The 50,939-nt window shown below is 34.9% G+C and overlaps 1 protein-coding gene across 1 annotated transcript; it reads left to right on the top strand.

Moving 5' to 3' along the window:
* Positions 1 to 3,652: 3,652 nt before the first annotated feature.
* On the top strand, positions 3,653 to 30,231 carry MAP2K1_1 (Dual specificity mitogen-activated protein kinase kinase 1). Its single transcript, XM_051208857.1, has 8 exons — positions 3,653 to 3,752; positions 5,213 to 5,359; positions 7,634 to 7,707; positions 11,302 to 11,650; positions 12,706 to 12,923; positions 16,252 to 16,394; positions 21,960 to 22,142; positions 25,982 to 30,231. The coding sequence occupies exons 2-8, from the start codon at positions 5,288 to 5,290 to the stop codon at positions 26,374 to 26,376; spliced, it is 1,434 nt and encodes a 477-aa protein (XP_051073023.1). The 5' UTR covers positions 3,653 to 3,752; positions 5,213 to 5,287; the 3' UTR covers positions 26,377 to 30,231.
* Positions 30,232 to 50,939: the final 20,708 nt, after the last annotated feature.

The raw sequence follows: 50,939 nt of genomic DNA on the forward strand, positions 1-50,939 counted from the left end.
TTCACAAAATGTAGATCCTGGTTTGATAATGTCTGTTAAATATGTATCGTTCGATAAACAAATAAATGATAGATCACCGTTTCTCTTTATCCTAATGACCTACTGGATCGTGAGGATGTCCAAATCCCTGGGGAAGCATGTGATACAGTGGACGGCTAGGTTGCAGCTGAACGATCCATACTTTGCAGATGATTTAGCTCTTCTATCGCACACACAACAACAAATTCATGAGAAGACGACTAGTGCAATGGCAGCCTCAGAAGTAGTAGGTCTCAACATACACAAAGGGAAAAGCAAGATTCTCCGATACAACACAGCATGCACCAATTGAGTCACACTTGACGGAGAAGCTTTGGAAGATGTAAAAACCTTTACTTTCCTAGAGTTTGAAACTCGAGAGTTATCCAATGTACAAGCTGATATCAAATCAGGCAGTTCTAGGTTTGCACCACCCAGTTTTTCAACCATACATGAAGAAACAATGAATTTTACTAAGAGTACAAATGATGCACTTGTGTATGAATAAAAAACACTAGGTATTTTAGCTAAGTCTCATATAATTGAGACTACGGCTGACTAATCGTTCTCTGTGCTTCCACAACAAATGTGTAAGAAGAGTATATATTTTGTTTAATCGGATTCAGAAAATGTAATTTTCGGCAAAGCAAAAAGAAACCAGCCTCCATATTCAATAAATAGCGTTGGATCTAAAAATCCCGGACAATATCAGATATCTCACAAAAGAAATGTGAAGACTGATCTATCAAAGAAAAAATTAACCAAACCTTTTGATTAAGGATAACCTTGAAACTGCATTTTCAACCACGCATAAGGAAGTTATAAAAGAAACCCACTATTCTCACATGAAACCATGTTCTGAATTCATTAAAATGAGAGAATCAGTTTTATTCTATCCAGAACTAAGTGGAAATATATTTTCATTAGCTGAAATCAACAACAGGCGTGACAGTTCCAGCTTAATGTGCGAACAAATAAAACTGATAAGAATCCACTGAACGGAGAGAAGAAACAGTGAATTTCGATACAGACATGAAAGCAGACTTAATTGACGAGAATGAGGAAAATGAAGTTTTGAGAAGTCATACTGATAGTAAAGCAGCAAGTGCTCTACCAACTGAAAACACCAAACAAAACATTGTGACCACCATGTGGCCTGATTCTTGGAAGCAGATGGGAAAATCACACGTCACTTCTCAGCTACAGACTGTTAAACCGTGATGAAGTATAACTAATTGTTTCTTTTCAGTTTTCTTATCGAAAGAGACTACCTGAATGTGTTCATTTATATGAGAGTACTAAACACAAAACACCAGATGATTCGTTCTTCATCAACCCGATTACAAAGCAACATTTACGTTGTAATCTAATAATTGACAATAAATCTGCAAATCATCAAGTTTCATCGTCTGAATTCTCTGCTCAAGAGAGTGCAAAAAATCTAGATGTAATTTGTGGCGCTTTTAGCAAGTATTTACAGTCAGATATTAGTCCGAGTAACATTGGTGAAAATACATATTGGAACTGTATAGGATCGCTTTCGTTTGTTCGTTCAAGTTTAACAAGTTCTTCAAGTGTCCTCTTACGGTTTGGAGTAGTTGACACTTGTGACATAATTTGTTGGACTTTCGAACCATTTTCTCAGGAATGTCTTTCCTGTGATACCTGAAAATTTATGTTGTTCATCTAGTATTGATACTCAGGATGTTGCTACTTCATCCGTACAGAATACATTCCCTAAGAAATGGGGGAACGGATATTTTAGGATTTGTTGCCTTTGTGACTACTCGCAAGATGTTTTTCTCTCACCCTGTTATAATAATGGTTCGTCATTTCTTGACTGTTGTCAAACTCAAATATGTAAATCAATATCACCCTCTATTCACTGTAGGTCTTCCGTGGTTCCACCCAATTACTGTCAGGATGCTTCATGTATTCGTGAACTGAACACGATGACGCGTGGTATTTTTGTTTCGAGTTACGGAATATTCAAAAAGGTTGTCAATTGTATCAAACTGCGGTTAGTGAAGAACATATGAAAAGTGATCACTTAAGGAACTCATGACTAACAGATAAATCTACTAATATTCATGAATCATTAGGTGTTGTTTCATTCTGTTCTTCAGACAAGTGTAATTCTACTAATTTCGTTAATTGCAGCCGCAGTTTTTTTCAATAAGACGGAGAAACCTACTTAAATCTCTTTTGCACATCAAGGAATACCTAACGATGAATGTTGTTGTGACGTCGATATTATGTATGTACCTGTCAGTAAACCTGTTGCAGGGACTGCATTATCACTAACCTATGAAGAAAATGAGTATTTGTCAAAACGGACGTAGAAGTGAAGAGCACTTCAGTTTCATGAAATAATATTCCGTGGATCTGTAACAGCATAGGTTTCGACTAATTTTTATTCAAGAACAATTATCATAGTAAAAGAATATTGGTTTTTTATAAATTAAGGTTTCTAACCTGACATAATTTGACGACTACTTCAACAACTGAAATGTTGAAATTATGGGGAAGACTTTAAAGTTAGGGCTAGCTTCACTCTCTCGGGCCATGGAATGTCCTATTGGCGACCCCAGTTTTCACTACTGGAACCTCTTCTTTTCTTGATTTACATAAACAATCTTCCTCAACCGGTGTCTCCAGATTTGTTACTTTTTGCTGATGATGTGAGACTTTGGAGAGGCATACTCAACCAAGAGGATATACTTGCAGTTGAGGAGGATCTGACTCGACTTCAAAGTCGGGCAGATGACAACTGGTTTACCTTTAACACTTCAAAGTAGTCTATCTGAGACATGTTACAGACTACAGTTATAACTTAAGAAACCCCTCTCCAGAAGTGTCCCAAGTTGGCAAAGATTTAGGAGTGCTTGTACCCTACTATTTGAAGTCTTACGCTAACTGTGACAAAAATGCCTTTCGAGCAAACCTAGCACTGGTAACATTGAAGCGCATTTTTGGCCAGTTTGACAGAAGAACTTTCGACATAATCTTCAAAAGTTTCAATCGTCCCCGTTTACAGTATAGAAACACGGTATTTCCTCTCTCACTCCAAAAAGATAAGGACCATCTGGAATGCATCCAAAGGTGAGGCACGAAATCAGCTCGGGGGCCCATATCCAAGCCTTATGAAGAGCGCCGACAATCACTAAACCTTTACTCATTACAATATAGTCATCTTTGAGGTGACATTCTGATGGCTTACAGTATTCTTAACACTTCTGGACATCCTCTCAAACACCTACTTAAGTTTAGTTCCAACACTAACCTGAGAGGTAACACCCAAAAACTGGAGACACAATATAGCAGAACGGACTGTAGACACAACTTCTACTCCTTAAGAGTTGTCAAATACCGGAATTCGCTGCCGGCCGAGCTAGTCCAAGCGTTTTCCCAGGAGTCCTTTAAGAGGCAACTTGACCTATTCTTAAGGACTAAGGATGATATCTTACTATGAGTTACCGATTTCTTTTTCCTCTTTTACCGTTTATATACCTGAGTTCCTGCCTGGAGATATTGGTTATTCCCTGCTACTAGACACGTAGGTCCGTTATGCGAAAGCTTCTTCTATTTTGTCCACAACTTCTGAACCATTTGACTTTTTGCACATACATGGCGGGAATTCGAGACTTCAGGGTCACTTTTTCCCTAGTGTTTGTTAAGAAGTCACTTCATATGACTTTACTACTTGGTTTAATAAGCTTTCATATGATTAAATAGTAAGTTTCTCTTTTAGTCTTCGTTCTGGAACTCTCCCAAGGCGGGTTATTGACTGAATACAAATACTAAGTATAGCTATGTTAACAGTGCTATCTACTACCTAGTTCCTTTATACTGTCTGCATATATAAATCCGTAAAACTTATGGTCATATCATTGACATTCTTTATGAAACACTTGGCCACTGGTAATTGATAGGTGCGTATGCCCCTTGTACACATGACACTCGATAACTAGCTTGTGATTTTTGTGGGTTGAATAGAACTTGTAAAAGTATAATATAGTAACTAACCTAGGTGGTTTATCAGTCAATCAGGAAACGCTACTTAGTTACACGACAATCAACATTATAAAACGTAATAACAGCCTTGATTGTAATTAACCCTCACGAGTATATATATATATATATATACTAAGAATCGGGCTGGTATGTTGAGTTGATTTTATCATTCCATAGAGTTTTCGTCACAAACTGACATCAGTTGTGATCCAAAAGGGTCAGGGTTAGGTAATAATTGCTAGAGTTTTGAGTTGGGTTTTTAAATTGTTGTTTGGGTTTTCTATACGAACTGACATCAGCCGTAGCGCAATGTCTTTCCACCTTCCTGCTAACACACTCTTGAAACTTAGTGCGACTTTGAGAAAGGGAGAACATTACGTTGCTTTGGTAAACACCCTTAATTGCTCATTGAACGGCATTAAGTACGTTGACACAATCTGCCTCAGGAGCAGGTATGTCGTGTATTTTAGCTTAAGCATGATGTCGAATTCAGTATCTCGTAGAATAGATGGTTTCGTCAATTTCGAGTATTTTAAGAACTAAATATTAGCAAAGATGGATAGTGGCTAGCAGAGGAATCCAGGACGCGCATTTCGCCCTATTTGGGACTCGTCATCTGGGTGTACCTGCACCTCGGAGTTGTTGTTTGCTCCGGGACTCGAACCCAGTACTGTTTGCTTCAAACGCCATCTCGTTATCCACGTAGCTACTGACAATTTGCACTTGGTTAATAACAGCGTACACGTTATCTACTGCTTCACTCTGAACTTTACCCAAACTAATCATGGTATTATCTTAATTCTGATTGTCGATTTCAAGGCCGTCAGTATATTATACTTTTATCATACAACATTTAATGACCTTAATGTCTAAGAACAAAAGATAATCGTGTTCACATTAAAACGTATGTAGAAACAACAGAATATACAAACCAGTAGACAGTATATATGATCATTCATGCATCAGTCACTCCCCATACAAGTACTAGTTGAAGGGTAATAGTAATGTCATAGGAAAGTTCAAGTTAAAATTTACATATCACACGGATAATTGTTGTCATTTAAAACTACTGTTTTGATTTCTTGTTTTTCTCTTATTTCTACGACTTTTAATAGCATGGTAAATGTTTTCTAGCTACCCTCACAATCTTTACGTTTTGTTTTGTATACAATCTCTATAGGTTTCAACGGGCTTCGTACTTTGCATAATTTCCATCTCGTTTTAGTCGATTACCGTATGGTATGCAATATTACCTATGGTTGTCGACCAAACATCGAGACTTGATAAAACATCTGCTGGCGAAGATCTAGAAACTCAATCTGAGAAGGTACCTCAACTGTTTTTTTTGTACTGAACTACATTATCTGAATATCATTTGTTGCAGGATAGTTAGGTAGTTTTTCACCACCTGACAAACTGACTTTCGTAATATCCACAAGTACAAATGGTTTATTAGGCTACTTAGAAAAAGGCCTAAACACGTTATCTATTTGACTGATTTACCAAGATATTTATCCTCGAGCATTGAATTTGTATTTACGTTAACCCTGGTTTCATATTTGCTTGTACACTTATGTCAAGTATGAAAAGCACAGGATTTATTATTCACTTTTCAACAGACTATACGAAGAAATACAAAACAAAAACATGCTGTCAAAACAAGCCTGTCAAAAAATGTCATGTTCATAAGGATTTTGGCGGCTAGTTAGAATATTGGGGAGAGGGGGTAAGCTTTTTAAGTAAGTATCCACTTATAAATCCCACATAGAAGTACACTAATCCAAGTAACTACAATCCTCGATGGTAGGGGGATTCGAATGATTTATGGTAAGATCAGTATCTGGCATCATCGTCCATTACCGTTCGTCGTTAGATCAAACCGGATGCTTTCATTATCCCATACGGGATTATCGTTCTGAGTAAAAGGTCTTAGTAGGGTAATATATTTGTTGGACGAATTTCCACAAAACATGATAACTAAGTTGAATACTACCATCGGGTCAAAGAATGTGGGCTTCGTGAAGCCTCTGATTAGTTTGCTAGTGTTTCATCACCTAATGAATTGAAGGTGTGTTCCGGACAGTTTTGACCAAGTTTTGTACCTCTATTTTCAGGCTTCCAAGGAAGTTATTAATAGTTAGACTAAACCATGTTATTTAGTCCAGACTATCTGATTGGCGTCGGGACAGTTATTATAACCAGTGGCTAATGACACTGGGTGGCATTGATCAGAATTGACCACAGTGGTGGGGATGTATTGGTTCTTTGCCTTCTCTTGAATCTTGAGTTACGAAATTATTCCTTTTTTTTATTACACAAATTTTTCCCTAATACTCTGATCGTATCGTTTATACCTGATCTTTTCTACTCCTTCTGGTACAATTACTACTTTACTACTCTGGGATTTGTCTTGATAGTTCTGTCTCGCTTTGCTAATATGGTATGGAACGTCTAACCTGCGCATATGTATGCCGAGTTCTACGTTGCGTATGACTGACTAACCGTTAATTGCTTCAAGTTAAATTAATGCCTTTAATGGTCACTCAAATGACGAACCTCGTAAGTTAAACTGGTAATATTGTGATTATCTGCAAAATTCTTGGTCTTTTCCAAAAACTGCAATAATTGATGATCGAGGTCAATTTGAAGGGACTGTTTTGTCTCTAAATCTTGGTCGTTACTTTTGCTAATATGAATATTCACACTTGGTGACTATTCATACCAGTAATATAAACTGCCACACCAAAGCGGAAGAGATATTTTTCGTTTCTTATTATTTATCTGCCTTTCTTGCAATTACGTTTTTGCTTGATATTGCTTTTGTATCTCTGTAACTCTCGTCTGACTGAAAAAACCAAAACTTCCATCAACGAATAACCGCTTTATGCAGTAGGAATGTTGTAAAACATCTTAGAGTCCAATGCGAAACCTATTTTATTATAATTTTCACGTTAGGATGTTATTTAGGTTGTTTTCGATCGTTGTTTTTCCTAATCAACTGTATAGAAATTTCAGTATTTTTTTGACTGCTTATATTGGTATCATTTTGACCCTTTACTTCAATAATTTGAAAGAATTTGATGGGTTTCATGTTCAGGACAACCAATTACCAATTAGGATTTCGCTGGGATTTCAATGCACTTTTGGGTTAATTAATTTATGATCTAAAGTATTTAACTTCTTACCTGGTCTTTAATGTCTATTAACCAAGGCCGAGGTCCGAACAACGTGCATTTTTCATCTTGACAGCCATCACACAGAAATCACGTAAAACTTTTCTGTTAGCGCTGTGTTTAGTCATACAAAAGTGCTTCGAAAGAGAGAATATGGGCTTCTCACTCGTCTAACTTTTAGTGTATCTGAATGCCACTGAATGTGATTTGGGCACAACTATATGTAAAGTTTTGTTTTATGACTAGAGAGTCCCAAGTGTAGATCTCATCTATAATTCTTTTATAGTTGTTTTCATGTGTATAAAACGATAACTCACAAGCTCTAATAACTTAAATTTGTATTGATACACAGTGATGTTTAGATTACTTACTCACATGGCTTATGAAGATAGAGGTATATTTTATCTTCCCTTTTGTGTGTTTTTCAGGTTCTTGTTGAAGATGTTTCACAAGAAACAGTGTCTATCACTATCTCAGAATCACTCACAGATGAGACAGATGCGTAAGTTTCCCCAATTCAAAGGATAAACTATTTCCCGTCTCTCTTATCATGCTCTGTTTTTCCCCGTTTTACTCCATCCTATATTCTTGCTTGATCTTAGCAGTTTTAATTTTCTCAGTACACCTCTGACAGATTTCGTTCATATTATTTTAATCTTTCCAGAAAGTCATGATTATGTAGTACACATACAACTGTATTAGTATCCTAGCCTCATTTATCGTGTGTGGTGGTTAGTACTATGTCAAGCCCACAAGGGTTATTCTAGCTTCCGAACGGACTAATTTATTTACTCTTCTTGAGTCACAGTTTGACCTTTTCAGTTATTCGCTTATTAACCTTGACTGTTTTTACATAAACATATGTATGTGTATTGCTTACCTCATTCGTCACGTGTCTTTAGCTTACTTTTGTCTGGTTATAAATATTGAGTCACGTTTTATCAAACTGAGTTGACAAACTTGCCTTCTCTGTTCCTCATTCTTATTATCGGTCTGGAGTAACGATTGTATCAAATATGCGTGTTCAAAATTCATTCTCGTGTTTGGCTTGTTTTACTTTGTTATTCTGTAACGCGAATTAAGTCGATAATTGTATACAACAGTAGGCGGAGTGTTTATTTTGTTAACTTCATACAATCAAATCGGAGTCAGATTAACGGGCCACTACATTGAAATCTCTCAATTTTCTTACTTATGACTCGATATTTGAAAGCTGTTTATATAAACTAATGAGCTGCAACCTCACTATCTTTTGGGTGTTTTTTCTTCTTGAAACGTGTTGATATCGCCATAGCACACTTTATATAGAGTTAAACTCTTTAGTGTTTGTTGCGTGAAGACTTCGCCGTCATAACCATTGTGTTTAATTCTAGATCTTAGATCTAATCCTATTAATTCAGTGCAATTTTTCGGTTAGTATGGGAACAGATCAATTGTAAGCTATGGACAGCTAAACCAAAACATGGTACTAGTCTGTGAAAATCACTGGCTATAGATCTGAGTCATGTGTGGTGGTAGATGTAGACTTTCTGCTTGTTCAGTTTAACATAACAAATGTTTGTTAATCGCTAACTTCATTTCACATAGCCTGACTGTTCAGTTGGTATGATTAGTGAACATTTCATCATAATTTATTTATTCTCTTTCCACAATTAATAAATTACATACAAAATTGTAAGATCAGAAATATATGTTGGAAGTTTTTTGTAATTTAGATCTTTAGCTATTTTTACAGTAACATTTTCTAAATCGTTGTAACCACGAGACTAATAATACTTGGATAAGGAGAATACTCCGATTCGCATAGTGCTAATTAGAAAACAAAGCTGGCATTGATGAAAATTTGTTTTACCTTTCAAAACACATCTATCTCTTTGATAAATAGACTCATTAATGTATCGATTTTACTCACATGTGATGATTAGTTAACAAATCTCACATATAGGGTAGATACACAGAATTAATATAAAGCTTATTGTGCATATCATAATGGACGAAGTTCACGCTAAATTAATACGAGCAATATTATTCTAAATAAGCATCTCATTGGAATAAAATTCATAGTATCCCGAACAAAATACTATGCTGAAAATAAAACAAATATAATACTAACTTGTCACATCGAATTAAAAGTGGAAGTAATATCAAATAGAAATCACACAGTCGAAATTATGATCCCCATTTTTGACCCCATCGTAAGATGAGTGAACAGAAATCTCTTTTAAAATACTATTTATGGTGTAATTAATTTCATTCAATAAAGTTCATTGGGACTACAAAAAGAAATATGCCTTCTATCTTGATTCTTTTAGGAATATATTGTCATCCAACTTTAGATTATCTCGTAGTTCTACTACCGAACATAAATTGATATAGTGAAAATTCCTATTTTGCCATTTGGTAAATAAAGAAGGAACGAATTGAGCTTTTCCAGTTTTGCAAGGAAAATATCAGCCAGTAGTAGGCCCAACGGTGATCCCATGGCAACTCCATCTAGTTGTCTATAGTATTCGTTGTCAAATCGGAATTGAACATTCATTGTACATCTAAGAATAAACTGTTTTATCGCGGATGCTGTAATCGAGGTTTCTATGCGCCTCCCTGTTAATTCATTGCAAATAAAATCAACCGTTTCCAGTAGTGGAATGTTAGTGAATAAGGATGATACATCAAGTGATATCATGAAATTATTCTTGACTGATAGATTTTTTATGTTCTCAACAAATTCAAAAGAATCCTTGACACTATTCTTGACAATTTCTTTGTGTAATGGTTTAAGAATTTGCACCAACCATTTTGCTATAGTATGATACGCTGATTTATTCATATCTAAAACTGGTCGAAGGGGCAAACCACTTTTGTGTATTTTTGGTAGGCCATATAGTCTTGGTGTAATCGTTCCTGTAGGTTTCAACATTTCGAACACCTTTTCTGAAATAAAACCTTGTTGTTTAATTTCTTTCAGTGAATCTGTTAATTTCTTTTCAATCTTATCTGCTACGTCGTTCTTCACAGCCAGTTTCTGAAATTTACTTTTATCATTTAAAAGGGCTTTCATTTTGTTTATGTAGTTATTTTCATCCATGAGTACTATCCCATGTTCTTTGTCCGGTTTCGTGATTAATCAATTGTCATTAGTTTCAAGTTTTCTTACAGCTTCTGTATTTTTTTTCGTCAAAATCCCCTTCGTGTTATGTCTATGATTTAAGTATTTAAAACAACAGTCGACAAGTGTTGATTTAAACCTTTCGACATTATCTTTTGATGAAGTTACTAGTTCTGCCGTTTGAGTATAAAGAGTTTCGAATCGAATTTCAACGTCCATTTTATTGACTTTTCTTAAAGTCACAAAACTTAGGGCCTAATGATAACGCTTCTAACGCAGTTTTATCCAGCATAACATTAGAGAAATTGTGTACGTACTGACTTGGATTAGATGGAAATTTCATTTCTGGAATCTGTTTGTCTAGATTTTTCTTAAGTTTCATTCTTTTCTTTTCTTGAGTTAACAATAATCTCCACATAGTCCAGATATTGTTCTCTTAATTTATCAGGGAGATCTCCTACCACGTAAATTCTCTCGTTGATATTTTTTACCATCTCGGCAATTTATGAGTTTAGAGAATCGATTTGGTTAAGGGCGTAGCGTCCCTTCTTTATAAATTGATATTCTGTAAATTTAGGAATAGTGAGTCCTCAAGAGACTATAATGATCGTAAATTCATTATCAAATATATCAATTATGAAATCTTGTAAATCATTCGACGGGGAACATGTAGGTTCATTTATCTGTTCAGTCTTCATCTACTTTGCTGAATCAGCTAACCTGTTGATAAATACTGTTTAACTTGTTAAAGAATATAATTTAAGTTAATTTACTAGCGTATTGAAATCCAAAGTTAATGAGCTTGCAACTTATCAACTTATTTTGTGACTTAACTTAAAACCTAGAGGTTTCATAGCTAGATTTAGAAAGAATAACTCTGATTCCAGTGCTTACTTCATTTCCTAAGTTTTAAAATGTTATATAGCACTCATGCTTTCATTGATTATATAATTCTACTATCACTTATATTTCTCTATTTATTTTCTACAGCTCTACAACTATAAATTCACAATCAACCAATCATGAGAATAAATCAGAAACACTTCAAACATTTACACGTTGTAAAAGTCCAACTAATAATAACAATTCATTAAGTAGTTCATCTAATGCAACATCTATTGAATATTCACAAACATCAAGTCCAGGTGATTCTGGTCGTCGACGTTTAGTACCAGATTTCAATATAGATGATTTATTATTAATATCTGAATTAGGTCGTGGTAATGGTGGAATTGTAACAAAATTACAACATAAATCATCTGGTACATTTTTAATTAGAAAAACATTTGAATTAGATGTAAAAACTACTACAAGAGCACAGATTGTTAGAGATTTACAAGTAGTTCAAGTTTTTCTTTTTCATTTTTATTTATTTTATGATATTACATGTATTCATGTTAAATAATATTGTTATTCAACCTCACCTATCTTTTTCTCATCAATGTATTTTGTACCAAGTACTGATGATAGGGTTGGGGGAGGTATATGAACTCTGAAGAGAGAATGATTTACTCAACAGGCACACAGTCATGCGCTCTGCTTTGAGCCATACAATTTATGTGTGATGGCTAGTATTATCCGGATGATCGAACCAAATCAGAGAATGATCAGTCAGATAAATGATATCAGTTTATAAAGTTATTGACTGATAATATTACTTGGATCACATTGAAAATCTCGGGACGATACATGTTTATTTTGAGATTTAAGAGATTCTTTACATCTTTATGAATTTATGGAACTAGGACAGTTTAAATTAAAATTACACGAATTCTCTAAAATTTTGTTGGTACGTAGAAACCTTTATCAAGTGCGATACCTAAATTTAGCTCATTATGATAACCTGCTTCAGATATACAACCTGTAATATTTTATTGGTTTATTTAACTATTGGATTTTTGATAAGTCTTGTTAATTTGAACGCTTTATTCGGTTCATAAGCTATTCTCGTAACCCCAAACTAGAACTACACAGCGACTTGAACTCGAGAGAAAAGGCGCAAAATAAGCGAAAAACACTTTACTCCAAAGGTTCATTTTTGTACAGAAAAACACGGGTATTTATAAATGTTAACATTTGTTAAATCAACATCATATTTTGACCAATCCGCTAACAGACATATTATGCTACTGACCAATAGTAGCACGCCACGTTGACATTCTAGAAAGCTCCATCATGCTCTGATTGGCTAGGACTCTTCGGCTCCTTTAGAGCCTCTGGAGGCTCCGTTGCAGTTCTCGGAAAGCCGACTCAACAGTTTTATTCTTTGATCAAATCCAAGAACCAAAGTATACGGATAAATTACTTTGTCATAATGATGATTATATTTAGGGTAAATCTTGTTTTCTTTATTTCCTATAAATATGTAATTATTTCCGTTTTAATTTTAATTAGGTCCTTTGGGAGTGTATATCACCACATATAATTGAATTTCATGGAGCAATACATTCTGAATGTTTAATAAGTATATATATGGAGTATATGGATGTTGGTGGAATGGACTTACTATTGAAAATGGTAGGACGTTTCCCTGAACCAATTATAATTCATATTGCTGATTCAGTTGTATCAGGTCTACTTTACCTCTGGCAAGAGTTGCATATGTTTCATCGGTGAGTAATGGTCAATGTAATATTTTTCTTATAAGGGGAAAACAGTTTGGATTAACTTGTTTTGGAAGAGTCACATAAACAGTTCTCGGTAGTCATTTGTAAGGGCTGAATGAATTAAACATATTTAAACATAGCATGTCAGTCTGATACTCGTTGGTCAGCTACTTTTGAAAGTAGATTTCTAGCTTTCTAAGCTTAGGTTTGACTAAGTGCAGAAGCAAATTTTCAAATAAACATTGTCTTACTCAACTACTCGTACTTACATCTAGTTACAATGTTTAACAGGTAGTCGAAGTCTTTCATTGTGGATCAAATACCCAATAAACAATTAAACTTTGAAAACCCCCTCTAACTCCGTAATTCGCATGTTGTACTTATGATATCACCAGGTTTCCTAGACCAAAGTTGGTAAGTTTTTGTCAAGTGTCTGATAATCGAATAGTTAGGCCTCAAGAAGAAACTGAACATTAACTTATTAATCTAAGTAGTAAAGTGTTTCAACTTATCACCTATTTATTCCTCGTAAACGAACTCGAAAGTAACGCATAAACTATTCAAATTAGATGTGTTTAATCTTTCAGAATTAAGATGTCTTCTCAACATATGTCATGGACATGTTTTTTTGAGATTAACGTCATTTGTATCTATTGACCTCGATGACGCTTGACAGTACTGAGAGCTGAAGCCGAGTCATTCTAGAAAACTGCCTATTTAAGGTTGCCAAGTATAGTATTGGTTTTCATTTGGATATTTGCGAGGATTACGCACCATGTAAGAAATGACTACTTGGAAAACTTGAGCAACATGCCTTACTATTTATCATAACGTATTTCTCGAGATAAGGAAAGGATATTATACGTCGGTTTTAGGAATTCCAATTATCGAAAGCCATTAAATGTATATCTTCTTGAACTACTGTTTTCAGAGTTTAACTTCTCGTTTCCTATCTATATGCTTCCATTGTTAATTAAAATGTTGGTTAGCTCTAAATGCTACTTATGCTACTTAATCAGTAGCTCACGGAAATCCGTAAAATTATTCACTCAAGCCATGTACTGTTGGCTTTCGTTGTAAAGCGAATATTCTTGTATTGTTTCTGTGCAAATTAGTTAGGATAGGAACAGCTTAAATAAGATTTGTCTCATGAGCTGTATGCATTAAAAATTTTCAGGTAAGTGACTGGTATTTAGTTATTCTTACAGAATTAAACAAGGTGTGTATCACAATGACATCCACATACATATGTTACTCTTTTCTTACTCAGTGGATTTTCATCTCTTAGTTTGTATTTACATTTGTCGAGAGATTTGGAAATTTTCGGGTTATTATAGGTTATTAATTGTTATTTTCAATGTTACCTACTTCGGTTTGGGCACCCGGGCAGTATCACAGCCCTCACACATACCAAATGAGATCTGTGTGGCGCATATGTATTTGGTACCTCCTTGTACCAATGTCTATGTATTAAAATAAAATAAAAAAACCACTCGAAGTATGTCCTTAATCGTATTGTCGTATTTTGTGTCGTATGTTTAATTTACCAGTTGAAGAAAGACCATTACATTTCTAACTAAAATGTTCCCACTATCGCATCAAGACATTTCGCTGCTAAGTAATAAAAACTACTTGAAAGTGTGGTGATTACTTTGTTTTTTCCCTCGCAGTAATTTATGACTTTTTATAAAGATTCATAATGGCTAAATAGATTTTATTTGAAAGCAAGAATTAAAATGATATAGTTTCAGAAAAGCTGAATTATCTATTTCATCTGAATACTGAAGAGCTAATCATCTTGAGAAGATTAAAATTAACCACAAACATTTGAATTATTTCTATGATCTTTGAACTGCTCATATTCATTCGATGAGTGTTGTTGATAATTATAAGAATACCTTTTTAACCAACTGTCCATATTCATCGGTTTAGTATACTTGACAGTTAATCGCACTGTCATTCTTCGATTTATTAATAGAGAAAAGTATTTCAATTTTTCATAAAATAACTGAACAATGTACAACTTATTTCTAGGTTGCATAAGTCACAAATGAGTAGTTTTTTTTCAAATGCTCAGCCGTAGCGTCAAGGCATTTTAGTAATGTCAATATAACAATAAAAAGATAGTTTGTTGTGCTGTCAATTGAAAATATTTATTAAAAAGCGTAATTAGTGGATCTCATCTGTGGCACTAAATAGTAGTATTTTTGAAAATTGTTTTGTTATGTTATTAATTCATACATACGATATTTTACCCCCAAATGCCCTGGTACGGCCGAGAGTGGGAAGAGTCCACTCTCTCTCGAAATGCTCTCACATGGCCACATGCATAAAACCACTACCAGGGAAGTTTTACTCACTGCCTTCTAGCAATGGGGTTGCTTTTTACGAAATTGAGAGGATGAAAAGCGAATGTCCGGCGCTTTAACCAGGTTGGTGGATATGGACCATCCACTTAGGAGATTTGGAAAACACTGGTTCCAAACTAGTGCGCAGGGGCTCCCAGATCCTGAGGGAAAGATGGCGTGTGAACCAATTACTGGTCACTAGTTACCATGGTACTTTATCTCCTGACGCTGCTCCACTCTTGCGGATTAGACCTTTAGGTCGAAGGCTCGGGGTGTGACCCCCTGAGAAAACCACCTGCTTCGGTTTGGGCACCCGAGCAGTATTCCAGCCCTCACACAAATCGAATGATTTATGTGGTGCATATTTATTCGGTGCCTCCTTGTACCAATTTTTATGTTTAAATAATAATAGTAATAATAATAATTTCATACATTGAGAGAGTTTTCTTTCAGTTTCAGTGAAAATCTGTTATGAGTCGCTTATTTTGCATCACAAACTAACCTTAGTTAGACTACCAACGAAAATCAGATAGTATTGGATATATTGCTGCTTTGTCCTAGGATTGGAATCCACATTCCTATTAGGCATCGGACCTAGGATTTTCCAATCTTTAAGGAAGTGTTTAATCTCTAGATCAATGAGAGTCAGAATCCCAGTGGTTTACGTTTCTGAATCTAGTCAGTTTGTGTTATCTCACAACCATCTTTAAATGACATTGGTGCAAATCCACTGGATACACCGATTCCGTGGTATAAACGTCAGACTCACTCCATAAGACCCTAATGTCCTCGGTTCAATCCCCGGATGTGTCCTGAATGCATACTCTTGAGGAGTCTCATACTAAGGTGAAGCATCTGTCCCGTGCTTTATGGTTTTCATTGGTTATCTAAGGAAAGTCAGTTTGCATAGTGAACTACAAACTCCACAAACAACTTACACTAACTCGCTTATTGTTTGAATTGTTTTTGAAATTTATTGTTTTTAGTAATTTGAAACCATCCAATATACTCATTAATCGTGCTGGTACTATTAAATTATGTGATTTTGTCGTCAGTTTGCAGCTGAGTGAATATGTAGCTTCTGGATTTTTAGGATTCTCCACTTACATAGCACCTGAACGTCTGGCAGGTAGGTAACACCTCGATATGTACTGTATTTTTGATCTGATTTGAATGACTCTAGTTTTTTTTTGATATTTTTAAGTTGATAATTAGGAACAATTTTGCTATCAGGTTTGTGTTAAATTCATTGAAATAACTCATTTGACGTTGATCAAATCAGAAAACTGTTTTGATTTCTTAGAATATTTGTATGGAAATATTCGTAAGTAATAAATGGTTCTGTAATAAGTGGTAATCTATTTCGGTTAAAACTCACAATCAAGATTATAAACTCAGGAATATAATTCAACTCTGTTAAGGAGTGAGATTGCAGCGATAACTTTAAGAACAACTTCGATACCGTCTATTACAACATTACAACTGTTTATTTTCTTCCAGCCCATTCCTTTCCAAAACACAAATCCTGTTAATAAGAATGTGAGAAACCAAAGAACAATAAATTTACATCTACTTTCATCCAGTAATATATTAATTAATCTCAACTCATTCATCATTACTTCAATAATAGTGAATTGATTAGTACAGTGAAACACATTGAAACTCAATAAATGAACTTCATATGGGAATGAATCAACACAAGTGGAAATGTATTGATAATTGATAAAGAAATTCACTTTAAGTCAATATACGCGAAAAAAAAATAGAGTCTTTCCTGGATATCGCGTTTGCGGATATAGTATAACGTCTATTGTAAATCTTTATATTGGAAATCAGAAATTAATTCAACGAATCTCAATAGTTGAGATCATAAGTCAATTGAAGCTAGACCACCATGGGAAGCCTGTAAGCACTGGACTGCCGTTTCGTCCTATTGTGGGACTCCTCCATGACTCCGCCTCCCGGGATTTGAACCCAGGACCTTTCAGTCTCGCGCATGAGCGCCTGACCACTAGACCACAGCCGGAATCCAACGGTGTTAATGTTTAGCTTCAACCCATACTATGCTAGGACGAAGTGGCCGTTCAGTGCTCCCAGGTTTTCCATGGTGGTCTAGCTTCAATTGACTCATGACTTCAACTATTGAAATTAATAAGATCTCCACAAAACCCATTCTGATTATATTGGATAGTTAATTTTATTTTTATGGTGAATGCTACTTATACTGGCAGATATTAGTAGTATGTAGTGAGAATCATAAGTAGAATACCTGCAAACAGAAGTTCGAATTATGAAGAATAGGTAAGGAAATGGAGAATAATCAGAATTTAAATAACAAAGATTAGTTTAGCGAAGAGTTCTCTTTTCAGCGAATTCTTTTTCAAGGCTGTACAATCGCAAATATATATATACTTATTTTTACTGGATGATAATAATACTGATAATAAACTTCTGTTAGGCATGGTGACAGTGAGGTTAAATAAACAAAGGTATTAAAAATGTTTTTTAAAACAAGGAAAGTTTAATAATCGTTTGATTGTTATTGGCTTAGGTATTCACCAAAAGATAGATAGGGAAATTATCATTGTGAAAGGATGGCTCAGCATGGGAAGATAAAATGTTGAAATTGAAATTAAATGTGATCAGGAGGATCATAGAATCAGAAATAAAATAGTCGGGGGTAGAAGATTTAAGGGGAAGATGGAGGATGAAGCAGATGGCCTTGCGCATCATGGTAATCGGTGTTCAGGCATACGTAATACGTGGTCCAACCATCTCAGTCGATGAGGATTCACAACCCCATCAACTGATTTACTATCATTCCATAATACCCTACTTCTAACATCACTATTACTTACCCGGTGATCCCAGTAAATGCCAACAATGTTTCTAAGGTATCTGTGGTCAAATACTAGTAACTTACGAGTATCTTTTACTCTTAATGACCATATTTCTCAGCCATAAAGTAGAACAAAACGAACTGCTGCGCAGTATACTCGTCCTTTTATTGATAGACGGATATCTCATCTTCGCCATAAGTGACGTAAGTTGGCGAAGGCCAAACAACAGAATTAGAAGGATCATAGAGTATGTAAAGGGTAATAGAAAGAAGATATGTAAGAAACAAAAATGTATTTATAATGTGTATAATTTTCATATTTTGTTAAGAAATTTTTTATAGGTTTGTATTAGTTTGCCTTATGTAAATTGTTATTCATTACATTCACTACATATTATCATTTGTAAGAACATCATAGAATATCTCTTGTATATATTAACTTTCTAATGTTTATTCTTAAAAAAAGATCATCATTTCATTGTAATAAAATTTCATTTCTTTCTTCTTAATTTACCATACAATTAATTTTGTCCATTATAAAGTTAATAAACTATTGAGGAATATTGTAAACACTTCTCTTTTCTTTCTTTCTTTTTTCTTTTTTTTTAACCTGTTTGCTTTTGGCAGAAGATCAAAATATAATTAGTTCCTTTTTCTGTTGTTGATTTTAGTTATTACTTATGTGTACATTTTGTTTATGATTTGATTTGATAAAAATACATTTACTAGCAATACTGATTATTATTATTATTATTATTATTAATCGGGTTGGTGGATACGGGGGATCCACTCAGGGGAGTTGGAAAACCCTGATTTTAAACTAATGGTGCATATGGGCCCCCAGATCCTGAGGGTACAAATGGTGACTGAGTGACTGTATGAATGAATTATTAGTCACCGGCTACCATGGGACTACATCTGCATACGTTGCTCCACTGCATTGTGTGGCGCATATTTATTTCGTGCCTCGTTGCACCAGTGTTTATGTGTTTAAATAAAATAAATATATAATAATAATAATTAATAAGTTCAATTTATTTACCTCATATGAATTGACATTATGTTATGTAAACAATTTCTACTGTTTGTCTTATCTTCTTTGAAATTGTTGATTTCATCATTACATTCATTTACTTTTTAACTCATTGCACATTTTTTTGGCATTATGTATTCAATAATAAGAAAAAAAATAGTTAAAGTAAATTTCTGTTATGTACAAATCTCGTTATTTTCAAGATCAAAAGATAATCATAATGTGTGGAATAATGCTAAGTTCAAGAAAAAATGTTAACTATGTATGTAACTGCACTATTATAATCGATTCTAAGCTATGTAGCTCAATGTCATTGTCCATAAATTGAGAACATTTCTTGGATCCTACTTCATCAACAGATGTGTATACCACTTGGTATTATTGAGTTATTTATGATTGATCAATTGATGATTCTCTATATTGTGGAAAGGTGACTTATAGGCCAAAACATTTTATTTTCAGCTATTAAGTTCTAGATCCGGACCTCTCTCTACCCAGGTAGTATCATTAGTTCGTACAAGTAGAATGTGGCTCATACACAAGTTCCTGGTAAATGAGCTAACTATCAGAATGGGTTTTGTGGAGATTTTCAGAAATTTCACAGGTTGAAATCATGAGTTAATTGAAGCTAGACCACCATGGAAAACCTGGAAGCACTGGACGGCCGTTTCGTCCTAGTACGGGACTCAGCAGCTCGCGCGCGAAACCAGTAGGTTCTAGGCTCGAACCCCACGGGGTGCGGGATCGTGGATGCGCACTGCTGAGGAGTCCCGTACTAGGACGAAACGGCCGTCCAGTGCTTCCAGGTTTTCCATGGTGTTCTGGCTTCAATTGACTCATGATTTCAACCTGTGAAATGAGCTAATTTACATTTTTTTTTCTTTTGGTTAAAGATAACGGGCAATTTCACTTCAAAAACCTTTTATGATCTTTTAAGTCATTAAAATAAATTTAATCGTTTTATTTCAGTGTTTTCATAATCTATATGATTTTTTTCATAAAGATTCAAACACAAAATTGTGAAAAGTTTAATTTTTGACAAATCACAGCGTGACATTAATCCATGAAATTATTGACTGTCTAAGGAGCGAACATTTTTGTTTGAAGTTCACTCAAAATGTTAGGTGATATTGTAGTGAATAAGAACACGAGTGGGGACAACCGAATGTATTAGAACGTGAAATTACAGAATATCTCACTAAAATCTGTGAACCATACAGTAAATACTTAATTTGTAAAATATCAGTCCATCGTCTCAGATTTTATTGTTCGTGCATTTTCATACCGATTGCTTTCTGTTTCCGTTCTTGCCTTCTCGATCTTCTACTGAAATATATTCTATTCCTGACTATCGTTTTATACTACCTGAGTGGATATAAGTAGGTCACACCACAATATGACTTAAAATCGGTCATAGTGGTTTAGTTTCATTCATTTTGTATTGTTTTCTTAATGTTAAGTTAAGTATCATCTCATATTTTTGAGTATTTAATTTTACGTTTTCTCTTTTGACTATTTCTCGTATTCAGTTTCCCACTTAATATGAAATTAATTTCCCTCGTCTACTTCTCATTTTTTCAACCTAACGTGGTGTTCGTCTCGGCTATCCACTTCATTTTTTTATCTAAATTTTTCATAGGTATCTTTTTAGAGATAACACTTTCATCGTCTGACTTTAAGATCTTCTGACCACAATAAGCTGCAATACAAGTATGTTTGAGATACGATTCTCCCCCTTCAAATGCGAAATGTCGCCGCGGACCTGGCCTGCGTCAGCAGCTGAATCAATGATAAGAAGTGAGGTTTCTGGGTACCGACCGCTTTACTTTTTTTGGGGGTCTCATCAGTCCCTGGGCTGTTTTCAGTGTCTGACAAAATCTGGGGATGGATTCAAAAACCCCGAATGGCTTTTACCAACTTACGTCACTTGTGGCATAGACGAGGCATCCGTCTGCTAACCGAAAGACGAGTTCACTGCCCAGTATTTCGCTCCGTTGTACTTCATGAGTGGCAAACACAGTCATCAAGGATAAAGGATATTCGTAGGTTACTAGTATTCGGTCATAGGTCTCTTCGAAGTATTTCTCGTGTATTTTGAGACCGCCAAGTAAGTAATGCCTGGGCTAGAGAAATTGTATTGTGTAAAGATGGGAAATCGGTTGATGAGGTAGTAAATCTCCATCAACTGAGGTAGTTGGGACGTGTGTTACGTATGCACAAACACTGTTAACCTTAGATGGGTGGTGTTGTGTGGCGTAGGGGTATGTTGGAAGAAAGCTAAAAACGTCAAAACTAAGATGTGGCACTAATTCACGAAGTCATTGACACTTGGCCTGAGCCATTTTAATAGGTGGCTCAGTGTATACTATCTGTGTTGTACCCGGGTGATTACCGTAACCAATGTTAAGAGATTTTGAATCAGACGGCTCAAATTCGTTTGCCATGGTGTTGGTATGTTCACTCCTTGTCTTCCCTGAGTCCCCAAATACCTTTTTTCCGCGTTCGGAATCTAGTCTTTTCTACTGCTCCTCTTAACACTTTAGAATTTGTCTTGAAATAGTCCTGTCTCACTGTGCTTATGGGGTACGGCGACGTGAACCGATTCACATATATGTTAGATTCCATGTTTCGTATGACTGATTGACTTTCGCCTTGTCAATTTCTTATCTCAATGTTTCGCTACAAAATATTTTAATATATAGTATGTATGTATTGATAATATTTCAGTTTTTTTATCGTTGACTCAATGTAATATTCTATTAACTGCTTTTACTAAATTGTCTTTTTCTGTTTGTTAAATGTTTATTTACTATTGTTTCCAGGTGAACTATTCAGTGCAGCTAGTGATATATGGAGTCTTGGATTGACATTAATGGAATTAGCTATTGGACAATATCCGATCCCATCTATTGATCCAGTTGATTTTGTACGTGCATTTGCGCCAGATCAACAAACAAACATGCTTGAACATTTTAGAGCTGCAAAAACTGGTGAATTATTACCTGGTAAGTGAAACAAATTCTCCTTTGTACTATTCATCTGTTTTCATCTAGTTGTTTATAAATCATTGTACGAGATATTTTTTCTTAATCTCTTATTAATAATAGATGTGGTCTTTTTCATTATTGTTAATCAGTTTAGTACGGTGAGCTTGTTAACCCTCCAAATTCAAAATGATTTTGGATTATACTATAACATCATCAAAATTTAGGTGGATATCGTAAAAGTAGCAAGAGTGTTGTACACATGTTTACCAAGGTTGAGTTTTAAAGAGATAACATTAAGTAGTACATCATTCATAACCTTGGTGTATTTTTGTACCGATTAGAAGTGTTATGTATAGATGTATGAAACACTTGTGTTCAGTAAGTATTCACCAACCATACAGACAATTTACTCCTGTTTCTAGACTCCCGATCTGTACATTCACGTTTACAGTTAGCACCACAGTATCTATCAAACACGCGTTTAGTCTATAAAAATGCTCATCTGGACTACATTTTGTTGGAGTGTATACAAGGATAGTGAAAATTTATCAGTTCTTAAACCTTGATTAAATCGTTGAATCTAAAAAACAGAGGATTCAGTTGATTGATTCCTAAAACAGTTATTGTATTTAGTATAACACTGATATTGAAAGGTCTGTAAACATGTGTAATTGTCTTAGTTATTTTGGTAAGATACAAAGTATCTGTCACTCTCAGCTCTGAGAAGAATTTGCATAGACTACTAATAAGACTAATCATATTACATTTGTTGCTTAGTTTTAATGTTTCTGAATAATAACATGATGATTAGACAATGCAATTATTTTTTTCACTATCAGATCAGATCAAATATTAACGCTAATGTTTGTATTCTGAACGTCTGATAAATATAATCTTGTTCATTTATTCTTTTGGTTTGTTTACTCGCGTGTGTGTGTGTGTTTCTGTGTTTATTAGGTTGATACACAAAAAGTTTACTTGTCTATTTACATATTGAACATAGCATAAGGTTTATATTACTTGTTTACTAGTTTAGAAATGTTACATATTTTCACAAGTATAATATATTCCCAAAATAAATATTGATATCAAAACAGTTATATATAGTTGTTGACAAGTGTAAAACATGACTGTTAAAACATTATCCAGTTTGCATATACATCTATTGTAGAAATATATATCTGGTTAGGATCTATCTTAATTTGATAAAAACAAATATTGAAAATAACACTAAAAAAGTAAAAGAAAATCAAATAAAGTATTCATTACTCTATAAACAATTTGTTAATGCTGGATACAGGGAAATGTAGTTCACATTTATGAAATTGTTAAGTTTCTAAGGATTAGGCTAAATTAACTACTGATTCAGTCAATCAGTCAGTCAGTCAGCAACAACGTAGAACTTCGTACGTACGTACATCAGTTCAAGTTGTCATACCACATTAGCACACAGATACAATTGTTGATTCAAATCCCATAGTGGTAGAGGTAGTAAAAGTATAAAGAGTAATCGGAACGATTAGGGTTTGAAGATGTTATTCAAGGAGTATAATCCAGTGAAATATATTTGGAAGGATAAAGAGAGGAACATGAAGAATCCGGAAGTTTAGGTTTGGGAGAACATAAAGAGTGGATGCACCTGTGCCATTGCAAACGATTTTGAGCCATGTCATTCAGGGTCTCTAACCATCGGTTGCTATCGTTTCATGGATTCCAACCGGGTAGTCTACACCTACCAACATGGCTCAGACCACTTGTCAGTGACTTCATGGACTTGTGCCATGTTTTGGTCTGGCCGCCCCTAGCTTTCTTCCAATCTACTCCTATACCACTGAACATCGCACATCGAGGCAGTCGGTGGTTGGGCATACGTAACACGTTTCAGCCATCTCCACTAATGAATTCTCACTACTTCATTAATCGATTTGCCATCCTTACCTAATACCCGTTTCCTAACAACTGCGTTACTTACTCGATGGTCCCAGGATATACGGGCAATGTTTCGAAGACACCTATGATCGAATACTAGTAATCTATGAATATCCGCTACTCTTACCGGCCATGTTTCACTGCCATAAAGTAGGACGGAACGAACTGCTGCGCAGTAAACACGTCCTTTGGTTGGTAGACGGATATCTCGCCTACGCCATAAATGATGCAAGTTGGTAAAAGCTAATTGAGCCTTCTGTATCCGTGCTGAGATTTCGTCACACACCAGACCACGAGGGCTGATGAGACTTCCAAGATAAATGAAGCGGTCGATACGTTTAACTACTTCACTCCCTATCATTAGTTCAGGTGTTGATGCCATCCAATCCTGAAGCAACATTTTGCATTTCGAGGGTGAGAGTCGCATCCCGAACATGCTTGCATTGTTGCTTAGAGTGGTCAGAAGACTCTGCATTTTGTCAGCGTCTTCACCAAATAGGATTAGTCATCGACATGTTCTAAATCAACAAGTGAATCTCCCGGTAAAAGTACAACCCCTGGAAATTTAGATGAGGAAAGTGTTATCTATAAAAGCATGTCAACGACAAAGTTAAACAAGAATAGATAGAGTGGACATCCATGATGAACTGATTACGATCGATTGAATTGTTTTTCTAATATGAACTGGATTTAATGCGGACTCGATAGACTGGATAGCTAACACACATACAACTGTAACAATTAATTCGAATTTGGTAAGGAATATAGGGAGAAGACGGGTGCTCAAAAAAGTTTGATGTTCAAGAGGCTAAATTTGAAGCTAAAGAATTTTCTGTATATAAAAACAAAACATAACTTTGGGACACTTGGTAAAATTAGCAGACTAAAAGTTATAACAACCAATCAAATATCTGAAAATGTCAGCTCTGAGGTATAAATCAATAAAGTTGTCACGGTTATCATTCTAGAAAATAATTAATATTTAATAACAAAAATGGTAGATGATCTGAGGTCTCTTTAGCAGAAACAGTAATAGTAATAATAATTACATATCTCATGAAAGTTAACTGTCTGAATTAGTAGACCTATGTACATTGATAACATTAGCACAAATTATAACTTAACAGTCAGACAGTGTCTTTGGATAAAGTGTGTTAGTACTATGTGTGTATAGATGTTTTATTAGTTTCACCGAAGGAGCAAGTCAATAATATCTCTTCTGAGGTATTATTCATTTAAATGTTAAATTTATTTTGATATCAGAAGGGGTTTTGTGGAGATTGTAGTAATCTAAACAGTTGAGATCATGAGTCGACTGAAGCTAGACCACCATGGAAAACCTGGAAGCACTGGATGGCCGTTTCGTCCTATTGTGGGACTCCTCAGCAGTGCACATTCACGACCCCGCCTAGCTAGATTCGAACCCAGGACCTGTCAGTCTCGCGCCAGGCGCTCAACCAACTAGACCACTGAGCCGGCGTGTTAATGTCTAACTTCAACTAATCCACGAAATTGAGCGACACATCCACCATTGTCATTAGTGAGTTACTACCTCATAACTGCTGAGGAGCCCATACTAGGACGAAATGGCCGTCCAGTGCTTTCAGGTTTTCCATGGTGGTCTAGCTTCAATTGACTCATGATCTCATCTGTTTAACTTATTTAGATATGTTTCAAATTAATTGTTACTTACTTAAAAACCTCTAAAATATTCTACTGTACTCCGTGGTTTTCAGTGGTTCTTTAGTGAATATCAATTCATGGTATAATTGATGTTAAAATAAACAAGTCTCACAGTTTTTTTTCTCTAAAAATAATTGTTATTCTGTATTCTTAAGTATACTGGTTTGTTGATTCACTGTAGAAATAACCTACTCTTAATATATATTTGAACTTTTTATCAGCTTCTGTCTTACATTACATTTCAGCACTTACAGATCCAAAAAGTCGATCAACTATTGGTATGTACAATTTATTTACCTATATTGTAGAACAACCAGCTCCACGTTTACCAGTATATTGTTTCTCATCTGAATTTATATATTTTATTCATTCATGTTTACAAAAAGATGCTGATGATCGTTTATCTATTGAAATTATTCATAGACATTTTATTCCAGAATTAATTAAACTTACTTGTCCTCATTCAAATCATAATACACTTCGACCAATTTTTATTGATAGTTGTTTAATTAATTATTTACGTGGTGTATTCGCTCGTCAACAAGCTGAAGCAATTGATGCTGTTGCATTAGCTGTTGGTGAAGATTTTGATTCTATTGATACTGATTTTGAAGTTACCACTATGTTGGATTCAGTATAGATCTATTGTAATGGTTCACTTTGTCCTATATGTGTATATATATATTCTAGTGAAAGTAACTGAGACACACACACACAGAGAGAGAAAACTTGAATAATACAGAGAAAAGCTAAATTAGTGTACCAAAATGTAATATGTAGTAAAGTGAAATCTTTTAATTTATTTTTGTGATCTTTATTGGAACTTTTTTAAACCCTCTCCCGACTGAACGTTTCCTTTTCTTAAATGGATGTCTTCACTTTATTCATGATATTTATTTATTCGTTGTTTATTCTAATGTTTTCTCCTACAGCTTCGTATCTTTTCCTAATATTTTCCTCTATAATTCCCAAAGAATTATAGAATGAGATTTCCCCTTTTTGTTTCATTTACGTGTTTACATTTTCTCATGTGTTGTATACTACTGATTAACTGTTATAAGTAACAATCATAATAATAATAATCAAATGATGATCTTGTTTTGCTGTGTATGTGTATATTTATACAAAAAGATATGATATACAAATTAAATATGTTTATTTACATAATTCACCTGATATCTATGTTGTTATGTTCACCTATTACATGGTTACTGAAAGAAAAACAGACAAAAACAAACCTACATATTCTAATTTAATGTTTACGGTTTTTCACTAAATATTTCAATATCATAATAATGAATGATTGGTAATCATAACCACATAGGTATTTATATGAATTAATGAGTGTTTCATAACTATATACCTACCTTAGAGTGATGAAACTTCTTTTGGATAATATTTCCACCTTCTATACTTCTTATCAAAACGAATCATTTGGGTTCTTGTAAACTTATCAAACCATGTAAATCATGTAAAGTATTTTTTAGTTGAATAAAAGACTATTGAGAATTGTATTGTTTCCCATATTTTTCCATCGTGTAATCAAAAACAAACAAGTAAACAAACAAAGAAAACAAACTTTTGTCTTTGTATTCAAATTTCTTGGCTTTTGTTTTTCTATTTGGATTTATATTTTCCTAAATATTTTTCTCTTTATTACAAATACACACATTTTGTGAGTAGATCCATAATGCTTGATTTACTAATGGAATTTTTTTTTATATATTTGGAAGAAAATATACAAGTGATATTGATTTGTGTGAGTTTTTGGATCTTCTTGTAGGTTTATGATTGTTGAAATGCGTAGCTGTTGATAAAGATTATGTTTGTAAAATATTCTTGATGTTTTATATGTTGACGTTTTGCGTGTAGCTTGACTTAATTTCTGGATCGTATACTACGTCCTTACCGCTCATGGGGGAGAATAGGTCGCCTACTTGCATTTTCAATAGAACTTTGTTCTGGGCAATCTTTTCCAGTTGCTATTCATTCTTTTGATATCTACTTTCAATTTCCGACTCGGTGTTTCTTGGTCTTTCTCATTTTTGTTTCCATTCAGGGTTTCAAGTTAGGGCTTACCTCGTAATGCAGTCTGGTGATTTCCTCAATGTATATCCTGCCCATTCCCTGCGTCCTTTCCTTATTTCCTCAGCTGGAAGCTGGTTTTTCCTCTCCTACAGTAGGTTGTTGCAGATGGTATCCGACCAACGGAAACTGAGTATCTTGCGTAGACAATTGTTTATAAATACCTGTACTTTTTTGATGGTGGTTGTGGTATTTCTCCAAGTTTTAGCTCCGTACAATAGAACTGTCTAGATGTTCGCACTGAAGATTCTGATTTTGATGTTGGTCAACAGTTGCTTTGAGTTCCATATGTTCTTCAGTTGTAGGAATGTGGCCTTTGTTCTACCAATCCTTTCTTTACGTTTGCATCAAATCATCCTTCTTTATCAATGAAGCTACCCAGATGCGTGGAAGTTTCCACCTCTCCCAGAGCTTCTCCATCAAGTGTGATTGGGTTGGTGCTCTCCGTGTTGTATTTGAAGATCTTGCTTTTTCCGTTGTGTATGTTGAGGCTCTTTCCACACTGGTTGTCTTCACCCTCACTTGTTGGTGTATGGTATAGAAGGGTCAGGTCATCTGCGAACTGCAAATCACCCAGTTGCATCTAAGCTGTCCATTGTATTCGGTGCTTCTCGTTAGATGTAGAGGACTTCAAAATGCAATCAACCATCAGAAGAAATAGAAAGGAAGAGAGTAAGCAACTTTGTCTGACTCCAGTTCTTACTTGGAATGCGTCTGTCAGTTTTCCTCCATTCACGAATTTGCAGTGTAGTCCGCCGTATGAATTTCGTATGATGTTGACGATTTGCCCAGGTACACCAGTGTCCATAAGGTCCTCCTATCCATACTGTCAAATGATTTATATTGACGAGTTCTATCCAATTGATTGTTCAACGCTGATCGTAATATTAGATATGATCTGCGTACGACCGACCTATACGGAATCCGGCCTGTTGATCTCGTAGTCAGACGTCCACTGAGTCTTTCATCTGGTTGGGTAACATTCTATTGAAAACTTCCTGGTACTGACAGTAGTGTGGTGCCTCTATAATTCTGGCATTTGCTCAGATCTTCCTTTGGTATCTTGATGAGATATGCTTCTTTCCAGTCTGTCAGCACTTGTTCCTCCTCCCAAATCTTCCCGAATAGAACGTGGAGCATTTTTACCGTTACTTCTATGTCTGACGTCAATGCTCCGGCTGTTACATTGTCTGATCTTTCTGCTTTCCCGCTCTTGATTTTTCCCATCGCCGTGCTGGCTTCGTTGGTAGGATGGCAACTATAGGAAGGTCTGTTTGTGCTGTTTCGTTGTCCGGTGGATTCATTGGAGCTGGTTTATTCAAGAGTTGCTGGAAGTATTCTGCCCATCTGTTCCTCTGTTGTGGAATCTCTGATTGATTTGCATTATTTGTCCCTGGTTGGTCTCTCTGGTTTACTATATATTTCCTAAGCCCAGGTAAAGGAGGAGGGTTGGACATTGAATCAGCGACCTCATCCCGTAGAAAACAACCTTGCCAAAAAACGCTAACCAGAATAAACAGTTTAAATTATGGGAGTTGGAAGATCTTCACTCAGAAGAATTATGACGCCTCATAGTGAAAGGCGAGATTCTTCGGAAGTCATTAGGTTGATGCCGCTTCTAACAAGCAGAGCAACAATTAATATAGGTACGTTGAATGTCCGGACTATGTGGGAGACAGGGAGGACTAATCGAATAGCTACGGAAACAAGTAGATTCAACTTCGCGGTGCTCTTGTATACTACGTGACCCCTATAAAAACGACTCATATTTTGATGTGCGAAAAATGTGTCTGACTATTCCTAGAATACCGTACTTATATTCTGAGTATTGTTCTCATGAGCGATAAGCTTAGGTTGAAATTATTTCTGCGGCTTTATGCACTTCTCACTCTTGCTTATGGTTGTACTTCAAAGTACAAATGTAGATCGATTAAGCTAGAACTTTTATTTATTAAAGGAGATGCTTCAAATGTATCAAATCTTTTTCTCTAAAATACTGAGTACGTTATCGTTTTCATCCACTAATGCAACCCAATGTACAGAAACATCTAGTTATAACATGCATAACTATATTTAAAGTCAAACTGTTTCACTCTAAATCTTCCTATATGAATCACATTGCAAGTAAATTATCGAGACTCTGGATTAATGTGTTTCCATCTCAGTGAAACAAAATTACTACAATTTTATGTTCGTTACATCAGCAATGAATTCTCCTCTGAAATCGCCTTGAATATGCTTACATCATTGACTATGCCATCTCACTGATGAAATCATAGGGATATTGAATTTCTAGTCATTGGTTTTACTAAGTATATTTATTAAACTTTCTTTCTTGAAGATACTTTACACTCCCTGATTAACGTGATTAGTTAAAATAATATCTATCCAAATTGATAGGTCACAAAGCAATTTAGTATATATAAAATGACATACTTATCAAAATAATTTTTGATGTTATTATTCCATGATCTCTGTTTTCGTTTTTGTCTAATTAGTTGTTGACGATTATAATTACTTTACTTAATGTTGTTTATTTGTATCTTCCCATTGTTATTTAAGACTGCAATTGATCAGTCTCTTGTTGACATATGTGCTTCCTGTACGGACTGCATTAGGTCACAAGCTTTATAAGCAAAGATGAATAGTGGCTAATAGTGGAATCCAGTGTGATGCGCGTTTTGTCCTATTTGGGACTCGTCAGTAGGATGTACCTGCATCTCAGAGTTGATGTTCACTCTGGAACTCGAACCCAGTACCGCTCGCTTCAAACACCATCGCGTTATCCACTGAATCCTGATATATATATACATTAACGGCTCTGAAGTCGCGTTTCACGATTTCTTAGTCCACCTATTAAGAATTACTGGTTCCCAATCATTGATTTACATAATTATTATTCTTGTGACAAATGTTCTGTCAAAATAATTGATGTATCACGTCTTTTTAAACAATTCACCTTTATATCTCTGTTCATTTATATGTAACATTCATTTTTATGGTCATGAGTGTATATCTGCACAGATTTTGCAATTGTTTATAAGAAAGTATATGAATTATATGGTTAAATATCTTTCGGTCTAATCTTTTGTTTAAAAATGAAATAATTTTTAAACAGTATGTATTCAAACAGTAACATAAGACGGTAGTTGAAGGTAGTCAGCAGGAAACCCTGGACCTAGGTTTCGTGCTATTTGGCACTCATCAGCAAGGTGTAGCTGTAATCTTGAGAGAACTAATGCTCCTTGACAGATTCGATCCCGTGTCACTAGCTTCATAATGAGAGACTTTACTACTGAACTATCTGGGTTGCGATTAACCTCCTGTAGGACTGAGATGTATTTACAATTGATTGATCACTGTTTGCTGATCACTGTCGTATATATATATATATATATATATATATATATATATATATCAGATCCTTCTTAGTTCAAATCGAATTCTATCGATCAAGTTACAATGTGACTACTAGTCTAGGTGACTCGACATTGTATGCACTATATTACTATAAGATGGTAGTTAGAGGTAATACTAAAAAGAACCTGACATATATGACATTGATCACCACCCAATAATCAATCATTTATAAACAGTAACATGCCAAGAATTAAACAAACATTAAAATCTTTCAAAATATTATCTAATATGAATCATTTTTAGAGGAATTCATATCGATTAACTTGTATACAAAAAATAAATTTTAATTGATTATTATACCAGTTTTCTATCATTCTATTTTATCATTCCCCTCTCTCATTTAATTTATAAACAAAACTGTTATTCTTAATTTAGGACTTTGTAAATACAATACAATACACTATGACAACTATTCACTGATTTGTTTTATATATTTCTTTATCATTGTTAAATACATGTATAGGGTTAAGATGAAACATGCTGTTCTAATTTAAAATTGTTGTTTCTTTGTTTTTTCTTTTCAGTAATTTATTGTTATGTTTACTTATTTAATAAAGATCACAGCAAGAGATTATCGGTAAAAAGAATGATTTTATAATAATAATAATAATAATAATAATAATAATAATAATAATAATAATTGTTTTCCGATTTTTTTTGTAAAATTAATCGTTTGTTTACATTTGCATAGCAACAAAGTTAGTGATTGTTCTTCCTTAAAAAAATAAATTTTTTATTCGGTTTTATTGAATATTAAAGTTATCTATTTGATGATTATGGTGAAGTACATTTAATTCTAAAAAACAAAATATAATCTGAGTGATAGTGAGATAGTAACTCATTGAAGACAATGATGAACGGTGGCACAAATTCATGAATTAGTTGAAGTTAGACATTAACATCGTTAAATGCCGACCGATCCAGTGGTCTAAAAGTTAAGCATTCACGTGCGAGACTGATAAGTCCTGGATTCGAATCCCGCAGGTGGGATCGTGTATGCACATTGCATACTAGGACGAAACGACCATCCAATGCTTCCAGGTTTTCCATGGTGGTCTAGCTTCAATTGACTCATGATCTCAACTATTAAAATTACCATATTATCCACAAAACCCCTTCTAATACTAGTCATTATATGGTCACTAGTGACTGGTTTCAAGAGGTATTTTCTGGAGTTCTTGTGAGAAGCAGTGACCAATGGAGTTCAACTGGGTCTGTTGTGAGATAATAACTCACTGATGACAATGGTGGACGTTGGCACAACTTCGTAAATTGGTTGAAGTTAGAGATTAGCATCGTTGGATGCCGACCGGTCCAGTGGTCTAAAGGTTAAGCGTTCGCATGCGAGACTGATAGGTCCCGGGTTTGAATCCCGCGGGTGAGACCATGGATAATCTGAAAGAAATTTTTATTCTGTAGGAGTAGTATTTTGTTTTTCTCTAATATGTACATGTTTGCAATTTTACAGCAAATTGTTTATTGACTATGATGAAGTATGTATCAGTGTGGTACTATTTTACAAGCTGTAATAAGTTGTTGATTAGATTTGTGCGAGAAATTCCATTAATATATAAGTTAATAGACGTGCGCCTATTATATTTTCGCTCGATTAAAACATTTCAGTTGAATAAGATTTCTGTCATATTTTAGTTGACACATGTATGATATTGATCTCTAAATCTTGATATTCTTTTTATTCCATGTCTTTTTTGTCATAAAGTCGGACATATATAACATTAAACCCGGCAAATATTTGCACCAGTTTAAACTGACATAACCCATTTGCACAGTTAGATAAAATTGTCGAAGTTAAACATCGAGTAGTAGATACAACAACAGTGTTAATGTTAATTGAGACGATCAAACGTGGAAAATATGATTCGAGAAGAAAATATGGGTTATTGAAATAGTAATTCAGAAAAAACTTAATAAGCTAATTTGAAAATGTGCGGTCTAAAGAAAGATAAAGAGTGAATGCATTAGGGCCATTGCAAACAGTTCTAAGTCATGTCATTCAAAATCTCTAACCACTGGTTACAGCAATCACGTGAACACCAATCAGATAGTTCGCACCTATATTCATTGCTCAATCCAACAGTCAACATCTTTATGGATTGGTGCTCGGTCTTGGTTTGGCCACATCGGCTTCTCTCCCAACCTAATCCTGCTCCAGCTATCGTCACTGGTCGAAGTGCGCGGTTGTTTGACTTACGTAATGCACATTCTAACAGCCTCAGTCGATAAAAGTGCACTGCCCATCAATTACCTTAACGTTATTATTCTAGTACATTGGATCTAACCTAAGAGTCGCTAAACCAACGGTCTCAACATATACGATCAATGCTTCAAAGGCATCTATCATTGAATACCAGTGAATTAATAATGTGCACTGTTTTAAAGACTACGTTTGATTATAGAAGTGAACATACTGATGTTAGTGTTATGTTATGCTGTTAACCGTATCTGCTACTGATATAAACGCTTCCTAAATGGTTGCTAGAACTAGTTACTTTACTGAGAAAACCAAAAGTTTTTCATTGGCCAATCAGAAAATGAAGCCTCATCTTCGACCCATTGTGAACGACTGTCCACATCTCTCACTTAACGTTCGAACTATGCCCAATTTTGTCAGTGTATCAATTAGGATTTTCGAATTATTGATTATATGTTTGTCTGAGAATCTTGAATTATCATAATCCCATCGGGACGGATTTTTCTGAATTTTTTGTAAGAAGTACTGGATAGTGATGTTATTGGTTCGGAATTTTGTCATATTTTGATTATAAAGGTCGGAATATATGAATCATTAGATTATAACTCTGAATGGATGATATTTTACCTTGTGTATGACTTGAAAGAATGAGCTAGAAGGGAATAAACAGAGTTGTAATAGATGGTGTCGAAGTTGTTATTTTTCCAACCAGTGAATAAACAAAATAATAGAGGAATAAACTAAAATGATTATATCATACTACAATCGACACACTAATTAGGACATAAGATTAATTGTAGAATATAATGCATTCTAATACATTTCACCGTATAAGTTGACCACAAATATTACAGCATAAATGACACTTCACAGAATTTAAGGAACGGAATTAGTTTTCTTAGCAACATATTACTGATAATCAACTGTAAACAAGTGAATACTGATTGTTAAGTTGACAATCAGTTAATTTTCATTCACACTAATGATAATAATAGAATCCTTTAAGAATAGTAAATCAATTGATGAGGTTGTAAATCCTCATTGACTAAGATGGTTGGGCCACGTGTTGCGTATGCCTGAACACCGATTACCACGACGCGCAATACTGACTAGTGTTGGGGGTGGTTGGCAGAAAGTTAAGGGCGGCCAAACTAAAATGTGGCATTATTCCTTGAAGTCACTAACTTCTGGTCTGAGCCATGTTGGTAGATGCAGAATACTTGGTTGGCGTCCGCGTGAATATCGTAACCAATGGTTGGAGACTGTGTGACATGTCTTAGAATCGATCACAATCGTGTAGGTGTATACACTCTCTATCTTCCCTTAAACTATAAGAATAAAATCGCCTCGTATCTTTCTTTCTACGAACTAATTCTTTCTTCCTGTACTATATCCGTATACACAATCTTTCTTTTATATATTACTACCATTGAAGTGACTACGTCTGTGGGTTCGGTGTTCATCTTGTTGTGCTAATGAGGTGTAGCAACTTGAACAGATGCCTATATGTGTCTGATCCTAAGTTGTAACTGATTGATTAAATTTAAGAATCACTTACTACTTTCAACTTCATATTAGTTCTGACATAATTATAGTTATTATATACTGCTCATAATGATATTTAACATTTCTTACAAAAGTATTTATTATCAGTTATATATATATATATCAGTTATAACATTCAATACACTCTATTCAATGTAAGTATATTCAATTGGTGTTTTTGTTTTCTTAAAACGTTATGAATAAGAATGAATTGGTTATTAAGCTTAAAGGTGATTTAAATTGAAAGGTAAACAATATAAAAGGCATAGATCACTTGTCAAATAAGAATTTCTATACAATGTGTCATATTTACCTGGCTTAATTATTGAATTATACTTTTTTAAAAGTGATCTAAGAATGATTTGAATAAAATCACAATACAGTGTAGTACCATAGTTACTGTTCTAATGATTTATTATTATACATATGTATCATGTAATATATTTAAAAGTATCTTTATCGGTTATCTATAAATGAGATAGATTTGTAAATACTCCGTTTGCGACAAATAGCTTTGATGTGGGTAACATGTTGTTATTATCCCTATGAGAATAATGAATGGCCATGTGGTGTGGGTTATTTATATCCACATAGGTAGTATATAACGATAAGGGACTCGAAAGTTTGACGGAGAGCGTAGCATGGCGAGCAGAACCATCGCAAAAACGACTGATTTAAAGGGGGGGGAAGAGTGTGGTGTGGGCTACTTTTGTCCACATAAGTAGTATATAACGATAGTCAGAAATATAATGTATTTCAGTAGAAGATCGAGAAGGTAGGAACGGAAACGGAAAGTAATTGGTATGAAAATGCACGAACAGTGAAATCTGAGACGATTGACTAAGATTTTGCAAATTAACTATTTGCTGTATTGTTCTCATATTTTAGTGAGATATTCTGTAATTTTGTGCTCAGTTACATTCGGTTGTCCTCATTCGTGTTCTTGATCACTACAGTAACTGTTGGAATCTATTTCTAGACCAATACTATACGTATATTTTAAGTAACTAAACTAATCACATTCGTGTTCTTATTATAAGCTTTATGCAATTGGTTCCCTTTATGAATTTAAATGTTTGTTCTTGCTCTATTTATAAGCTTTATTTTGACCTATGAACTATTATTATGCAATTTACCATTCTTGAGTTATACCCACTCCATCAGTCAGTCTGTAACAATGTAGAACTTCGTACGTACGTGCATCAGTTCGAGTTGCCATACCACATTAGCACAGAGACGCAGTTGTCGATTCAAATCCCGTAGTGGTTGAGGCTGTAAGAGTATAAACAGTAATCGGAAAAATTAGTGTTTGAAGATGTTATTCAAGGAGTATAATTCAGTGAAATAAATTTGGAAAGAGAAAAAATAAAGGGACATGAAGAATTCAGAAGATTAGAATTTGGAAGAACACAAAGAGTGGATGCATCTGCGCCATTGCAAACGATTTTGAGCCATGTCATTCAAGGTCTCTAACCATCGGTTGCTATCGTTTCATGGATTCCAACCGGGTAGTCTACACCTACCAACATGGCTCAGACCACTTGTCAGTGACTTCATGGACTTGTGCCATGTTTTGGTCTGGCCGTCCCTAACTTTCTTCCAATCTACTCCTATACAACAAAACATCGCACATCGAGGCAGTCGGTGGTTGGGCATACGTAACACATGCCTCAGCCATCTCAACTGATGAAGTTTCACCACGTCATCAATTGATTTGCCATCCTTAACCAGTACCTGTTTCCTAACAACCGCATTATTTACTCGATGGTCCCAGGATATACCATGCCAGGCAGGTCGATTGGAGAACGGTAAGACTAAAAGCAACAACTCAAGGTCTGAGGGCGAAGTCGTACTGCTGACTGTTGAGGGGTGTGACAGCAGTATAGTGTTTCCCTCAGACAACCAGCATCTGCAGAGATGCTGCCTTTTCACAAGCAAGGAAGGGGTTAGAAAAGGTCGACCCTAAAAATGTCAAACCTTACCTCACGGATTTCCGTCTTTGGAGGTAAGGCTCTTTGAAGAACAGAGCGAACACGTCAAAAATCTCCCACAAAAAGGCCGTGCGCGACCAGCCTCAAGCAGTTGTCTTTTGGGCTTTGCGGTCACGCTCCCAGGTCGTTAAGGCTAACATTAATCCAACTTCCTTTTCAGGTTCCTCAAGAATAACCCTTCCACGGTGTGGGCTCAAGGCTCAAGGCCACAAGTTATAACACATGTTTAATTTTAGTGTTAAGTAACACATTTGGTATTGTTTACTTGTATCTTCCTATTGTTGTTAAGAACTTCAATTAATCAGTCTCTTGTTGGTATATATGCATCCTGTACGGATTGCCTTGATATTGTTTTAAGTTATAAGCTTATTAAGTAACACAGTTTTTAGTTTTTACTGTAACTTAATGTAATGATTTGAAATATATATATACAGCTGCAAATGATAAGTGAATTTAATTTTGTTTTACTGAACATGTTACTTATTTACTTACACCTGTTACCCCCAATGGAGCATAGGCCGCCGACCAGCATTCTCCAACACATTATGTCCTGGGCCTTCCTTTCTAGTTCTATTTAACTGTTTTTCATTCTTCTCATGTCTGCCTTCATTTCTCGACGTAATGTGTTCTTTGGTTTTCCTCTTTTCCTTTGGTCTTGAGGATTCCATATGAGGACTTGGCTTGTGATGCAGTTCGATGCTTTCCTCAATGTGTGTCCTATCCACTTCCGGTGCTTCTTCCTGACTTCTCCCTCTGCTGGGATCTGGTTTGTTCCCTCCCACAGTAAGTTGTCACGTCAGCGTCGTTCAAAGGTCGTTCATGAATTATAATCTCATCAAATATTCTACTTATTGTCAAAATTCATCTGTTGATTCTTACATAACTACTATACTACTAATTTTTCATAGAAATATCTACTAAATATTCAGTTATCTATTTTAATAAAATGAAACCAAGTAATGAATGAATCTCATGGGGGGGGGCGGGTTCGTGCATGCGCACTGCTGAAGAGACCCATACTAGGACGAAACGGCCGTTCAGTGCTTCCAGGTTTTTCATGGTGGTCTAACTTCAATGCACTCATGATTTCAACTATTGAGATTTATGTATAGATTATATAATAAGGAAACTAATGTATTTCTCTTAGTTCACTACCCCCACCCACCCTGTTACTAAAAATATCCATTAAATTTGTACTTTAATCATATTGTACTTATGTACAATAATAAAAGTTCATAAGTTCATATTATTTATTTATAAACACAAATTATACAATTTTTTTTGTATTTTTTTGTTCATTTTAGATTCTGAATGCAATTTTTCATAATCATTTTTGGCTTCATTCATTTTACTAAAAGAAGAAAAAATCACTTATTATTAGTGTACTATTAATGTTTTATGAAGAAAAAACCACATGTTAAATGTCTTTTTACTTCAGTATAACATAATTAAATCCAAATCGATGGAGTTTCAAGGGAATGGTAATGGGTTTGAGTTCCAGAGTGAATATCAACTATGAGATACAGATACATCCGGCTGATGAGTCTCAAATAGGACGAATAGCGTGTCCTGGATTCCACTACTAGCCATTATCCATCTTTGCTTAGAATGCTTATGAATTAAGGCAATATCAAGGCAATACGCACTCGATGCATATATGCCAACATGAGATTGATCAATTGGTGTTCTAAATAACAATGCTAGGGTTCAAGTAAACAATACCAAGTGAATTTAAACTTCACCCCATTACACATGCATGTGGCTATCAGGACTCAATAGCTAAGCGGATAAAGCAACAAAATTTGAAGCTTACTGTACTGTGTCTGAGTTCCGGAGTGAATATCAACTCTGAGATACAGGTATATCCAGTTGACGAGTCTCAAATAGGACGAAACGCGCGTCCTAGATTCCAGTGCTAGGGACTATTTATCTTCGCTCATATCGAAGTTAGTTTTATTCTTATATTAATTATATTCTACGAATCATTTAATATCAAAATACATTAAATAAGTGTTTTGTTTTATTCTAGGTTCCTTAAATAATTTGAATGTTTAATGTTGTTGAGGATTGAATACAGAATGTTGTGCGACTTTAGTGTATGAGTGAAGATTGTCTTAAATTGAAAACATAAATTAATAGATAAGGATTAAATCATTTTTGCCGTAAAGCTGAAAGCATTTGGGTTCGGTACTTTGTGGACTTGTCGTTATTTTCTATTATCAAGGAGTCACCTCCTAAGAAGGAACAGCTATATAATATTCCTTAGTTTTCAGTGGTTATATACCTAATACCAATCTATTGTTAATACCATCTTAATGTTTTGAATTGATGTAGAAGATATGTAGCTCAGTGTTGTATTGTCTATACTGATTGGTTCAATTGTAGAGCTTTCATTGTTTTCTTCTACAATATTATCATAAATATCACTAAAAGTCTAATTTTTCCTAATATTTATTTTCTGACTACCAGCAGTATTGGTTTTACTGATTTACTTCAAATGTTTAGTTTGCTAGTGTTAAGTATAGTAAATCAGATTGATGCAGATTTGTAAAAAGCATACTAGATTGTTTATAATTGAACTATATTATTAAATCTCATTGAGAGATTAAACTGTGGAATGAGTTGTATCCATTGTTCGTTTGATCTATAAATTGTTCCATTTTCGGAAATAGTTTCAGGTTCGAGTCCCATCTCATCTATTTCGATTTGTATAATCAGATAATAGGACTCGCTTTCATACTATAAGTCTAATTCTTATCCAAATACCTGGAAGATGAATTAAATTCATATTTTAATTAACACTTATCAAGGGTAAAGAAAACATTTACTTTATTGAATTTCAAATGATTAATAATTTAGCATAATGTTTCATATTATGAAATAATCAGTGGAAGAATGTATGGTATTTCAATTGGTATGATCTGATTTGGTATGGTCTTATTTACAAAAATGTCTGTCTGCATTTTTCATAGAAAGATTTTATTAGAAAAATGAATGAATGAATACTAATATATACTACTTATTATAATGTTTGCAGACGTAAAGATGAGGATTGGCAAAGCAAGGGTAGCACTCCTACAATTGAAGAACATATGGAACTAAAAACAACTTTCAACCAATATCAAAGTGAAAATCTTCAATACCAACGTCAAGGCAGTTCTACTGTACGGAGCTGAAACTTGGAGAACTACAACAGCCACCATCAAGAAGGTACAAGTATTAATAAATGGTTGTTTACGCAAGATACTCAACATTCATTGGTCGGATACCATCAGCAACAGCCTTCTGTGGGCGGGAACAAACCAACTTCCAGCTGAAGAGGAAATTAGGAAAAGACGATGGAAATAGATAGGACTTACATTACACAAATCATTAAAATGAATCACCAGGCAAGCCCTAACTTGGAATCCTGAAGGGAAGCGGAAAAGTGGCAGGCTAAAGAACACATTACGTCGGGAAATAGAAGCAGATATGAAAAGGATGAATAGGAACTGGGAGGAGCTGGAAAGGATTGCCCAGTACAGGGTTGGATGGCGAATGTTGGTGAGCGGCCTATGCTCCTTCACGAAGAGTAACAGGCGTAAGTAAGTAAGTAATTATAATGTTTGCTTTAATATAGTATAAAGATATACAAATTTGTTGTAGAATGAATAATTTAATTCATTGTTTAAAGAGTTCGAAAGGATGAAAGTAAATTTTTGTTGAATATTACAAAATCTAGAATTGAGAAATTAGGATTGTTAATATAAAATGATTAGATCATATCGATGAAGTTTGAAGCGACCAGTACGGCGTTCGAGTTCCAGAGTGAACATCAATTTTGAGATGCAGGTACATTCAGCTAACGAGTTCCAAATAGGATGAAATGTGCTTCTTGGATTCCACTACTAGCCATAATCCATCTTTGCTTATAAAGCTTGTGACATAAGGCAATTTTAAGGCAGCCCGTACAGGTTGCACATATGTCAACAAGCGACTGATCAATTTCAGTCTTAAATAACAATGGGAAGATACAAGTAAACAATACCAAGTGAATATTTGATACTTAATGTTTTGCAAACGAATCCATTATAGATCTATAATCATTTCGTGTATATGGATTTTATAGTTGTTTCATGGTAGGTTGACTTATCTTTTTATGTTGGATGATCAAATCTCAATGATTTTAGTTGTTTAACTATTAAGACGAGACTATAATTTATGGACGAAGCAATCACGTATAAGATACCAGGTCTCGGATTTTGGCGCGAAATTCACTCATTTATTTGGTTAAATAGAGTTTTGGCCTTATAACTGGTTTCAGTTCGTGATGAAAACCCTAAATATAATTCTTAACATTAACCGTCGACTGTAAATCACAATTCGAAGTCCTCATATAGGTTTATAACCGTCAGTTAATCCTGGTTATTAGGTCGACACTCTCAAGGTCACTTTAGCGTCGCCCAAAAGTCGTCCATAAATTATAGTCTCACCACTATTAAAGCTGATTTCGTTCAAATATATAACTAGTGAATTTATTGTCAACTTAGTGATAAATCTCTTCAATCAGTTCGACCTTTCATCGGTGATTATCTTAAGTTTCATAGGCAGGTTTTCTAAGCTCATAATATTTCAACTATGTACAGAATTTTTCATTCATAACTTGAAGAGTTAGAAATCATCATGTTTCATTTCGTCAGTTAGTTTCAATCATAAGTTTTAGTCAGTTGATTTGCCGGATAGAAACCTATAAGTGTAATAAGTACAAGAATCTTTTATAAAATATATGGTGTATTTCTGTTAAGAAAACAGTTGATTAAGTCTGTATATTCTGAGCCATATTTAATCACTTTTCCCTTATTAGAAGTAAGCCCCCAAATGCCTGGGTACGGCCGAGGGTAGGGGAAAATTAGTGCTCCCTCTGCAAATGCTCTCACATGCCCACGCTTATAATGACATTGGTGTTGTTTACCAAATTTAGATGATGGAAAGAGAATGCCTGGCGCCTTAACCGGGTTGATAAATATGGAGGATTTGCTTAGCGTAGCTGGCAAACCCTCATTTCAAACGAATGTTGCACATCGGCTTCAGAATCCTGAGGGAACATATGGTGTATGAATCTATTGTTGGTCACCGGCTACCATGGGATTGTATCTCCTTACGTTGCTCAACTGCCTTGTTGATCAGACCTTTTTTTGGGGACGTTAGATCTCCAGAACTCACTTGGAAAAAGTCCTAATTTTGTAATTTTATTTTGAAAATTTGGATTTCTTTGTTTTCGCTCCAAAAGCGCTCTTTTCATCTTCATGTCGTATTTCCCACTTTGGAGAATCTTAAATGCTATTGGTCCGTTGTGCCTTTTAGTATGCTATTTTGTAACGCTTCCCAAGGACGCTTTTGTGCTGTATATATACGTTTTGGTTTATGTCTGTTATTATTGCTCGTGGTTCTGGCTTTTTGGTCAATATACTTCCCCGTTCGGACTTGGACCTCTCTCTCTCGTTAGCGGGGCTAGGACGCAATAGAATAGCTAGTTTATTGGTCTTTGGTCACAAGTCTTTGTTCCGTCCGCAGACTAAGTGAATTCGTAATCGCTTCAACATAGCACCTAGGTGTGCCCCTCTAGGTAAACCACCTGTTTCGGTTTGAGCCCTCGAGCAGTGTTATAGCCCACACACAAACCAAGTGATTTGTGTGGTGCATATGTATTCAGTGCCCCTTTGTACCAATATTTAAGTGTTCGGGTAAATAAATAAATAAATAAACATTAGAAATCAACAACAGATATGTAACTTTATTTTTTAAATAAACACATATAGTCTATTAAATGATTCTATTTGCTTACTGATATAAACAAAACATTTGGAACCTTTCAGTTCCTAGTGTATTTGATGTATGGGCGAGGATGATAATGATTGGTTGTTTGTTTAGTCAGACTTGTAGATAGTCTGATAGGCATTAGATGAGATGTATATTCTCCTATCCTTATTATTATTATTATTGATTGTTGTCGGTTTTTCGTGTGGAAATATATTTACGTTCTAGTCAGTCTAACTACGTGTTCTTAATCTGAGTTGTGTTGAAGTCCTGTAGGAATAGACACTTTGAGGGAATCTAGTGTAGATATTTGCATCAGGCAAATTAACATCCCATTCGTATAAACGTGGAAGTCCAAGCATTCTAACAATATTCTTAAACGAATTAATTAGGTAAATTAGAGGATATATACATGAATTCTCGGATACTCGATTAAAACTATTAAGAGATGACAATAATAAAAAGTTGTGTTTCACTCCAAGTTTGAACGAGTTTAAGATTACACGTTTTTCTTATTCTGAAAAAGAAGTTTTGTTTACTTGTTAATTTACATGGATATTTCTCGTTAGCTAGTAACCGATGGTATGTATTACAGTTTAGAATAGTTTCTTTCGTTTACGATAAAATACAATGATAAATCTGTTCTAAAGGTTTTTAATACATAAGTATATATATATATATCGATAATAATACTTTAACAGTTGAATACATGAGTTAATGTAAGCCAGACCACCATGGAAAACCTGAAAGCACTGGACGGTCGTTTCGTCTCAGTATGGAACTTCTCAACAGTACGCATCCACGATCCTGCTCGCTGGATTCGAACCCAGGACCTATTGGTCTTGCGCACGAACGCTGAACTTGCTGAGAAGTCTCATACTAGGATGAAACGACCATCTAGTGCTTTCAGGTTTTCCATGGTGGTTAAGCTTTTATTATTACAGTTTGTAATATTGATAGTTATCATTATTATGGATTCTTTTTAAACATCATGGATTATAGTTTTACATAGCCAATTATTTTATTCATTATTCTTTAGTCAATCAGTTTTAGGTGAGAAATTTAGGGCAAATTATTCGAATTTAAGAATATGAAATTCCATAGCTTAGTCACCTAAATTTCCTAATATCTTAAAATACTGAACACTCAATACATTTGTCAAGTAAAAATTTTTTCTTTAAATTCACTTAATGTTGTTTTATTTGTATCTTCCCATTGTTATTTAGGACTTCAATTGATCAGTCACTTGTTGATATATGTACATGTAACATGCTCTCGAATGCTCTGGTACGGCCGGGAGTGAGGAGAGTCAACTCTTCCTCTCGAAATGCTCTCACATGGCCACGTGTATATAGCCTCTGCCAGGGAAGTCTTACTCACTGCCTTCTCGTGGCATCTCTGTTGTTTACGAAAATGAGAGGACGAAAAGCGAATGTCTGGCGCTTTAACTGGGTCGGTGGACATGGAAAGTTCACCTAGGGGAGTTGGAAAACCCTGATTTCAAACCAATGGTGCACATGGGCTGGCTCCAGTATCCTGAAGGACAAATAGTGTATGAGCTAATTGTTGATCACTGGCTACTATGGGACTACATCTCCTTACGTTGCTCCACTGTCTTGTGGATTGAACCCTTAGGTCGAAGGCTCCGGGTGTGATCCCCTGAGAAAACCACATGCTTCGGTTTGGGCACCTGGGCAGTATCACAGCCCTCACATATATCATATGAGGTCTGTGTGGCGCATATGTATTTGGTGCCTCCTTGTACCAATATCTATGTGTTAAAATAAATAATAAATAATAATATGTACATCCTGTGCAGATTGCCACGATATAGCTATAAGTCATAAGGACTCAGTAACTAAGTGTTTACTTTAAAAATTCATTAGATATACATTTATAAACTAACGGAATGCTTTTAAAATTCTTTGTGAATCATTTACAATTCATGGGTTTCTATGTATAGTTTCGATGCTAATTGTTTCACTTCACTTATGATTCAAACTGTAAGTTAAAGTCTATTTGGTAACAAGTTTGTTACTAAGTCATTAGAAGCCTATTTTGGAAAAACAAAAACAAAACTACTACCCAAATTGTAATTTTTAATTGAATATGAATTTAGATTGAAACTTTTTTTGGGAATGATTTCCTCCTGGTAAGTATATTTGATAAAGATGTTTTTGAAGATAAAAGAAAGAATCCAACTATTTCTATAAAAGTTATCGTTTATAGTAATGGGAACTAATACAAGTTTATGTTTGAATAATATTCATTTCTATGGTGACTCATATCAAAATTTTATTTAAAGACAGTTTTCACTGTAGATTATTACAAGTTAGATAAATTTAGAAAAGGTTTGTGTAACTGAATCAGAGGGGGTTTTTATGGAGATTGTAGTAATTACAATAGTTGAGATCATGAGTCAATTGGATGGTAGCTCAGTGGTCTAGTGGATAAACGCACGTGCGCGAGAATGATAAGTTCTGGGTTCGAATCACGTAAGGAGGGTTCGTGGATGTACACTGTTGAGGAGTCTCATATTAGACTAAAACGGCCGTTCAGTGCCTCCAGGTTTTCTATGGTGGTCTAGCTTTAATTGACTCATGAATTCAACTATTAGGGCAAATTAGTTTAAATATTTGATGCATATGCAGTTTGAATAGTGTGTAAACAAGTCCAAACTAAGCTTGAAATTAACAATGAATGATCAGAAATAAGTTATGTTGAAAAATAACGTTTGTTTACCTTCAGACATCAGTTTTAAAAAAAGAGTAAATGAATTCTTATTTTTCACATAAACGGTCACACTATATAAATCTCAGTGCAAAAACATCAGAACACAAATATTTGGGTTATTTTTTAGAAAATCATGAATACCGAGTCAATTGCAGCAATTCGGATGACTCTCCTGGTCTCCCACATTGTACGAGCATTCCATGTACCTAAATTGATCTGATTGTCAGAAGAAGCATCAACCTCATGACTTCCGAAGGAAATCGGCTTTTTTAATGAGGCATCATAACTTTTCTAAATGAAGACCTAACTTCCAGGACAGAGTTTAAATAGTTTGAATAATTTTTTATGGTTAGCGTTTTTTTGGCGAGTCAGTTTTCTACGAGATGGGGTCGCTAACCCCATACCCAACTCTCCTCTTTCATTCGGGATTGGGATCGGCAGTAGCTACAGAGAGGCTGCAGGTAGAGTTATACCGAGTCAATGCATTTATCAAATTGTATAGTAAAATTATTTGATCATTATTGTTTCATATGTAATTTAATTCGATCTACAAGATTCACTATTCGCTTTCAATGATTTAGTGATTCGAATCGAAAATATAGGTCATTAAATGCAAGACAACTGACTAAATGGAATGATATTTACGGTAAATGCTAACTGAAGGTTATTGGTATGGTTGAGTGTGAAACTGTGAGTGAATACCGTTGAGGAATCACAAACTACGACCCTTATCATTATTAATTTAACAAATTATGACAGTTACTCGTGAAGAAATCTGCGAAATAAACAACGATTTCCCAGAATCTATCGTCTTAAACTTTCATTCATTCGAATCCCACTATAATTCAGATCCATGAAATACGCGACTATAAAAGTCAGTCAATCGGTACAAATTGGGAGAGATGTAAAGCTCTTAACTGAAATATTGACGAATAATTGTTATTGATTGAAGTTTATAAATCGATGGAAAAGTGGCAATATGAAGAGAACTACCATCCTTTCGGCGCCCGAGAAAGGTTTCATATTACACAATCATTCAGAGGTGACTGAAATAGTTTTATGTTGAAATGAAGATTTAAATTAACTATCAGTAAGACATTTTACTCAGGTCAACTCATCATTATCAAAAATTAAAAATGCATGTTTCAATAAAAACCTAAACAATATGTAAACGATTATGTCAAATTTTATTAGGTGTTATCAATTTCCATGTATGTCAAGAAACACTTATACAGGCAGAAGCAATCATGGCCTGCAAGTAATTATGGTTTAAGACATACCTGAAGGATTACAAAAAACGCAAATCAACTCTATTGATCGAACAAGATCACTGGATAGACAAGCGTTTTCATACATTGAGAAACATTTGGTTGAACGGATCATAGGATTTATATCAAGTTAATCTTCTTAGTGTTGTATGACAGTTCTCAAAGGCGTATACTAAGATTTATTGACACATTGTCTACGTGAAAACTTCAACTGTCTTTGTGTTCGAACGAGTTTTGCCCAAACCGAAACAGGTGGCTTCTTTAGGGGCCACACCCTGAGCCTTCGATCCAAAAATCTAATCTACAAGGCAGTAGAGGAACGTCAGGAGATGTAGTCCTATGGTAACCGGTGATCAACAATAGATTCATACGCCATTTGTTTCCTTAGGATCCTGAAACCCATGTGCACCATTGGTTTGGAATCAGGGTTTTCCAATTCCCCTAGGTGGATCCTCCATACCCACCGACCCGGTTAAAGCACTGGACATTCTCTTTTCGTCCTCTCAATTAGGTAAACAACAGTATTGCTGCGAGAAGGCAGTGATTAGGACTTCCGTGGCAGTTGTTTTATGCACGTGAACATCATGCTCGAATGTATGAAATGTTTGTATATGCAATACTGTCTCATTTTTTTTCACTTTTTACATTCTAAACGCATCAAAACTGACAGGGTTTGTACGAAATGATAAGAATATATATTTAATTGATATCATTGTTCGTCATCAAATAGTGTTGTATAAAGGCTGTAAATGTATAGGTCTTCAAAAAATGAATTACTTTCTGACCAAACACTTTATAATATAATTGATTTAATTATCTTAAAACGGAGACAATAACATTATGTTACTACAGTAACAATAAAAACGATGTATTTCAATTATTTATCATTGATTATTTCATTAAAGTTTACAGGAAACATTATCTGATTTTATTGTTTAGTAATATTGCTTTCAACATAATTTATTAATTGAATTCAGGAGTCAATTAAAGCTAGGCTACCATAGAAAACCTGGAAGTACTGGACGGCAGTTTCGTCATAGTATGGGACTCTTCAGCAGTACGCATCCATGACCTCGCCTTGCGAGATCCGAACCCAGGATCTATCAGTCTTGCATGCGAACGCTTAACCTCTAGACCACTAAACCAGTTGGCATTCAACGGTGTTAATGTTTAACTTCAACCAATCCACGACATTACACCACTGTCTATGGTGTCTCATGAATTCAACTATCACGTTACTAAAATCTCCAAAAAACCCCTTCAACAAATTTAACTGATGGTTACTTTCATATTGGACGTTTATTTGAACTACTTTCAAAAATTCGTTTGGGACTGTAATGGTTTAAAATAAGTAAATATTTGTGCTTACAAATAGGAACTGTTTGATGATTTCCTGTTTATTATATAATATATCAGTAATTATTGTCACATTCAGTTTATAGTTGACTGAGTACCCAATATAACTTATGCATACTATTCTAGTATATTCGAAATATAACAGTTATCAAAATGTAGAAGGCTTACTTCGACCTATTTCTGACTCTATGGATAAATGTACTTACTTCCTAGTATTAATCTTTATGACGAAACTCGAACCCATTACATTCGCATTGAACTGATTAAAAGTCAGTTAAGATTATGGAGAACTGGATCACTGAAATTTTTTCACAAAAAGGTGACTATGTAGACACAGTAGCTTAATGATTAGCACATTGAGCATTGAGGTTCAAAGGTGCTGGGTTCAAGTCCCGGAGTGAATAACAACTCTGGAATATAGTTACATCAAGCTGATGAGTCCTAAATAGAATGAAGTGAATGTCCAACGTGAATTTTCGTTCACAAATAAATTAGCCTCCAATATTAATCACTAAATTTTAGCTTTTAATTACTATACTGTAATAAAAGATATAGGAGTCTTTAAATATACGAAAGATACCGATAAAATTTCCTTTTGGTATATTGATGAAGCATGCAAGAAAATAGTAAAATCTATTTTGATTTGTGACCCCAGGATTTCATATAAAAAGGGAACGTCATAGATCGATTTCCCAAAGTGATGTAACAAAACGGTTATAAAGTAGAAGTCTGTCAGACTGACGCTATGAAAATTTGGCTTATTCTGAGTAATACGTATATTTCAATTCTTTATATTACGGGCTTAATTCAGATGAATAAATGTCACCGATAGTAAATGAATTCAGAAATATTATTTTTCAGTGTGTTCCATCTCATCAATCCATACCTAGCATATCATCGAATAGAAGATCTTCGGGACTCGCAGGGACGTGCGATTTACTGAATTCTGAGTTGACATTCAAGCGTCCATATTTTTGTAGACATTTCAGTCGGTTAATCGACCTTCATTCATTGCCATCTGTATGAACTATCTTCAAATATTTGAACTTAACTAACCATCAATCAGTCGATACTGTTGACTATTTTCAAGAAAGATAAGTAGAACTTAGTGATAATCTGCTTACAATAATATGCTAAAGGTTCTTTATAGTGTTTCACCTTTATTTATGCAATTCGATATGTGGAAACGACAAGTTATAGCATCGGTAAAATGTGTCGCAATCTGTCAGGGAAATAAAATTGCTCCCATCATTTGGTCATTCTGTTGTTTTCGTCTCCTTTGAAACTGTATCAAGTGTGTCTACACCCTTAGGCATATCCCATTCCGTCAGTAAAATTATTTGAGCATTAAATGTTTAATAATAATTATTACTGATACCATTCATCCAATTTCTGTTACTGGAGATATTCTATATTAACACCGTCCCTGGTAAACTTAACTAACCTAAATAATATTTGATCCGAACAGTGGACCATAAAGCAATCCCTGGTTCAGTGATTCTTGGAACGTTTAAAACGTAAATGTATTTAATATCTTCTAGTTTTCGATTATTGTTTCATCAATGAAACTTTACTACAAAAATAAACATTATTTATGGTCATGCACAGACCGAATCGCGACACCATGGATCATCGTCGAACATTCAGTTGACTGGAAATCGTCACTATACATCAAATTCATTGACTATGAGAAAGCGTTTGACAGTGTGGACAGGAAAACATGGAAACGTCTTCAACACTCTGGAGTTCCTGGGAAGATTGTCAACATTATCCGGAGCTCATACGACAGACTACAGTGGAAAGTCGTGCATGGAGGATAGCTGACATGTGCACTCAAAGTAAGGACCGGAGTTAAACAAGGCTGTCTACTCTTCCCTTTCCTCTTTCTTCTGGTGGTTAGCTGAATTATGAAGACGTCCATATCTAAAGGAAAATACGGAATACAATGAGCAGCTCAGAATCAGTTAGACGATTTGGACTTCGCAGATGACCCAGCTCTTCTATGCCATACACACGAAAAAATTCAGGTTAAGACGGCCAATGTGGCAGGAGCCTCTGTATCAGTGAGCCTCAACATACACGAAGGAAAAAGCAAGATCCTCAAATACAACATGGAGAATACCAACCCAATCACACTTGATGGAGAAACTCTGGAACAGGTGGAAACCTTCATGTACCTGGGTAGCATCACGGATAAACAAGGAGGATCTGATGTGAACGTTAAGGCGAAGATTGGTAAAGTCAGGGCCGCTGATGTGTGGGCAAAATGATAATGATTGGTTATCTGCTTAGTCAGACATGTAGATAGTCTGGCAGGTGTCAGATGAATTATACATTGGTGTGGAAATGTATTTACGTTCTAGTCAACCTAATCACATGTTCTTGATCTGAGGTGTGTTGAAGTCTAGTACAATAGACATTGTTAGGGTATCTAATGTAGATATTCGTTTATTATAAATTAACGTCCTATACGTGTAAGCGTGGAAAACCAAAATTTTAACAGTTGCATTCCTAAAATTGAAGAACATATGGAACTCAAAGCGATCGCCAACCAATATCAAAGTGTGAATGTTTAATACGAACATCAATAAGGTCCTACTGAAACTTGGAGAACTACCACAACCATCATCAAGAAGGTACAAGTATTTACAAATAGTTGTCTACATACGATACTTGATATCCGTTGGTCGGATACCATTAGCAGAAGAGGACCAACCAGCTTCCAGCTGAGGAGGAAATCAGAAAAAGATGTTAAAAGCGGATTAGACATACATTACGGAAATTACAAAACTGCCTC

The sequence above is a fragment of the Schistosoma haematobium genome, chromosome 1 (assembly GCF_000699445.3).
Source record: "Schistosoma haematobium chromosome 1, whole genome shotgun sequence".
Lineage (NCBI taxonomy): Eukaryota > Metazoa > Platyhelminthes > Trematoda > Strigeidida > Schistosomatidae > Schistosoma > Schistosoma haematobium.

Excerpts from the sequence above, each read along its gene's own strand:
- MAP2K1_1 (XM_051208857.1), top strand. The coding sequence starts at position 5,288 with ATGGTTGTCGACCAAACATCGAGACTTGATAAAACATCTGCTGGCGAA. Across the intron at positions 11,651-12,705 it reads AGATTGTTAGAGATTTACAA|GTCCTTTGGGAGTGTATATC; the intron begins GTAGTTCAAGTT and ends AATTTTAATTAG. Across the intron at positions 22,143-25,981 it reads AACTGGTGAATTATTACCTG|CACTTACAGATCCAAAAAGT; the intron begins GTAAGTGAAACA and ends ATTACATTTCAG.